Below are 72,089 nucleotides of genomic sequence, written 5' to 3' on the forward strand. Positions count from 1 at the left end.
CATGCCCTACAATTCAGAGTACAAGTAAGGAGTCTTTATTGATTTTCTGTGGTTGCTTGACAGCCAAGCCCATGGGTGATGTAGAGCTACAAATCCCATCAAATTCACAGGAACTTTTCAACAGACTATGTCTGCCTCCTACACTGCAGTGATATGGTTGAACCCTATCTGGGTTTATATTGATTATAACCTTTGATAATATGCCACTGCAATTTCCAACTTTCTGGCTGAAGAATGGGACCTGCTGAGAAAAATAAAAAGTAAATAACCAATGGAATCTTCCTCCTCTCTGATGCATATTTATATTTTTTATTTGATAATTACCTTGGCTAAAAATGTAATTCTATTATATTGTAGTAATTTTGATTGAAAAACCAACTTTTATCATTGTTGTTGAAAATTCTGGTAAACATTTCAAACACTATGAAATCATATATAATTAAAAAATTTTCTTCCAATCCATTATGCTTGTCTTCTTTGCCAAGTTGACTACTGAGACCAGTTGCTTGAAATTTTTTTCAGATGTTCTCTATGTATATATAAGCAATATATGCATGAGTGTATTTAAGGGTCTTTTTGCAGGGAGGTACATATATTCAGAATTACTATGCACAGTGTTTTGTTACTGACCTTTAGATTTCCTGAATGAAAATATTTTTCATATAACAACTTGAGACAAAACAGACTAATATAATCCTAGAATGGACTCATATAAACCGTTTGAAGTAAAATGCCAAGTTTGACCAGCTAAATCAATCTTTTTTAAGAAGTACAGTCACATAACTGATGCACCTTACAACCCAAGGATGCTATAAGACTATGACACCATTCTATGATCTGATTGTTTTTTTTAATGTTTATTTATTTTTGAAAGAGCGATTGACAGACTGTGAGCAGGGGAGGGGCAGAGAGAGAGAGGGAGACGCAGAATATGAAGCAGGCTCCAGGCTTCAAGCTGTCAGCACAGAGCCTGATGCGGGGCTCAAACTCAGAAACTGTGAGATCATGACCTGAGCCAAAGTCGGACACTCAACCAACTGAGCCACCCAGGCGCCCCAACTTTGATCTGATTAATCCTCAGAGAAGTAGTGAGCAAAGGACTATGGCATGAATGTGAAGACAGATAGGAAAGCAGGAACTGGTAGGCCATATACACAATGTGGCTTTTACTGTAAAGGTTAATGTGAAAACATTTAAAAGTTTGACTGGTAATTGGGTGATTATACTGGTTGTACATCCTGTGTCATCCAATACAGTAGCCAAGAGTCACATTTAGCTAGTGAACATTTAAACTGTGGCTAGGCTGAATTGAGATATCCTAGAAGTGTAAAATGCCTATTGGGTTTTTATATTTTAATTAAAAAATTTAATATAATTTATTGTCAAGTTAGCTAACATACAGTGTATACAGTATGCTTTTGGTTTCAGGGGTAGATTCCCGTGATTCACCGCTTACATAAACCACATTGGATTTTTAAAACTTAGATTTGGAATTAGGGGCACCTGGGTGTCTCAGTCAGTTAAGCGTCTTGGTTTCAGCTCAGGTCATGATCTCGAGACTTCTGCGCAGATCCTGCTTGGGATTTTCTGTCTCCTCTCTGTCCGGATTCTCTATTTCCTTCTCTTTCTGTCTCTCCCCCACTCACTCTGTCTTTCTGTCTCAAAAATAAATAAATAAACATTAAAAAAAGATTTAGAATGAAAAAAAGATTGTAAAATACATCAATAATGATTAAATTGGTTACATAGTTAAGTGTTTATATTTTGGAAGTGTGAGATTAAATGAAATATAAAAGCAAAATTAATTTCACCTCTCTTTTTAACTTTTTAATGTGGCTACTAGAAAATCTTAAAATGTTATATTTCAATTGGACAACATAATAGAGACAAGAAGATCTAAGTAAGTGCACACTGGAATTGCTGTCTATTGGATTTCTCATGGCTCTGAAATCCCATTTGAATTATTTTCTAGAATGGATATTAAGCCTAGGATGACTCAACATTTGTAAGAGGTTGGTTTGAAAGATAATACAGTTCTTAGAAATAAATTCTCCATGTAAGCATCTGAGGATTACTACTTACTCTGAGAAGCCATGTGGTATGGTGGGAAAATGGTCATAGTCAGTGTTATGAGGTCTGCATTCAAGTAATGACCATGGACATGTCATTTAAACTCAATTTTCTCACCTGTTAAACAAGAGTAATATCGTCTGAACTATTGTTTATTTGAGTGTTATTGTGAGCATCAAATGAGAAAGCAGATGAACACTTAATGAATTATTAAGCACATATATGCATTAAAACAAAGAACTAAAATATTATTAGAAGTTTTTACACTTAGAAGCTCCTTAAGAAACAACACTAATGAAAACAATAGCTAACATTCATTGATTTTACACTAGCATTGGACGCATTATATAATTTATCTCATTTCATCTAATAACCCTTGAGATAGGTATTATTAGAGCCTATTTACAAAGTGCTACATAGTGCTGCAACCCAGGCTCTATGAGGTCAAGTAACTGGGTCAAGGTCACACAGTGAGTGAGTGACAGACCAAAGATTTGACCCCTGTTCTCTTCCATTCAGAAGTCCATGTTATCAATCCTTGTGCTTCTTGCACAAAAGAATGGAAAAGCTGGCAGAGAAGGCAGTCATGCAGACAACAAGCCAAAGCATAATTTAGTTCATTCTATAACAAAGATATGTACAAGGTTCTCAAGGAGCCCAGAGGAATTTTGAATTGTCTTTCTGCTTCTCCTAGTCTTTCCCAACCCAGTAAATGGCACCACCACACATCCGTTCCATTAAACCATTTCTTAACTTAGTAAGTTATGCTTAATCACCCTTCATACCATCCAAGTCAATTCTACCCCTAGTGTGCATCCCTCACTGTTCTGTTTTTCACCTGCACTGTCATAACTTTCCCATCTCTTCTCCATCCCCACCATAATTCCACATCTGAAATATAAAACAGCTAGTATTTTTCTATGAATCATTTTGTACTCTCCTTGCACAAGATTTCTTCTACCAAGGAACCAAAACAATCTTTTAAATTGTAATCTCATTATGCTCTTCCTCTTAGTCAAAACTTTAAATGACTTCACAGTAACTTTACAATAAAAAATATATTCTATACATGGTCTACCAGCCCCCTGCTTTCCTCCCCAACTTCTCATTCATGCCACCTTCCCTTGCTTGTTTTGCTTTAGCCATATTTCCTTCCTTTTAGTTCCCAGAACAAGCCAAGCTCTTCCCTTCCCAGAGACTTTATACATTCTTCTGATGGGGTGTCCTGTTCTTGGCATTTTATGTGGCTGGGTCCTCCTCATCTTGTGGTCTCAGCTTAAATGGCTTCTGGCACCTCTAAACAGGTTTCCACTATCTACTATCTTCATAGCACTTTCATCTAATTGAAAATACATATTTATTTATTTTTTTATTTAGTGACATGTTTATTGGATTCTCTAGGTTGCAAGCCCCATGAAAGGCAGGGATCATGGTAATCTAGCTGCCCTCTGAATACCCAAGACTTAATCTGGTACCTGCTACATAGTAGATGTTTAGCAAATGTTTGTAGGATAAATGAGTAACAATTATCTTATTGGAAGGATAATGAAGTTGCACTAAAAGAGCAAATCACTGACTTTCACTTCTCTCTCTCTCTCTCTCTCTCTCTCTCTTTCCCTCTCTCTCTCTTTTTTTTGTTTGAATAGTTACATTTCTTTTTGCTTTCATTCTCCTGCTAGAAAAATTGTAGGTAGCTCATCATGCAGTTTCCAAGAATTGGAAAAGTCAATGTGCAATGCTTGTAATGCTCACAGTTTGGGTGATTTGCCTTCAATATAGTCCTGCAGCCATGCATTATGGATGGTTCTCTTAGGTAAAAACTGCCAGAGAAATGAATCAGCAAGAGCTGGAAGTTGCTGTCCCCATCCAGACACAGCTGTTTTCCTGACTTTATTCAATTCTTACTTCCTGGCCACCTAATTCAACCAATGATTTTCCAGAGAGAATAGCACGGTAGTTGGTATGTAATAAGATACACAATTCTGTCCCAGAAACAAACAATCTGAGTCTCTGAGTTGGATTTTTACTTCACCGAAATTTATTCCTAATCTGGGCATTAATGTTAGCCATACAGCAAAAATCTAGCACAGTAAAAATTTAAAGTCATTGTTACTGTCTTAAAAACATTTTTTTTAAATGTTTACTTATTTGAGAGAAAGAGAGATACAGGGTGAGCCAGTAAGGGTCAGAGAGAGAGGGAGACATAGAATCTGAAGCAGGCTCCAGGCTCTGAGCTGTCAGCACAGAGCCTGACACACGGCTTGAACTTATGAACTATGAGATCATGACATGAGCTGACGTTGGATGCTTAACTGAGCCACCCAGGCACCCCTTAAAAACACATTCTTAAAAATCTATTACCTACTTCATCAGGATAAGGGGCAAAGATTAAAGGGTGCAGAATGGAAGCTAACTTTTTTGAGTATCTGTTGGCGACAGGAAACTGGCCGAATACACATTGCTTCCTTTATCTTCAGAAAGAAGCACTTTCAAGTAAATATGAACATTACCATTTTATCCTCGCCTTATGTTGACAAAGCAGAAAACTTAATTAATTTACCCAAAGTTATGCAATAGGTCATAGGCAGAGCTAGGATTTGAAATCATGATTAACTTTGTCTGAAGCCCACTCTCTCTGAAAAGAAGAAAGTGAAATTCAAGCTTATTTGGGGTTTTCTGGTTAGCCAACTCAGTTCAAGTTTTGGCCAAGGAGAAATTGAAATCAGGGCCCTAAATGGTATTTCTGGACCATCTGAGAAGCATCTGAGAGACACCCATGTCTCTCTACATCTGGGAATAAAAATAAATCAGGTAAGTTTTAATATAGAAGCTAGTTTGAAAGGAATATGATAGATTTTGCCATTATTTACTCAGGAGTTCCTTTCCCTTTAGATTTTTGAAAAGCACTGATGTGACAAGAAGAAGTATTTGACCCTTGACTAGCCCAGACAGAAGAAAGATACAGATGAGGACAACCAGCAGAGAGCAGGAGTGCAGTGGTTAGTGTGCAAAATTCATACTTGGGACAAGTTCCACAAAGTATTAAAAAAGCTTACCTATGAACTAATTGTATACTAAAAACACATCTCAGTTCCAGTGATACCCAAACAGCTGCCCAGTAAGGCACCCTCCAACAAACTCCATGGTTGCTTTCTTTACTCCCTCCTTCTCGATTTTTGGGATCACCTGCTAAATCCTTGTCTGAAGTTCTGAATTTTGGACAAAACCAAACCAAGGCAATTTGCAACATCCTAACTGATGAATCCAAACTATTACACTGAACACCTTCCAGGGATTTGATATAATTATTGTAAATTTGTTTACTATAATATAGCAAGATGATTTCAATACCTCAGTTTCCCTATCTACAAATTGGAGATAATAATAATTTCTACCTCACAGGGGTTTTCAAACATCTGAGGAGACATTGTATATTAATATGCTTTTATAATGTCTGCCACATAAAAAGCAATTTAAAATGTTACTAATTACGGATTACTATTATCATTTTTATTATGAGATTAAGAGTAATGTGGCATATGAGTTTCTATTGACCTTGTTGGTGACAATAATCTTTGGTCTTTCAGCCAGTCTTTAGCCCATACTGCCCTCTCCACACCACCAAACCCCATACTGTCTGTTACAGACAAAATATATGATAACACCATATGTATGCTATATCATGTTACTGGGTTTAATTTCACTTTCATTATTTTACCCAACCTATTATTTCCATTTATTTTTACAGAAAAAGAGAAAGAAGAGGGCTGAGCAATCTTTGTGAGTACTGAACATCAAGAGGTTTAACAGAAAAAGAATTAAGTGTTGAGAAAAGATTTAAAAGAAAATCAGGTACTAAGCGAGTAAAAGATCAAGAAGAGAGTGTTCATCTCAACTTAATGGATGGCAGTTAAAGAAGGAACAAAAGTAAGACCTAGATAAGAAGATTAAGGAATAGCCAAAATTGGATAAAGGGAAGGAAATTAAATCAGAAATACAGGAAATCAGAGAAGATTTGTAGGAAACTCAGAATGTCAAAGAGGCTGAAATTGAGCCCATGAAGCCATTTCCTGTTTCCTAGTTCTACTCAATTATTTCTGATAAAAGACTTTAATGAAAAAAAGTGATTTGATCTGACAAATGAGGCATATGATTAGCAAATTAAATCATCTGAGTATTTAAAATGATAATCATTAATAAATCCTATTATTAAAAAACCTTTATGTGGAGTTGTTTATAATCACACAAAATTTAGAAACAATCTAATTATCTAATCATGATAGTATGGTTAAAAAATAATATTGCAACTTTATGACAGTCCTTTAAAAATAAGTTTCCTAAAGGATTTTGTTGACCTCAAAACTTGCCATGATACTGAGGTAGAAAAAAAAAAATACAAGATACAACTATAGCAGCAATATGATCTCAATTATGTATAAAACATGAATGGAGAAAGGAACATACCAGAATATGCTAACAGTGGCAATCATTTTCTGTGTTGTGCTCATAGATGAATTTTATTGTCATATTTAGTATACATTTTCCACATTAAATATCATTACTATACTAATTAGAACAAAACATTTAACTTTTTTTGGTTTGTTTGAAAAGCTTGGTTAGAAATTTTAATACATCTGATGTTACAATTTGAGAGCAAATTTTGTCCTACCTTCAGAATGAAGATGGGATCATAATACTCTTTTATTCTTTCCAAACGCTGCAGACTTACCTCCTTTTTAAATGACTATTCATTCTGGGACACTTGGATGGTTCAGTCAGTTAAGCAACCAACTTCAGTTCAGGTCATGATCTCACAGTTTCTGGGTCTGAGCCCCAATGGGTCTCTATGCTAACAGTTCAGGCCTGGAGCCTGCTTCACATTCTGTGTTTCCCTCTCTCTCTACCCCTCCCCTGCTCACGCCCTTTTTTCTCTGTCTCTCAAAAATGAATAAAAACATTTAAAAAAAAGATTTAAATGACCATTCATTCTATGCAGTAACTTTGGATATCCTAATTACTGCAGCAAGCTTATGTTATCAATTTGCATCATTTATTCACATCTTCATTTATTCAATCAGTATTTACTAAGTACTTTTATTTGTACACATTATCAACTACACATTGTTCTACCACAGACAATATCTTACCCTTAAGAGGTGTCCTTACCTGAGGGAAGAAGGCAGAAAATGAACAAAAGAACAAATTAATTTTAAAATTTATGGTGTAATAGAATAGAGATGAACAATGTGGCTTGGTAGAATGCTATGTACAAGCATAATTATAAGAATTGGTATAGTGTGGTTAGTCAAGGCCTCTGCAGTGTATAGTGGATGCTCACACCCCCTTCCAGGACCTGAGCTCTCATTTCCCCAGCTGTGGGGATGTTCTGCCATGGGTTCATTGCTTAGTCACTCTAGGAACTGTCTTTGGCTGAAAGGAACTGCCTCACCCACATTACTCCCCCTTCCCAGGATCATTCTGCATCCAAAACCTGACTGATGTGGGGTACAGAGGTCCAGATCTGTTCCTTAATATAGGACAATTCTGAAGGGCCACTCTGGCTCTTGAGCTCCCTCGGAGATTGGCTGTGGCCTCTGTCATGACTGTATCGCAGCTCAGTTTTTACCTCTGTCCAACCTGATTTCCATCACACTTCACGGGTATTATTCCCAAGGGCATTCCCCAATCATCATTCTGTACATGCACCTACATGTCAGAATCTGCTGCCCAAGGAACATGGCTATAAACAGCCTCTCCTCAGAGAGAATAGATGATTTGAAATCTGAAAGATGAGAAGAAGCCAGCTACGTACAAGAGAAGAAAGGCAAAAAGGCTGGAAGCCAAGGGGGAGATTTCAAATTTCAAGGAAAAGAAAGGAAGCCAATATAGCTGTCTTGCCCAAATTTATACAGCCAGAAGGTAATGGAACCAGGATTCAAATCTGGGTGTGTCTCACACTGAAGTCTGTCTTTCTAACAAATTATGAGTTTCTCCCAGGTGTTATAGGTCTTTGTTGTGTGAAATACACATATTCTATTTTAGTCATGAAGCATTAGCTCTGCCAATATAATCACCAAGTTGTAATTTCTTTGAATTGGCTCCTCAGATACCTCTGTGACTTTATTCTTAAAGTATCATGACTTTAAGTATCTTAGTAGCTTAATTATATCCAATTAAATGTTCTTTCATTTTGTCTGCATGTACCTGTAGGAAGCATTTGAAAATCATGAACACACCATTAATTCTATCTGCACACTTTTTGCATATATTTATATGTAGATAATAACTATATTAGGTCCTTGCTTTAGTCATGATATTAATTCAAAAATTAACCTGAGTTTTATTTTCTCATCCTGGAAAATACATTTCATAAATGTTTTCATGGTGCAACTACAATAACTAAGCAAATTTGCTTTCAGTGCTCATCAAAGGTCAGTTATCTGGATTTAGCAAAATGATATGGTGAAACCCAGTGTATTCTGAGCTCTAATCTTTCTGTCTGCCTTCAGACGCCTAGTATACTCCATCTGAATTTAATTCATTCATTCACCCATTCATCAAACAAATCATGTTGCACAGTAATAATTTGATATATTCTGTATGCCAGGCACTGTGCTGATCACTTAGCATATACTATGAAATTCTCTCTTCTTGGGGAATTACAATTGAATGGGGTGGGGGGGGGTAGCAGATGGATCTATCACAAAAGCATACCAGTAAGTGCAGTGTTACAAAGTGAGTGCTTAGAAGGAAAAGAACATAGTTCTCTGACTCTCATCACAAAGAAACTTAATTTTGGATCAGAAATGAAGGGAAACAAATTTGGATCAGAAATGAAGGGAAATGAGGGGAAACAAAATATGCCACTCTTCTTTGGCATGTTGATTATTTTGAATTAAAGTTTTTAAAGAAACAGTGCAAGAAAAACACTACAGCCCTCCTCTGGCCCCTTGGAAACAGGAAATATATCTCCCATGCGGAAGGTACCCTCTCTGTACGAGGACGGTAAAGGCAGAGAGAGGGAATTCAGGGATGAAATGCTATATAAACAAAACTGTTACTTCACTAATTTATTAACCCAAGCCCAAACCCCTTTGTCTTGTTAATTCTTCACAAATTTATTGTTTTTTTGTTTTGTTTTGTTTTTGTTGTTGTTATTGTTGTCCTCATCATGGATGTTATTGTTGGCTAAAAGGTGTAAAAGCTACCAGCTTTGGTCACTTCTTTGAGTTTCATATCTCTTATCGGCTCCCCTACATACAAAATTGAATTTGCTATTCTCTGTTGTCTCTGTCAATTTACTTATAAGACCAGCCAAAGAACAAAGAAGGGAAGAAGAAGAAAGTTTTCTTCCACTCTAGGAGACAAGAGGCAATAAGGTTGTATGGGTTGGAATGAGGTGGGGTCAGAGAAGGCTTTCTCATGAAAGTAAAACGTCAGCTGAGATCTTAGCTGATGGAGACAAAAATGGAAACAAATTCTTTGTCAGGAGGGCCCAGGGCATAATCAAGGATCTGAAGGAAGACAATATAACTGAGCTTTGAAAAAATGAGCAAAGAGGAAGATGAAGGTGGAGGAGCAGGCAAGAATAAGAATATAGGTAATTTATAATCCAGATTGGGGGCTTTAATTTTGATTTCTTGTAAAATCAATGAAAGCCAAATTCCTCAAGTGGTAAGTCTTACATAAGTTTCTGCACTGACAAAGGCAAGTAGATCCTTTCCTTAATGACAAGGGCTCACAGCCCAATGGGAGATAATGGGTGCTTAAACAATAATCATGGCACAGAACTATAAGGACTATGATGGAGACAAGTAAAGATTACAGTGGGAATGCTGTGAAGGTCTCCTAACTTATACTGGAAGGTCATGCCAGGCTTGGAGAAAGTACTACCTGAACAGGGTGTCAAGTGTACACATCTAAAGTTGTCCAGATCCCAATTCCAATCACATAGGGGAGCAGGTTCCCCACAAGTGTAAGCAATTCTTGGTACACTACCTGGGTGTCCTACAATTTAACTCAATCCTGACTCTATCTATCCACAGATAGCATCAGATCCCATGGGTTAAGTCTCAGTCCCACAAGACTGTACCGCCCCCTCACTTCAGATACCAGTCCTAAACCCAGTTTGTAACCTGTGCTTCTGATGGACCAACTACAAATTATAAATTCTAACGACCTCTGGGACCCAGGATACCAGTTGCAAGTCCAAGCTGTTACCTGTACTTCTGACCAACTGGCTATAAATCAGAGGTTTCCACTACCTTCCTCCTGGGTTCAATTAAGTTTCTAGAATGGCTCACAAAGCTCAGAGAAACATTTTACTTACTAGATTATGAATTTGTTATAAAAGTATACAACTCAGGAATAGACAGATGGAAGAGATACATAGAACAAGGTATATGGTAAGCGGCAGGGAGTTTCCATGCCCCTTCCAGACATACAGGGAAATAACCACATGTTCACCAACTCAGAAGCTCTTAAACTCATTCCTTTTGAGTTTTTGTGGAGGCTTCAATACATTGGCATGATTAATTAAATCATTGGCCATTGGTGTTGAACTCCATCTTCAGTCCTCTCTAGAGGTCATGGAGTAGGGACTGAAAGTTCCAAATCTCCAATACATGGTTGGCTCCACTGGCAGCCAATTCCCATCCTTAGGTGTTTTCCAAAAGTCACCTCATTAACAAAAGACACTTTTATCACAATCTCAATATTTAGGAAATTCTAAGAGTTTTAGGAACTCTGTGCCAGAAACAGGGATGAGGACAAAATATATATTTCTTATTATAGGTCACAATATCACAACACTTCACATATATAATTGTCCATCCCAACAGGCCTACTCAAATACTTTGGTAAAAGTGTGGGATCTGGCTTCCGACTCATGGTTTTCTATTGTCTACATGATTGGTCTCTATGGAACTAAAATACCAAAGATAATGATATTCCTTTGCAAGACATGGTACCACTAGGAGATCTTTTCTCAGAGGCAAGTCTTTGTTGAGCTTTTACTATGTGTAGGGCAGGAACTGGGCTTAGCATTGGGAAAGAATAGCAAATACTAACCCATGATCATGCATCTTTGCTTTCACACCAAAGTTTTGCAACATGATAAGGAATCCTGGCTGAGCTGGAGCTGAGAATCTAAATGTGTCTGAAGAGGGAGTTGGGGACACCTCTCTGCTCAAGTATGTATCTGGAAAAAAGGACAAAAATAACTTGTTTGTTTTGAAGAACATGGAGGAGAGATGGTGCCAATGGGATATGTGGTATCTGTTCTTCCTTGAGGACTGGCATTTGTTTATTTGATAGATTGCTTATTTGTTTCAATTGGAAGACAGGGAGGAGAGACTAGAGCCATAATCTGGAAGTTTCTTGGAAAACATGTAAGATCTTAGGCACAGTCATCTTAGTTCAGGGCTGAGGAAAGCTACGTGAAATTGAGCTGGAGAAAAGGGAATTTCTCCCACCATCCATACTCCACTTCAGGTTTCATTGCAGACATGGAATCCCAAAGGCTCAGGAAGGCAAGAGCAGGATGGAATGCAGTACCCAGCAGTGACAGAAAGGCCATGACTCCCTGAAATGCCTAGTAGGCAGTTTAATGAAGTCTGACACAGGCATGAATGAATTTGCCTCTGCACATTTGTAAGCTGACTCTTTCTCCTTAGTCCTCTTGGAGACAACCAGTAAAGCCTTCTGGGGCTGTCAGCAAAGCCTCTACAAATTGTTTAGGTTGGGGATATCACTCATTCAAATTTTGGCATTAATGTTCATATATACTCAGAAATTGATGACATCAATTTATTGTAGACTGGCTTGCAGTGAGCAAAACTCTGACGAGAGAAGAAACAGGGCAACCAAAGCATTATTGGCTGACCTACTAGATAACTTTGGACAGGGCATTTTACTTCCTGGAGCTTCAGCATTCTCAAATTTTTTTAAAAATTTTTTTAATGTTTATTTATTTTTGAGAGAGACAGAGACAGAATGCGAGTAGGTTGGGGCAGAGAGAGAGGGAGACACAGAATCTGAAACAGGCTCCAGGCTCTGAGCTGTCAGCACAGAGCCCGACATGGGGCTCGAACTCACAAGCTGCAAGATCATGACCTGAGCTGAAGTTGGACGCTCAACCGACTGAACCACCCAGGCGCCCCAGCATTCTCAAATATTAAATGGGGTGGAAGGTGGAAATAAATTAATAATCCTTAACCCAGTAGGCAAAAGGCTCAGAACAAAGGGTGGAGTGCAACTTTACCAAAAAGTATCTGAGAACCATTGGATTAATCAGAATCTGAAGCCCATCCAACCCCTTAACTTCCAGTAAAACAGAAAATCTCCTAATATTGATGCCCCATTTGCCTGGTTTTGTTTCTGTGGGATTCTCTCCACTCTACCCTCTTCCACTTCTGATCTTCCTCTGTTTAGCAGTTTGAAGCCACATCCCTAACAGCAGTGCAATAAAAAGAAATATTTAAATACTGATTTCTCCTGGTCAGGATTCTATGCTAAACACTTCAGTGATTTCTATGGTATTTGTGATGTTCTTATAACTTTAAAATTATGGATTTGCAAGGTATAATGAGGCTGTTTTAGATACCAGAGAGAAAAACCCAACAGATCTTGGTGACTGAAGAGGAGAGTCAAAGTGAGTCTAGTTAATTGAGAAACTGGTGGTGCTATTTGTGAGTGGATGCTGAGAGGGAGAGCTGATTTATAACTAAACAAAATGATGTTGCTTTCAGACCTATTGAATCTAAAATACCAACAAGACAGAGATTTGGGAATTTCCCACAGCTGGACGATTAGAGGAAGCCAAAGGTTTACTTGAAAAGCAAAAGAGCAGAGTATTATTCATGAACACTTACTAGTGTTCATGCCATATCTGAAGCAGGCATGTTTCATCAGCATTCTCAGTAAATGCTATAGTGAAGTAAGTATTCTTACTGCCATTTCATAGACAGGAAATCAAAATGGAGGAAAATTCAGTCACAGATCAAAAGACCTGGATTTGGATATACATCACCTTGACATCAAGATGTGTGTCTTTCCCACAATACTCTGTCTGCCTTGTCAGGGGGAAAAAAAAAGGTCTTGAGGTCTGCACATGTGTTGTGTTTTAAGCATCAAGTCTTATGATCCTCATTCTCTACAAACATACTATTTATATTTTATTTTAATACAGAGCTGAGAATCAGCATTACAGGTTTTGAAACACAAAAAGTTTAAGCACTCCTCAGCAGTCAGGATCTTGGCTTTCCACGTGGAAACCAGTGGGATTGGGAAATGAAAGCCTGAGCAAACAGTTTGAGGCTGGTTTGCTCCTTTCTGTTCCTTAAAATATCTTTATACCTAGCAATCAGCCAAGTGACCAAGGACAAAAGATCTAGAAATAAGCTCAAAACCAGTGGTTTGGGAGATTGTCTGGTAGTAAGCTTAATAGCTGGCTGCTAGTAAGACCACCCTAGCATGGGTACAACACTTGCTTTGGTGTCTTGTCTGAGGGCTTGAGCATAATAGACTTCTGGGTTTGTACCAAGACTGGGCAGAGCTCCTGTGGGCCCTGGGTTTTTCTCTTGGGGTTTGGGGACAATCACAGTGTACTTTCTGTCATCACTTTGAGGTCCTCCCGCCAAACCTTGAATCTGAGATAAGTGCAGACTCCTCTGCTTTCAGATGCTTTTTTTCCTCAAAGATATGATGGCTTGTCTTTAATTTTTCTATAATATTGTAATGTTTATTTATTTTGAGAAAGAAAGCATGAGTGGGGAAGGGACAGACAGAAAGAAAAAGAATCCCAAGCAGGCTCTGCAATGTCAGCTCAGAGCCTGACACCGGGCTCAATCTCACGAACTGCAAGACCATGATCTTTGCTGAAATCAAGAATCAGCTGCTTAACTGACCAAGCCACCAAAGTGCCCTAATATGATGGCTTTCAACTGAGATGCAAATAACATCTGTTGCTTCTCCTTGGGGAGTGGGAATTAAAATGCATCTGACTTAAATGAAACACAATGGTGGGTTTGTATCAAGTTGCCTTCACAGCTTTGGCTGATAGAACAGCAGCTACTGAAACCTACAAGGCAAGGTTTTGGGAGAAGTTACATGACACTTTATAAGGTAAGATGCAGCACAAAAAGCGACTAATTTCTTGTGTCTGTCTCCAAAAGGAGCTCTGTAAACTGGCTCATGGAACAGAAGAGGATGCCCCCTGCCTATTCAAGCAGACATGTGTTTCAAATGCCAGGTTTTACATGATCCCCAATGGAGGCATCCAAACCCCCTGGCAGGCTGCCAGTTCTCTCTAGGCTCAGAGTCCCTCCATATTCCTTCTCATTCTTTTTCTTTCCTTCACATTTTTTAAGTGTGTGTGTGTGTGTGTGTGTGTGTGTGTGTGTGTGTGTGTGTTTTAACACCCTCTCCTGTTTTCCTGATTAACCCCTATTCATTATTTCAAGCTCATCTTCAGAGACTCTACACAAGCCATTATCTCCTTTGGATATCTTCTTTGACCACTCTGGCTCAGGCTGCTTCAGTGGTCCTTCATGGTGTTTTATAGCACCTTCTATATATCTCGAATACTGATTTTATTTTTTATGTTGTTTTACAAGTGTCTTTTTATATGTCTGTCTTTCCCTGTTTGTAGCAGGGATTGGCTAGTTGCTGCCCAAACAGATTTTCACTTAGGCACACAGCGCTATTGCAGTTAGATATGACCATAGAGTGATATTAACCAAACAGGAGGAGGCATAGTCCTCCATGTGCTCTCTCTTCCATTGTCTGCTGGCCAGATGCAGAAACAGTGGAGAACTCCAAGTTTCTAGAGATGGTAAAGCCTAGATCCCTGGAAGCCTACTTGAAAAAGTGTCTCTCACTACTGACCCACATTGTTCTGGGGCTTCAGCAAGACACAAACCACAAAGATCTGGGGGAGGATTTTGCAGTAGCTAGCTTGCTGTATGCTCCTGGGGTGACCACAATATCTTCATGTGATCACCAACTAGCCTAGCAAATAGCAGGCACTCAATTGACATGCAAGGAGTGAAAGCATCTTGACCTTGACCACATTTTTCACAAGAAAGGTTATCAAACTAAATCGTTCCCATTTGTAACTTCACTAATAGTTTTTTGATCAACTAAGCTAAAAATTTTCTTTTTATTCTTCCAAAGTTCTCTTACTAGAATTCTATACTCTTTGGATTTAAATTTAAATAAGTTGAACTGGAAGAAGCAATCCAATAGGGCCCTAGAATGTGATCATTGAGGTCTCCTTCCAGACTGGTACACATCCATTAATCAATCCTTTGGATATTCAGCAAACAATTAAACTAGCAATTATTCAACCAGCTAATTATTCAACTAGCAATTAACAAACCAGTTAACCCTATTATCCCAATCCACAGTTTTCTATTTTATTAGCAAGATAAGTCTCTATTTAATGCCTTCATAAATCTAGCTTCCTCATTTTTATAGCATCCCCTAATTTCCTAGCCTGGTAACTACATGCAAAATGTGAATTATGGTTTGACTTGTGATCTCTATGTAGGGAGTCTATGTTGGTTCCTTCATGTCACCTTGTATAAACTGCTCATATAATATCTGTTGGAAAATTCTGTTGGGAAACACCATCTAGTTTAGCAGCCTCGAATCCAGGGACAATTTTCCCCCTCTGAAAACTTTGTAGTTGTCTGTCCCCACTGTCCCAGCACCTTTCTCATTGTCCATGATTTCTCAGAGACAACCAACAGTGGTCCCATATCACATCAGGCAATTCTTTTGGTTACTTGGGAGGTAATTCTTGAGTTTGACAACTTGAACTAACTTTAAGAAACTAGGCAATATCTTATGATCAATTTCCATTTCTCTCTTAAACAAAAAAGAAAAAAAAAAGAAACCTCAGTTTTATGCTTTACAATTGAACAGGCCTACATCTCTCCACCTCTCCACTCCTTGTTAATTTGATACTATTTACTTTCAGGTAGCTGTCCTTTCCCTTCCTCCTTCCCTCTTATATTTAGGTTGTTGATCCATGTTGAGTTAATTTTTGTAAATGAAGTAATGTCCGAATTCATTCTTTTGAATGTCTTTATCCAGTTGCCCCAGTACCAGTTTCAAAGGGACAGACTATTCTCCCCCTATTGAATGGTATTGGTGCCCATATAAAAAATGAATTGGCCATAAATATTTAAATTGATTTTTTAATTCTCAATTCTATTTCATTGGTCTATATGTCTATCCTTATGCGAGTACCACACTCTTTTAGCTTTGTGCTAAGTTTTGAAATTGAAAAGTCTGAATCCTACAACTTTGTTTTTCTTTTTCAGTATTGTTTTAGCTATTCTGGGCTACTTGCAATTCCATATAAATTTGAGGATTGGCTTTTCCATTTCAGGGGGGAAAAAACCCACCATTGGAATCTTGGTAGGGATGGCACTGAATCTGTGGATTATTTGGAGGAGTACTGTCATCTTAACAATAATATGTCTTCCAATCCATGAGCATGGGATGTCTTACAATTTAATTAGGTCTTTTTTAATTTCTTTCATCCGATGTATTATAGTTCTCATTGTGCAAATTTTATACTTCCTTGTTTAAAGTTATTCCTACGTATTTTATTATTTTGGATGCTATTGTAAATTGAATTATTTTTTTAATTTCCTTTTTGAATTGCTCATTGCTGGGGTATAGAAACACAACTGATTTTTGTTGACTTTCTACCCTATGACTTTGCTAAATGTATTTATTAGTTCTAGTAGTGTGTGTGTGTGTGTGTGTGTGTGTGTGTGTGTGTATTTTTTGGAATTTTCATATACAGAATCATGTCATCTGAAAATAGTTGTACTTCCTCCTTCCAATTTGAATTTCTTTTGTTTCATCTCTTGTTTCCTTTTCCTGCCTAATTACTCTTGCTAGGACTTTCAGTGCAATGTTGAATAAGTGGTGAAAATGGTCATACTTTTCTTCTTCCTGATCTTAAGGGAAAAGCTTTCAGTCTTTCACTATTTTATATGACATCAACTATGGGTTTTCATAAATGCCCTTTATCATGTTAAAGAAATTACCTTTTATTTTTACTTTGGTAAGTGTTTTTATCATGAAAATGTGTTGAGTTTTTTTTTCAAATGTTTTCTCCATGTTTATTGAGATGATCACATGTGGTTTTTTTTTTTTTCCTTTTACAGTTTATTACATTGCTTGATTTTCTTATGGTGCACCACACTTGCATTCTTGGAATAAATCCTACTTAATAATGGTGTATAATATCCCTTTTAAAAAAATGTTTATTCATTTTGAGATAGAGAAGGGGGGAAGGGCAGAGAGAGAGGGAGGGAGAGAAAAACCTAAGCAGCTTCTGCACTGTCAGCATACCCTGACATGGAACTAGATCCCGTGAACCATAAGATCATGACCTGAGTTCAAATCAAGAGTTGGATGCTTAATCAGTTGAGGCACCCAGGCACCCTTATATAATATCCTTTTAATTTGTTGCTGGATTTCATTTCCTAGTTTTTTTGTTGGGGATTTTTGTATCTGTATTCATAGGATATTTGTCTGTAGTTTTCTTTTCTTGTAGAATCTTTGTCTGGCTTTGGTATTTGTTCTATACTGTATTTGGTGAGTTGCTTTGCTCTGAAAATGTTACTAAGGGTCCTTTCAGTTGTCTTTGCAAGTTTTGCAACTCTTACCTTATTCTGGACTTTAGCTTCTTTGACTATTTCCTTTATGCATCTGCCTTTATTATGTGTACTCCTCTCCCTCTATACATGCATCTTTATATATCTTAAAACATATGAAGTCATCAGAGAGCTCCCTATATGGTAATACAAATACTTCCCACTTCTTCCTCTTCAGAATCAATCATCATTCCTCTCAAACTTCTATGAGGGAAATAAATGTGCTTTGTTTAGCACTGTGCATAGGCTCTTCTTGTACAGTGCATAGTACAGGGTAAACACTAAATAAATATTCCTCTCACAAGTAGTGACTAATTGAGCACTTACTATATGCAGGGGAATGTTCTAAGCACATTGCATAAATTAGCTCATTTTTTTTCTCCCAGTAATTTAGAAAACAGTTACTATACTTTTCCCATTTGAAAGATATGAAAATTGAGGTAAAGAAACTGTAAGTAGTTTATACAGTGTCACAAAGCTAGGAAGTGGCAGAGATAGTACTTAAACCCAAGCAGTCTGACTCTGGAATTATTCTTTTAGCCACTGTGTTTTGCTGAATAGACAATAAATAAAGGGGTCTCAGTCATGTGCTTATTCATAGCTTTACTCTGAGCATGTTAGTATCCCCATTCCTAAATATCACTCAACCAGGCATAGCTGGTTATGCCTACTGTTCTATACTTTCATTGTTACAAAACCCTGTTCTTGTTGCATTTTCCATTTCTATTAATTACATCTTATGCATCTAGGTTCTCAGATTTGCATCAACTCCTTTCTTCTGCCCATGCTTTTTTCCCAAACCCCACTCAGGGTTAGTTACAAGTTCTGGAATTCAGTGGTGCCAATTGAATTAACATGTTAAACTGTCCTGTCAATCAGCTGCAAAATAATTCACTATTGATAATGATACAATGCCAAAGTTTATAAGTAATTTACTTCTTAACTAGTATATACAATAGAGGGGGTACAAATCAACTCTATAGAAGTCATCATTCTCACTCATATGAATTCTGATTTTTTTTTCCTTTAATGATAGAGAAATAGATGGAAGTGAAGTTAACACACTTGGAATTGTATATATCACTAAATATGCCCACAGGATTAAGTAGTACAGTTGAACTTTATTTATAATGTATGAGAGCTGGACAGAAAGGGTAGAGAGAACCGTGGCTATAGAATGAATCTCCATGAAGTCTCTCATAATTATATCTTTTCCCTTCCATTCTCTTCATCACTATGCCTGGTTTGGATTTAGACAATTTTGCTTCCTAGTTGATCTCTCTGCCTCTTTTCTCTATTCTCTGTCCCATCTGCAACCCACTGTTGACCTGGCTGTAGATTAATCTTCCTAGAGCGTAATTCTGATGATCCATCACTTCCTTGTTCATTTTATAATGTCCTTCCAGGGTATTTGCAGCACCTGTGAGGTGTTCCCATTAGTTTTATCTAAAATAACTTTCCTTCCCCTACTCTGTATGACCACTAAACAGGATGACATTGCTTTCTCCCAACCTCCAAGGCTCCAAGCCATTCCTCTGAAATGACTTTCCCCTGCTTTTTATTTTTTTTAAAATTATTTTTTAACGTTTATTTATTTTTGAGACAGAGAGAGACAGAGCATGGACGGGGGAGGGGCAGAGAGAGAGGGAGACACAGAATCTGAAACAGGCTCCAGGCTCTGAGCAGTCAGCACAGAGCCCGACGCGGGGCTCGAACTCACATACCGCAAGATCGTGACCTGAGCCGAAGTCTAACGCTTAACCGACTGAGCCACCCAGGCGCCCCATTCCCCTGCTTTTTAGAAGACTCCTTATTTTACAAGAGTCAGCTTGAAAGCAAACTCTAAAGTTCTATGTGTACTGAAATGCAAAGATTTCTAAGATACACTGTTCCTTGCAAACAGCACTATGAAGAAAATTATATATAATATGCCACTTTTGAGCAAGAAAGGGGAAAAATAAGAATACATGTATTTGCATTTTTTTCTTGGATTTGCAGAAAGAAACTCTAGAAGGACATGAGACTACCTTGTTTAGTTTTGGGGGGTGGTAAGGAAAAGAGGGAAGAGTGAGACTTTTTGTTGCACACCGTATATCAGCCTGATCCATGACAAGATAGTACATCATCAGAATAAGGATTAATAAACAATCATCAAAACTAAAGCAACCTCAGGAAAGCATTTCTCAACGCCCTATTCTATGTTTCATATTATGCCTTGGGTTTAAGCTATTTTCAGTTTCTTTCTTGACTCTTGAAATACATTTAAAAAAATCTGAGCAGATATCCTGACTTATTGATTGTTTTATTCCCCACCTTCAGGCCTGAGAACAATGCCTTACAAATGCCTGGTGTTTATGATATTTCTGAACTTGTAGAAAGTTTCTCCCCAGCCTCAAGGGTTTGAAGGATGAAGGATTCAAAGGGAACATCTCCTCACTAGCTTTAGAGCAGTGATTGACTGCTTCTCAGTATGTTCAGAAGTGAGAGGGATCTTGACAAAAGATAAATGAGTCTTCTAATTCATTAACCCTTCAAGCTCACTGGTTTCATTCATTAATGTACTCATTTATTCATTCAATAAATATATATTTAGCTACTAATTTGTGTCCAGGCACTGTGTAAGGCATTGAGCATCCACTGGTGAGGGAGATGAAGAATAAGTAAATGTAAAATAAACTTGCATGATATTTACAAAGTGTGAAAAGTCCCATGAAGCAAATAATGAGTAAAAGTAGAGACTAAAGTTTTATTTACAGGCCTCCTAATCCCACCAAAGGGCCCAGTATTCCCAGATTACTATTTTTTTTCTGCTTAAACAATGGAAATTTATTTCTCATAGTTCTGGAGACTGTGAAGTCCAAGATCAAAGCACCAGCAGATCAAGTGTCTGATTAAGGCACTCTTTCTGGTTTGCAGACAGTTGCCTTCTCATTTCCTCACAGGGCAAAGAGAGAGACAGACTTGTAAGGGCACCAACTTCCTTCATGAGGGCCTTACCCACATGGCCTAATTACCTCCCAAAGGGAGAGTATTGGGGATTAGGATTTCAACATATGAATTTTGGAGAGGCACATTTGGTCTAACTTTCTTCCCCTTCCTTTTCAAATGCAAACTACATTAATTCCAACCCAACAGTTCTCAAATTCTTAACTTGTTCCAGTATCAACTATGAAGTCTAAAGCCCAAAGTATCATCCAAAATATCCTCTAAATGAGATATAGGGGAGAGTGAGGTAGACTCATCCTGAGGCAAACTGCTCAGCTGTGAACCTGTGGAACCAGACAATTTATGTACTTCCACAAAAATACAGTGCTGAGACAGGCACAGGACATTCCCATTCCAAAAGAGAGAAGTAGAATAGAAGGAAGGGGTAATGGATCCCAAGTAAGTCTAAAACCCCCAAGGCCAATTACCTGAACTCTTAAGAATAATCCTGTTTGGCTCAATGCTCTGCTTTCCAGACCCACTGGGGTGGCAGGCCAGTCTCCACCTCAGAAAGGTGTGGTGGAGGAGGGGGTATCCAGCATGCCTGAGGCTCCAGGCAGCCCTACCCCATGTAAGATCACTCTCTGTCCCTTTCATAAGTCCATCTTAAATCATTCATATTTTTTTTTTAGGGTATAGATTTTTGTTGTTGTTGTTGTTGTTAATTTAAAAACACCTCTTAATGGTAGAATCTTATTTACTGGAAAAGCATTGCAAATAAGGAAATCTTGAGATCTAGAGGAATCTATGTGGCAAAGATTCAGCTTAAACAAGTCCTCAGGATGGCTTCCATTTCCTTCTGGTTCTTGAGCTAATCCCAGGAGTGTTTAGTATTTTTTTTTAATCTTTGACAGGAGTTATACTTAGTGTATATGTCTTAATTTATGCATTTATTTATCTTTTAATAGGTCCAGAACTGCTGAAGACTCACATCTTGGATAATGAGAGAGCTATGGCTTTACAAGTAGGTGGTAGGAATGACAGGCATGTCTATAAAGCAGAGATTTTTCAACCTGGCTTGCACAGTAGAGTCATCTGGGGAGATTTTAAAAAGTATGATGCTTGAGACCCACCCCTTGTTTATTTTTCTTTAATAGCTCTGGAGTGAAAGAAAAGAGTGGATAATTTCAGAAGGCTGCCCAGCTGACTCTAAGGTTCAGTTAAGGTTGAGAACCACTCTTTAAAGCAATTTATAAGGGGAAGCCTGTGTCCTCGAGGGGGTTATCATCAACAACAATACAGAGTAAAATGAGAAAATTGGATAAATTATGTTGATTAGAAATAGCTGAATGAAGAGTGGGAAGATTCTTAATGGCAACAATTACCATTTGTTACATTTGTTATAAGTAATCACAACCCAAAACATGGCTTAATTTCCCCTTTTAACAAGTGAGGAAACTGAAGCTTGTCCAAGTTCAGTGAAATGCCCTTCATCACCAGACTACTAAGTGACAAGGTCAGAATAAAGAATGGGCAAAATCAGACACAGACATTTTTTTTTTTTCTCACTTGACTTAAAGAGGTTATGAAATGACCCAAGGTTAAATGCAGAGAGGAAGCCAGACTCATTGGAATATATTTGTAATTAAGACTTATGGGTTCTAATTTTGGTCCTTGTGTGTAACTTTGAACATGACTTCCCTTTAGGTTCCCCATCCATAAAAAAGAATAAAACAGCAATATATCAGGCCAAACTGTTTCAAGGATTCTGTGATGATTAAGGAATAAACTGTAAGGTACTTAGTGAATACAAAGTCATGGAAGATGCTAAACAATAAAGTATTTTGGAAAGGTATGAAATTGTGTTTGTTTTTAGCAAACTTAAAACCTGTAGAACCATTCTGTATGATTCATATTTTTGTGAAAGGGACTCAACACGTGATCACACAAAGAAGCACATGGGTTTTCTGTGCATAATATCTGAAACTTGTCAAATATATATATATATTTTTTTTTTCTCACTGAGGCTATGCTTCTTTTTCAAGGAATTTTTGAGGTGGGGAAGACTTGAATAATTCTCTTGTCACTGTTGTTCACAAAGAAGAGTGTTACTTTGTGACCCAACACTCTCTGTCCCCTAAAGAGAGAATTCCTCAAGCCTTAAAATGACAGTTCCAGGAATCACATCTCAGGTCTCCGTATCCCTGCAACCTTGTGCTGTGCTCTATGAATTCAGGTGATGGGCCCATGGTCAGAAGTGTGATGGGGATACTCACAGTCACAGAATAAGCTAGGGTCAGCGTTACTCAAAGACAGAGGCAGAAAGTCTTTAGCACTAAAAGAAGTACAGTTATATTATGAAATAGAAAACAACTGCACATAGCTAGCTAGACTTTTTATGACAGGCCACTTTGGCTTGTGCTTGTGATTACCCAGGAACTTCCACTGCAAGGAACTTCTGAGAGTAGACCCACCTGAGACCAGAGGAAAAGTTACATCCAGGACTGAAATACCCTTCTCATCTGTTAACCTCTATTTTGGAATTTGGTGCCCCTTCCTGTCTCAGTTGTCTCCTGTGGAAAATGTGGGTCATGAAAATATATTCCCCGACAAACTGACAAGGATGATTTTAAAATCAACTGAGAAAGAACACAAAAAATGCTTTTAAAACACAAAATACAGGACAAATAGAAGTTGTCTTTTTTAATTATTATAGTAGAACATCATGTCTTCATGCCTTATTTAGCACTTAAACATTTAAATTCTAATGTATCATGTTATACATATATTGGAACTTCTTAGATTGTTTAGTTGAGCATATTTAATGTTTAAAATAGACCCCAAGATCCTTGGCTCTTATTTCTTGGGTAATAAACTAAAAAATAATATTTTGTATAGTAGTCAGGGTTCTCCAGAGAAACAGAATGAGTAGAGTATACATTAATAACTAGAAAGAGGTTTAGTATGAAGGACTGGCTCAATGATTGCAGGGGCTGAGAAATCCCATGATCTGCTGTCTGTAAGCTGAAGGTCAAGGAAGGCCAGTGGTATAATTCTAATTCAAACTCAAAAGCATGAGAACCAGAAATCGATGGTGTACAAAGTCCTGGTCCATATCTGAAGACCTAAAAACAAGGAGCACTGATGTCCCAAGGCAATAAAAGGTGTGCACCCCAACCCAAGCAGAGAACAAATTTGCCCTTCTTCTTTATTTTTGTACTATTCAGGTCCTCAACAGATTTGATGATGCTCATCCACATTAGTGAGGGTATTAATTTACAAATTAGCCCTGCTGCATGGAGGGCAAGGAGATGAATAAAGAGGCAGGCCACTCCAGATTGGTAGGTAACAGTTTTAACAAGCCAGAGAGGGAACTTACTGGAACAACTTCACGATGAGTAGATCTCTGCACCCACATGCCAGAATATTAAAAGTTAAATAGAGGGCTTAACTGGGTTTACTCACATACACTGTCCACATGTTGTCAACAAACATGGTACTCACTCAAGACAGCTCTGGTGCAGTCCTTAAGGCAGTTTCTGCAGGGAAGACAAGCAGAATGCACATTTCGAGAACTGGGGAGGGATGAGGACCTCCAATTGCCCAGGTGCAGGTGCAGCTGTCAAGTCCTCTCAGTAACCTCCTCCAGAGGAGGACCATCTTCTTTTCTTGGTCTTCTGATTCAAATGCTAATCTCTTCCAGAAACAGTCTCACATACACACCCAAAAATAATGTTTTACCAGCTGTCTGGGCATCCTTTAGCCCAGCCAAGTTGACACATAAATTTAACCACTACAAACTATAAGAGGTGCTCAAAATACCTTTTAAAATTATTTTAATATAACCATATTTGAAAAGATGCTTCGTATGAGAAAGAGGAGAGAGCATGGAGAATGACCCATTTTTTTTTTTTTTTTTTTTTTTTTTTGCCATCATAAGATTTGTGGTAGATGTCCATCATTTTTGCCTGCCTAGGACTTCATCCAAATTTTCCTTATGAAATCATCCCTTCTTTTCTCATTTCATATGATTTGATTGGAGTTTATCCTGCCCTAGTGCAAGGTGAGCCTTGGCCTGAGCCAATAAACATATGCATCCTGTTAGCTACAATGATTGATTCAGGAATGAGCAACTGAACCAATTTTGAACAACACAAATTAGGTTCAAGATTTCTGTGGAACTGCAGGGAAAGAAATAAGCCTTTTTTTTTTTTTTTATAAGGACACTAAGAAGATAAAAGCCATGAATGGAGCTACTAGCAGCCATTCTGTCAACACAAGGAGAAAGTCTGTCTGAGTTTGAAACCATTACAGAAGAATAATGGAAAGAATGAGATCAAGTCAGAATATATACTCTAAACCCTCTGCTTTTAGCCATGACCAACAGATTGGGCCATTTTGATCTGTGAACAAATCATTCTCTAATTTAGCCAAGGTTTTGGGGTTTTGTTTTGTTTGGTCTCTTATAACTAAAAGAATTTGACTAAAGCAACATTTATAATTTTTCTTTCAGATAACTCAATGGATATCTGTCTTCTCCATGAGGCTGAAGACTGAAGGAATCACATCTGTCTTTTGATTTTTAAATCCCCAGTGTCTAGCAGAGCGCTTGATATGTGGTAGAAGCTCATTATATATTGGTTGAGTAAATGCATGAAAAAAAAATAGAATACCCATACTCAAGGATGTTTTGGCTTAGAATTGATTCACTGTCTCAAATGCAGCTGGATTGTTGCCATTGATTTCTAGGGATATTTTAGCCTGATGAGTGAAAAAGCTTGAGGGGGCACTTGTTTCCAAAAAAGATCTAATTTATCCTCTTCCCTTCCATTCCTGACCAGTTTGCAACTTCTTTTTACCATATGCAATCCTTATTAAATTTAAAATGTCTCAGAATTTCCTAGTAGCTTGATACTTTCAAATATAACTCGTATCATAGGAAATATTAGAAAAATTATAGAATGTACCCCTGCCCTCCCCCCACCACCTTCTTTTGAGACCTACTACCTTTCTTATTTGGGTTGCAATCTGGATTTCTCAAAAGTCTGCTAAAGTTTTATTTGGCCTATAGTTTGCATGGATCCTCCCCACATGTTTTCTACCCCACCCTTAAATAAGGCCAACACAGGTTGACTTTTGCTTAAGCTAATTTTCATCTCTGTGCAACAATTAAAATTTATTCACCAGAGATTATGACCAATAAACACCACTAACTTTAAACCATATCCTTACTCCTGTCCAATACATCCCAAAGTTTGTTGAGTTGATGAGTATTAATTTATTCATTCATGTTCCCACCTGTGCATCTAAATTTAGACACATTTATTTGGTCACAGGAAAATTATAGTGAGAGAAAGGTTAGGGTGTAATGGATTAAACATGCAACATTTAGGTTGTAAGGAAATTCTTCAAATACTAACCCAACCAAGAACTCAAGCACAGGATCAGTGTCATTAGTTAGAATGAGCGAATAGACAATGAGCTGACCAATTATAAAGATTATTCTTGAATTTTATAATGAAATACTCTTTGCTTCTTGTCCATATCCTTAGTAAAATTGTATGGAGACTGCAGAGCAGGTGCTCAACAGGTATGCTTTTAAAAAGTGTTGATTGCCATATCGATCACTATAACTATTTAGGCTTAGTCCTGAAAGCTATTCATTCCTTTGTTTATTAGTTCTAATCAGCATCATTCTGAGTGCTATTATACTGCCTTGTAAACAATATTGTTTTGCAACCTTAAAGTCAGTAATTCTGTAGAAATTAAATTGGGTTTACAGTAAATCCATGATTACCATATAATCTGTGGAGTCTAAATAATGATGTACTTAGCTGTAGAATTGCATGTAAAACACAGAGCGATGATTACATGGCTATTTGAGGCCTAGGAAAGTAAGCGATGCCAAATGTTTTGATGGTTGAAGAGCTGAGAAATCTTTTTGTTTTTAATGTTTCAATTTAAATATTATCTTTAAACGTCTTGATACTACCCTAGATGCCTTAAAAATGGCTTTAAAATCTACTACTAAATATTATGCCTTACATTGTATGTTGCGAGCTGTTTAATAAATTAAGACTTGTTACAAATAGAAAATCCATCTGATTTAAGGTGACAATAGAAAAAACTAAGCAGGCTTGCCTTTAGCAAATAATTCATCTCTGTTTTAAGGGGATCTTTCATGAAAGTGTTCAGTTTAAGCTTTAAGCAATGTTTTTAGACAAAAGAACAATTAGTCAAATGAGCGTTTCATCCAAGGGCTCTTGCCTTGCAGTTTTTCTAAAGGTCTCAGTCATGACTAGACATGCTCTTAATTAAGTTAAATCAATGTATATTGCTCTCCTAATACAGCCCAAGCTCTGAGCCATGGTAATTACTGAATCTTGCAGAGTGGCCCACAGAGATATCTACAGAGGTGATATGATTGGTCAAAGTCATACTATTGCTTCATGGCAGTGTTTCGTCTAAAACTGATATGTCTTACCTCCTAATCCAGAGTCTTCCACACTACATCAAGCCCTGTAGAGAAACCACCATAAATTAGATGTAGACCCCACTCTTAAGGGGCTGAAAATTTAGTAGAGAATATGAGACAAGAAGAGCCAAAATATCACAATAACTAAAGAGCAAGAAAGCTATCACAGAGGTGTTATTGGGTAATAATGAGCAGCATGGGGCTGGCATTTCAGTAGCCCAGAGATTAAGCCAACTACAGGAAGATGTGATCTCCACTAAGACACTTACTAATTCTAACCTTAATTCTTTTTCTGTAAAATTAACAAGTAGGATTGTTGTGAGGATGAAGTGTAATAATCTGTGTAAGTTAAATTCTTAGCACAGTGGTTGGTACATGGAAATAATTCAGTAAATTTTAATTATTATTAATGGAGGGGGAAATTATGAGAGTGTCATTAGTGGGAAGGGACCACCAAATTAGTACAACTGGGAAAGGCTATGAGGAAATAGCATTTGTGAAGCAGGAAGGACAACCATGGGCCTCAGAGTTGAAAGAGAAGGAGACGGTGACATCTTCAGCAAGATTGTAGTATGTAAATATGGGAAAGTAACAAGGAAGAAAAATGAGAGGCATAGAAACAGCATGCAAGGGGCGCCTGGGTGGCTCAGTTGGTTAAGCGTCCGACTTCAGCTCAGGTCATGATCTCGCAGTCCGTGAGTTCAAGCCCCGCGTCAGGCTCTGGGCTGATGGCTCAGAGCCTGGAGCCTGCTTCCGATTCTGTGTCTCCCTCTCTCTCTGCCCCTCCCCCATTCATGCTCTGTCTCTCTCTGTCTCAAAAATAAATAAAACGTTAAAAGAAACAGCATGCAAAACTTCCATTTGGGCTGAATTCATATTTAAGAAATAATAGTAACTGTATTAACCATCGATTCATAGGACTGAGATGACAAAGACATGGGAGACCACAATAATATGCAGGTGAGTTAGACCCTTCTCATGGGGAGTTTTGAGTCCACAGATGGGCATGTGAAATGTTGAGGGATGACCGAAAACTTGGAACAGTAGAGGTATGGCATAGTTGGACCTGGATTTCTGAAAAATGATTTTGGCAGTGGTGGGAAGGATACACTGCAAAAGGAAAGAATACTTTGCAGCCACAGCAGAGAAAAGCCCACCACAACAGTTCAAGTGATGGAGACATAAGTCTGAAATAGATGGTGGCTATACAGAGGATATAATGGAGAGGGACAAGAAATGTGGTAGATTATCTTCCCAAGGGCTACCATAACAAATACCACAAACCAAGTAGTTTAAACCAATAGAAATTTATTCTCTCCTAGCTCTGAGGGTAGAAATCCAAAATCAAGGTGTCAGTAGGTCTGTGCTTCCTCTGAATGTTCTAGAGAAGCATCCTTCCTTGACTGTCTCCTAGTTTCTGGTTGTTGTCAGCAATCCTTGGTATTCTGTAGTTTATATCTTGCATCACTAATAATCCCTGACTCCATCTTCATGTAGTCTGTCCCTGTGTCCAAATCTCCATCTTCTTCCTTTTATAAAAGTTCCAGTCATTGGATTTAGGGCTCACTCTACTCCAGCATGAACCCATCTTAGTTAACTATATAAACAATTCTGTTTCCAAATAAGACCACAGTCACAGGTACTGGAGTTAGAACTTGTACAGTTCAACCTACTATATGTGGTAACCACAAACTTGAAACATGCTAAGATGTGGGAAACCAGAAAGGGGTCACTTCCATTCTCCTGCTTCCATGTTTTTTTTCTAGTAAAAAGAATAAAAGAAGAAGTAGTCTTTTTGGTCCTTTGATTGGATTAGTTGAGCTCATTGAATAGGCCACATATGAGCAGACTTCTATAAACTGCCCTTCACTGAGGTTAAGCTAATGTGTACTTTCCTGTTCTGACAGCTTCCCTGGCTCTCAGCTGAAGGAGAGAAGATCTCCTCAGGAAGAGGTTTAACACCTGGGGAAAAAAGAGGATGTGGATCCAAACTGAATACCAGGCTTTATATACCTGTCTGAGCCTCAGTGTCATAACCTATAAAATGAACATATTGAGTTGATGTAACAAATAAGTGCTATTATCTCAGTACTTACTGTATATTTAAACACTATGACTTGGTGCCATTATAATGATTATTATTCCTTTTGTTAATAATAGCCTGGGGCACCGGGTTCTCTCAGTCTATTGGGTGTCCAAATCTTGATTTTTGGCTCTGGTCGTGATCTCACAGGTTTGTGGGATCAAGCCACATGTCAGGATCTGTGCTGACAGTGTGGAGCCTGCTTGGGATTCTCTCTCTCTCCCTCCATCTCTCTCTCTCTCTCTCTCTCTCTGCTACTCCTTCCCCATCCCTCACTCTCTCAAAATAAATAAACTTAAAAAAAATAGCCATCTTTTGATTGTTTCTTTCATCAGACTGCCTCTCAGCTTATGTGACTTAACTTGCACTCCTGAATTGATCTCTGTGGGGGACTGTGCCACATTTGTCACTGGTATGCCAATTTTGAATGATTGTCTTTTTAAAAAAAAATTAATGTTTTTTTTTTATTTATTTATTTCTGAGACAGAGAGAAACAGAGCATGAGTGGGGGAGGGACAGATAGAGAGGGAGACACAGAATCCGAAGCAGGCTCCAGGCTCAGAGGTGTCAGCATAGAGCCCGACCGGGGACTCGAACTCAGAAACCATGAGATCATGACCTGAGTCAAGGTTGGTCGTTCAACTGACTGAGCCACCCAGGAGCCCCTTGAATGATTGTCTTAAGGCCACAGTCCAAAGGTAAATAGAGAAGATGTATGTCCCTTAACCCCTAGGTCATTTTATGCTTCCAACATAGCTTATATTTCCCTTTTCCATTCTCTCTAGGAAATTATTTATAAGTAAAATATCTAAACCACTGGGCATATTTTTTAAATTCATAGATCAAATCCTATTATGACAAACTCCAGGGGACATTTGAAACACATTTATTGTACTGAAATTTTGTTGTACTAAATATTGTTTGAAACATAAACTGTGGCTGAGAAATATTTTCCTGAATAGATTTTTATAAAACCAGTTGCTGTAATGGAGGATTGTTCCATAAACATCACATGAAAAAATTATCATTGCTTCCTCCTCCCACCTAGTATATTTCTTAATGTGATTCATATGCCTTTAGTTTTAAAAGCCACCCAAAGACAGTGTCCTTGACCTATGAAAACCTTCAGGTAGCTCAGTAGGTTGGTTGGTACTCCTCAAGGACAGGGGATGCTTGTCATTCATTCTTGTACCCCCAGGTCCCTGCCTGGTACTTGGAGAGTAACCAAAATAGTATTTGATAAATGGATGAATAACTAAATAACTGAATTCATTAGCATCAAATTAGAAGAACCCTCTTGAGACTGTGCCCCTTATCAGTTTATTTATAAACATTTACCAAAAATATTTTACATGTATTTAGTATCAAAGCAAAATTGGGGGTCTCACAAGAACAGAATGAGCTCCAAAGAATCATCTGAGTACCACCTGCAGGCCAATCAAAATATTGTTTCTAATTGGCATTCCTACAAGTGGTTAATTTTTCCCCTATGCCTGACTTGAAAGCACTCAGGTGCAAAATTTGTTCCTCTCTTTGAGACTATCTTAATAATCACTCCCTGTCTGAATCTTGGAACCAGAATCCCCCACTGATGGGTACAAATGAGGGAGAAATATTGTCAGCACACATGGGCACTGGCTCGTAGCAATGAAGATTTATTTGATCCAGTCAGCCAAGTGATCACCAGAAGCAAGTAATCAAGAGAATGAAATTCTAGGATGGGTTCCGCCAGTACCTCTTTTGTTCAACAATATGCCTCTGCCCATCTACACAGAGCTCAGTCCAGGGAATAGTGCATTTGTTAACTCAAATCTTGTTTGAAGATATTGACCCTAAAAATATTGAGACTTTGGAGCTCAATTTTTGTTCTTAAATTACTTTAAACTTTTGTTTGTAGCTCAGTCGATGTCACTGGGATTTATTTGGCTGCTGGCTCTGAGTCGGTATTTGAAAAGAGCAGCACCATATGCAGCACATGCATATTCAATGGTGCAGTTCTTTTTCTAGGGGGAGGGGGGAGTGCCAGGACTCATAGCTCACAATATGAATTTGCATTCCACTTTGCATAAATTTGCATGTAGACTTCATAAGCCTCTAATTTCAAGTATGTAAAATGAAACAAATCAATGCAATCTATGGCAATTGTTTTCCAAGGCATTAATCACATGAAATACATACCAGCTTTCCTTAACCAATTAATTTAATCATACCCAAGGTTAGGAGAGACAGGGAAGTGGTGAATAATGGCTGTTAAGTGCTTGGCCTAAGGCTGGAAGGATATGCAGACTAAACATTGCTCCAATATGTCTTCTTTCTAACCCCTATGCCTACCGTGGAGATTATGTTGTTTGCCCACTATTTCACCTCTTCTCTCTTCAGTGAGTGGCCATAAGACTTTGAGCAATGAAATGTGGGCAAAAACAATGCATGTCCCCTCAAAGCAGCAGTTTTAAGACCCCACACGTGGTTCAATATCTCTCATTTTCTGCCATGATATAAGCACTATGCCATCTAGAGAATGCTGTATTTTCTTGAACCCCAGGGTGCTGTAAGTTGATGATATTTTCATTTGTTGTTGCTGCAGCATATTCTAGTCTATTCTGACTGATGATGCTTTTGTAGAATTATTACAATGAACTTTAGCTTCAGAGGTTTGTGTCAGTTTTGAGTACATAAGAATATGTGTGCAGTGTTGGGGTGGAGACAAAATATTAAATGATATGGTTCATGTGGTTAATAAACATATGAAGCAACTGGAGAAATAATCCATACATTCAAGATCAACTAAATGTCACCACAATGAAGAATAATAGAAGACATATTTTATCCTCCCTAATTGAGATGGAATAGACTATTTATAATACTTAAGATTGGCAAATTCATAAAATTTGGTCTGTATTTGAGACACATGCCAACTTTCTCTTTGGAAGTGCTTTGGAATTCTTCAGGTTCCATTTGGGGAAAAGTCTCAATTAACTTTTTTAAGGTTTTTAAACACCTTTTGTTAGTATCTTTCAATCCACTATTAATTTAAGAGTAGAGGAATTTGAAACCAAAGGAAAGTACATAGTGAATTTTCAAACATGAAATCTTAAATCGAATCTGGAAAACTAGATCTTTATGTTTTTCCAAAGTGCAAAAGTTTGTGTGGCAGGAACTGAAAATAATATAGGAATACAGATTATAGAAATACATGGTAAAACTTGCCTTCCAGCCAACTAAATCTAGTGGCTTTTCTTCTACTTCCACAATGCTGTCCTACAAACTCCAGGGTTAAGCAGTCCAACACTGACCCAAGGATGCAGAATGTCAAGGGAAGAAGAAACATGCAATACCAAAGATTATTTTTATTCTCATAAGGAAAAGATTAGAAATGTAAATAAGATAGCTCCTAACAGAAATGAAGGAATCATAAATCACAAGTGTGTGGGTTCTTCTTCTTTCCCCAGGCCACATAGCCAAAAAATGGTTGTGCATTTTGCAAACTCTTCTGCACTAAGTACATTACTATTTATGCTGTCTGGATTACATGGTAATCACCCTTGAATAGAATCTGCTTCCTTCCCAGTATAATCTCTACATAATTAGTCGTTTGAAGGTTGCCTAAGAACTTTAACAGACCTCCAGAAGAATGAATTTTCTCTAAAGAAAGAAAAAAAATTTACACAAATTTTATGCTATATGAAACAAACCTCAAGGAAAAAAGTAAACACTTAAAGTGCTAAAACACGGGGAAAACAAAACAAAAAGAGAGAGAGATGGCAGTCTATCAAAGGATGGGAAGGTTATTTTACTTCCCCCCAGTTGCCCACAAGTGTACTTGCATCTTTGATACTTTTTGGACGAAGAGATCTTCCAGCAGAGTGAGACTCTCCTGGTAGTTCTTATATTACAAATGCCACAGAATGGTTTTTCTTCACTAAATCAATTTCTTGCCTATAGCCAGAAACAGTATGTATGATTAGACGACTGGTTTTGAAAATCATTTTCTGAGCTCTTTCCCATCTCAAATGTTTCAGAATTAGCCAGAAGTGGACTTGAACTTTTAAAAGTGGATTGATTCCTAGAGTAATAAACACCTGCTAACTCAGCTTTTGAATGAAAACTGATCTTCCAATTTAAGAGGCATTTAAATCAAGCCCAGCGATTAATTTTATGACTATTATTCTAAATTCACTTTCTGTTATATTATTTAAATCCTTTTTGATCAGTTCATTAGCTGTTGTTATTTCCTGGAGATTCTTCTGAGGGGAATTCTTCCGCTTGGTCATTTTGGATAGTCCCTGGAGTGGTGAGGACCTGCAGGGCACTTCCCCTGTGCTGTGGTGTATAACTGGAGTTGGTGGGCGGGGCCTCAGTCCGACCTGTTGTCTGCCCCCAGCCCACCGCTGGGGCCACAGCCAGACTGGTGTGCCTTCTCTTCCCCTCTCCTAGGGGCGGGATTCACTGTGGGGTGGCGTGGCCCGTCTGGGCTACTTGCACACTGCCAGGCTTGTGATGCTGGGGATCTGGCGTATTAGCTGGGGTGGGTGGGCAAGGTGCACGGGGGCAGGAGGGGCAGGCTTAGCTCGCTTCTTCTTAGGTGATCCACTTCAGGAGGGGCCCCTCTTCCGTGGGCCTCTCATCTGCGCTTGGCTCCGGAGACTCCGTTCTGCTAATCCTCTGGCGGTTTTCTGGGTTATTTAGGCAGGTGTAGGTGGAATCTAAGTGATCAGCAGGACGCAGGGTGAGCCCAGCCTCCTCCTACGCCGCCATCTTCCCTCTCTCCTCGTCAAAATAATTTCATTGAAACGAGGATTATTTTCAGTTCCCCATTTAGGGCGATCTGGAGAGGAGAGCTTAATCCAGCGAGACCAGATAGAATGTTCTAACAAAACCTCCAGAGTAATTAACAGGCTTTATCTACCCAAGGAATGGAACAAATAGGAAGTTCAGGTTCTAAGGAGCTGCCTTGTTTGTGCCAGTGGCCCCACGCTAGCTCTTTATTAATTGCACCACCTGGGATGCTGATAGCGAACTGAACTTTGGAACATTTCAGGCCTGGCATGGAATGCAGTTTTTACACAAGTGTCTTGTGGTTCAGAAATCCGATTTCACAGCTTATCTTCCGTTAGATGAAAGTGCTTACGGTGTGTCTGGAGCTGGAGTAAGTTCCTGCGGGTGCCCAAGAGCAGGGGCCTCCTCTCTCCTCTCATTAATTTGCTGATGCCTAACTGCACTGACGCAGCGGTGAGATACCGGGGAGAGAGGAGGAGGCATTTAAATCAGAGAAGGGGTGAGGTAGGGACATCATATAGAATACAGTCTTTCAAAAATGAGTGTTAATTAAAAAAAAAAGTCACAGGTCTTGTGATAAGATTGTGTTCACTGGCAATCAAGTGGACCCTATCTCCATAGGGATATTTCCTGAGAGTGCTCCAACAATTCTGAGTTCTAAAACTTTCCTTCAAGAGAATGAGACTTTCCTATAGCTGTCTCTTAAATTTGTCAATTGTCTGAGCCTTGGCCATGCAGTGGTTTGAACAGGGAACTACGGGGTTGTCTGATCTTTTATGGGAGGGGTGGAGGGGCTTGGGGATTAAAGTCTGATTCATGATTTGTGATTAACCTGACACGTTCTCTTTTGAGAGAGTAGAAGACACAGTATCCAATCTCATCCTCTCACAGGAGTTTCTTCAGCTGCATATTTCTATTTGAAAGCAGGACTTTAGTCAGATTCAGAGGAAAAAATAAGTTAGGCAGAAACGTTGAGACTGAGCAAGAATGCTGGATCATTCAAGTCTTCCAGCCCCCTTGGATCCACCTAGTCTTCCTCATTTCTCCCCCTAGTTAAATGTATAGAAATTTCCCCACTGCTCTCTATGTCTTTCAAGACTTTCCTATAGCTTTGCAGTCAAATTGGTAGTAATTTTCCACTGGTATGAAAGGAAGCTTCAGATGTGACCTATGGTCTCAATGTCACCATAATTTAGCCATCCCTAATATGCCCATTCTTTGGAACACCAACTTTTATTGCTATAATAATTCTCACATTATTTATAAATAATATAGTGCTATAAATACTGACCTTCAGGGCCAGCACAAGATCTTTTTAATCAGGCTTTTGCCTGGTTGAGGTAAGACTCCAACTCTTCATAACATTTTATTGCAGATAGCTATGTTAAATTTTCTAAAAATGTCTAGAACATATAGGGACATAGATATTGTGCACCCATAGAGTGACATTGTAGGGTTCAGAAACAAGCACAGTGGAACCCCATTGTGACTCCAATGTTCTATGATAAGGAAAACATTGTCAGATTTTACACTAAGGAAATAAAGTGGGGTCTTGTTTCAACAGTGGATTTTATTTCTAGGGAGGCACTAATTTGATCCTCCAAAGGAACAAACCCATGCTACTTTTAAGGAGGTACTACTTTACTTTATTTTCCCCTGTGAAACAGGTGAGATTATTTCCCTATATACAAAGGAAAACAAGTAAACAAATGATCTTGAGATTTAAAAACATGGGCGACTCTGGTACTGGAACAAAATGAAAAATGAAATAATCATGGTTTCAGGGAAGCTCTCTATTCAGGAGGTCATGAAAAAGAAATTGTCCCCAGTTAGGGTAACATCAGGAAATAGACTTATACACAGATGGTTGAGTTGAAGAGGTTTTGATGAGGGGACTATTCATATTAAGAGTGGGTGATTTAAACTGACCAGTGAAGAGGTTGAGGCACCCAGAAGTTAGCAAGAGTGGAGAGTCATTATTGCTCCTACATATGATGGGGCAAAGGAAGAAAAGTGTGTTACTGAAGTCCAGTGAGACTTCATATACCGGTCCCTATCTATAGTATCTATAGTAATGAAAAGGTATAGACCTTACCAGAACCATAGCATGGAACAGGAAGCAGCAAGAAAGAAATGCCCCAACTTCTTTGCCCTCCAAAGCTAAAATCTCCTGCTGGTGCCTTCAATGGCTGAACCCAATGAGAAGAGAGTTCAAAGGAGCCTGGATGATGTGCCCCATAGGTTCAGTCTGCAGGAGCTCAGGTTATAGCAGAACATGAATCAGGGGGATGTGGGAGGACAAAAAAAGGAAACAGACAGTATGCTGAGGCAGGCTATTGTCCACCAAATGTTCTTTTTCCTGTCTTCAGCAGGGTCGTATTTTGGTTTTAAGCAACACTGAGGCCTACACCAGCAAACTGCAGTGGAAATGTAAAACCCCATGCTTGTCAAGGGACTATTTGCCACAACTCCAAGTGTCTCAGTCTTAACTTATCTAGCTTTGCTTAACATAAAATCATGGAAGCTTTTCTTTTTCCAAGGTGCCTATTTATGATCTTTCTTCATCCCACTATTCTGTTTCTCTCCCCTTATACTTGATTATCCAAATTTATATTCTGCCTCTTTGTATATTACCTATATCAGATAACATTACAAAAGTGTCATCTTTACCAGATTTATTTGTAACAGACACCAGCATTTGAAATTAATGGCCAAGGGAACAATCCAGTTTTCCAAGTGTATGGGAGACCATGATATTTTGGGGTGAAGTGTGTTGTGGATAGACTAGGTTTGCCATAGTAATATTGCAAAAGCCTTCTCTGCCAAACATTCTGTCTCTATCAAACATTACAAGCTCATGAAAAGAAAGAATGAAAGCAAAGATTTGAGTCAATGAGGAACTCAGAGAACAGGAGGATGACTTTGAAGTGGAGGGGATACTGAAGGCAGACAGGAAACTTCCAAGTAGGAGGAAAATGGCATGAACAGAAGAAGTAGGACCCATAGTTGTACATCTGCTCCCAGGTATCAGGAAATTCTCTGAAAGCTACTTGATGGTGACCCATGAGGGAAATGCACTCTTTGCCTTGGAGGCAGCACAGAAAGGAAAACCGTTCTTTGTGGGGTTTATAATAGTCTAGGCCTCATGTAATATCTGGCTCTTCTCTTTCAAATCTGTGAGACTTTGTGTAAATTATTTTGCTCTTCCACATCCAAAATATGGGGAAAATACCTAACCTTTACAAATTATTAGAAGTAAATATGATGGCATGCATAAGGCATTAGACATATAGTAGGTATCCAAAGGATATTAATGTCCTTCTCTTCTTTTTAAAGTTTAAAATAATCCTGCTTTCTTTACCACATAATTTTGATATACTCAAATAGAGACCAACAATGGTTTCCCCTAAGTCAGAGGGGAAATTAATTTAGACTCTGCATTCCTCATGTTTATGTTTTCCATTTCAAAGCTCCCTTTTGTTGCTAACCCAACACATGTCATAAAAATAATTAAAAGAGAAAAATATGCTCACTTAAAAAGAAAGAAAAACAAAGCTCACAATATATGTCAGTGTAAGGAAACCTTATGCTAAGAGGCTAAATTTATTAGCAGAGAAGGAAAAGAAAGATCTAGAAAAAAGGGAGGGAGCAAAGCAAAACTGAGATTTTTACAAATCTTGTAAGCATGTCATTTTATAAGTCAAAGTGAGGACAAGAATAAGCGCTATTATGGCAATTTTCAGTCTGTTTGCTATTTTGATTGCTGTGAATATGCTGGGGAATGGCATCCACTTTCTGAAATGGCATGTATTTATGTACTGATAAATAAAGCAGCAAGCAAATCTGGGAGCCTCAAAACCAATAGGGCATTTCACTCCAGAGTAAGGTCTATGGAGCAGTTAAGCAGATTTGAGGCCTTGTGTAGGTATCTTCCTAACAAGGGCAGGGTGTAACTATCATCAGGTTACATCAACTGTGTATTAGTTCCTATGACTGCTGTAACAAATTGCCAAAACTAAATATTTGCTAATAATTACCACTTAGTGGTTTAAAACAATGTAAATTTATTATCTCACAGCTCTGGAGGTCACAAGTCCAAAATACCTTGACGGGACTTCATTTATCCTGGAGACTCTAGGAGAGAAATCTGTTCCCTTGCTTTTTCCAGCTTCTCAAGACTTCTTCTATTCCTCAGCTCATGGCCCCTCTGCTCATCACTCTGACCTCTGCTTCTGTTATCCATAACCTTTTCTTACTCTGATCCTCCTGCCTCCAGTTTATAAGAACCTTTGTGATTATTTTAAGACCATCTGTATAATCCAAGGTAATCTCCCCATCTCAATATCTTTAATTTAATTACCATTGTAAAGTCCCTTTTGCCATGTAAGGTAATTCATTCACAGGTTTAATGCATTAGGATATAGAGATCTTTGGGGGGCCATTATTTGGTCTGCCACAAGCTGTTTCCCTACAGGCTCATTTATCATAAATGCTACTAGTATGGTGCAACAGTGAGAAGCATGGCACTGTGGTCAAACTTCCTTGGCAAAAATCCTGCCTCCCCCCATCAATGGCTAGATGCCCTTGAGTAAGTTATACAGTCTTTCTGAGGATAATTCTAGTGACTACTTCTCAGATTGCTATGACTTTTAAACAAAAAAGAAGGCTTGCACAATGCCCAGTTAGGGTTAACTCATTATTTTTGTTGTTATTATTGTTACAAATGAAGAGACATACACTGTGGCTGGCCTGAGACTTTGCGGTGTTTCAGGCGCGTTGGTCGTGAGCTGAGCTGTATCCCGAATCAGGGAAGCCGTTGGGGAAATAGCCAACTCTGAACCTGCGCGGGCCGCTGTGTTGCGCTAGTTCTTCCCTTCGGACAGGGTGTCAGGTGGGCTTCCCTGAGGTTAGCCCTGCAGCGGTGCGCTTGCGCACTTGTCCTGGGCCCGCGCACTTATTACAGGGACTCAGTGGCCACACTGGGTACCCAGCCGGACTCAGGTTCTGCCATCTACCAGGAAAACTATGAACAGATGAAACTACTTGTAAATCAGCTCCATGAACAAGCACAGAAAATAAGATTAGGAGGCAGTGAGAAAGCCCGAGAACGCCACATATCAAGAGGAAAACCTTTAGCCAGAGAAAGAGTGGACAGTCTTATAGTCCCAGCGTCTCCATTTCTGGAATTATCCCAGTTTGCAGGTTACCAGTTATATGCTAATGAGGAGGTGCGTGCTAGTGGCATTATTACAGGCATTGGGAGAGTATCAGGAGTAGAATTATAATTGTTGCCAATGATGCCACCATCAAAGGAGGGACCCACTATCCCGTGACTGTGAAGAAGCATTTGTGGGCACAAGAAATTGCAATGCAAAACAGGCTCTCCTGCATCTACTTGGTTGATTCAGGAGGCGCAAACTTACATTGGCAAGCGGAAATATTTCCAGATCGAGATCACTTTGGCCGTATATTCTATAATCAGGCAATTATGTCTTCTCAAAATATTGCACAGATAGCGGTGGTCATGTGCTCCTGTATGGCAGGTAGTGCTTATGTGCCTGCAATGGCTGATGAAAACATCATTGTACGCAAGCAGCGTACCATTTTCTTGGGAGGACCCCAGTTGGTTAAAGCCGCAACTGGAGAAGAGGTCTCAGCTGAGGATCTTGGAGGTGCCAATCTGCACTGCAGAAAGTCTGGAGTAACTGACTACTATGCTTTGGATGATCCTCATGCCCTTCACATAACTAGGAAAATTGTGAGGAATCTAAATTATCAGAAGAAATTGGATGTTTCCATTGAGTCTTCTAAAGATCCTTTGCTTCCTGCTAATGAATTGTATGGAATAGTTGGCACTAACCTTAAGAGGAACTTTGATATCCAAGACGTCATTGCTAGAATCATGGATGGAAGCAGATTCAAAAGCCTTATATGGAGACACATTAGTTACAGGATTTGCTAGAATATTTGGATACCCTATAGGTATCATCGGAAATAACGGAGTTCTCTTTTCTGAATCTGCAAAAAAGAGTGCTCACTTCATCCAGTTATGCTGCCAAAGGAATATTCCTCTGCTGTTCCTTCAAAATATTGCCAGATTTAGGTTGGTAGAGACTATGAGGCAGAAGGAATTGCCAAGGATGGTGCCAAGATGGTGGCTGCTGTAGCCGGTGCCAATGTGCCTAAGATAACTGTCATCATTGGGGGAATCCTATGAGGCTGGAAACTATGGGATGTGTGGCAGAGCATATAGCCCAAGATTCCTCTACCTGTGGCCAAACGCTCATGTCTCAGTGATGGGAGGAGAGCAGGCAGCCAATGTGTTGGCCACAGTAGCAAAGGACCAAAGAGCACATGAAGGAAAACAATTCTCCAGTGCAGATGAAGCAGCTTTAAAGAGCCAATCATTAAGATGTTTGAAGAGGTAAGAAACCCTTACTATTCCAGTGCAAGGCTGTAGGATGACAGGATTATTGATCCAGTGGACACCAGACTGGTCCTGGATCTCAGTATTAGTCCAGCCTTCAACGCACCAATCCAGAAGACTGACTTCAGTATCTTGAGGATGTTACTGGAGTGTGAAGCATCTTCCATTGGACGTGTACCAAAATTAATATACGAGTAGCCTTAAAATTTTAGACTTTTCCAACATGTGGCTATTATGGCAAAATTGTTTTCTTAACACAGTGCATCATACTTTTCTGCATTAAACAAAAATCAATGAAGATATTTATTGATAAACTTCAATTCCTTGTCTATTTCTTTGAGAAATTTTTCTGTGGTTCAGCTTTCCCACCCATAAAAAAAAAAAAGAATAACTTTCGGTTATCCTTTCTAACCCACAAGTAGCATGAAAAGTCCCATAACCTATACACTGCAGGTATGATTGAGATTATTAACAGAAAGTCATTTTTCTTCTGAAATGATTGCTTTGCTGATTATGCATGGTGATATTTTACCACACACAATTTTTAAAAGCATCTATTACTCATCTTTTTAGCCACTACTCCTTCCCTTAACAGTCAGACTTGTTGTCTGCATTCAGGGGTCTATTTCCTACCAATTATCTCTTCATCCTTCTCCTCATTGCCTTCCCCTGCCAATAGCCTTCTCCAACGTTTACCTCCATGTTGCTCGGTGGGTTCTTTTCTGATTTTATCTGACTGAATTCTCTGAGGCATTCAGTGCAGTTGAATACTTCCTTCCCGCCATGCTGTCCTTAGCTTCCAGACCGAAACTTTAGGTTTCCTGCCAACCTCTTTGGCCCTTCTTGTTACATCTCCCTTGGCCTGCCCCTGTTCCTCTGGTGATTTCTCTCCTACTCCCTTTACTATTTGTCCTGATTTTTCATTAGCAAAACATACATAGATCGTTATTTTAAAAGATACAAAGATACCATGAAAGTATCCCCTCGTTCTGTTTTTAAAAAATTGTGTTAAAATATATAGAACATAAAATGTATCATTTTAACCATTTTTAGGTGTACAGTTCTGTGGCATTAAGTCCATTCACATGGTTGTGTTACCATCACCACCATCCATATCCAGAACTTTTCATCATTCCAAACAGAACTCTGTTATTGAATAGTAACTCCACATGCCCTCTTTCCCCTCCTCTGGCACTTTGCTCATTCTTTTTTTTTTTTTTTTTTTTAGTTTTTTTTTAATGTTTTTATTTATTTTTGAGAGACAGCACTTGAGTAGGGGAGGGGCAGAGAGAGAGGGAGACACAGAATCTGAAGCAGGCTCCAAGCTCTGAGCTGTCAGCACAGAGCCTGAAGTGGGGCTCAAACTCATGAACCATGAGATCATGACCTGAGCCGAATTTGGATGCTTAACCAACTAAGTCACCCAGGCTCATTCTTAAATGTATATGTTACTCATGGTTAGGTTTATTCCCTCTTGGTCATTTCAGCCCTTCTTATGGCTTCAGAAACCATCTAAATGCAGATGATTACTGTGTCGACATTGTTCTTCCTGAGCTCTAGACCTGTGTATCTTTTGGGTCTACTGGATATCTGCACTGGTGGTCTTTTAAGAACCTCAGATTCAGTCATCAAGGTTGATTGATTTTGCCTCCTCACTATCTCTTAAATTCCCCATTATCTTTGTCTTTCACCTCCAAAGGACTTAGAAGTGATCTACCTGCTTCTAGTCTTAGCTAGTCTTGCCTCTCCATCACTGTGAGGTAGGATGACCGTTCTAAGTGCACACCTGGTCATGCTGCTCCCTTGCTTCAGTGTCACATGGTTTCCCTGTAGAAGTACCAGACCCCTCATGCCCTCCATAATTGTGACCATCACATCCCCTCTTCTGTCTCATCTCCTTGACTCTTCCCCACACTCAGTGCTCCATCTGTTCTAGACTTCTAGCTCCTCAAACCTACACAGTCCTTCCCACTTTAGGGTCCACCACCTAACATTCCCTCTGCCTGTACTTTCTCTGAAACACTTACTTTTTGTCTCTGTGACTTCTATGGGCTGGGTTAGACACTATGTGCTCTTGAAAAGCACCAACCATTTTCTCTGTCTTATGTATTTATGAGAAACATAAATATGTCTTTAATATTGCTTCCCTGCTAGACTGTAAGCTCCCTGAGAGCAAGGATCTTAGCCTGAATCTCCATTCCCTAGCACTTGGAGATGCTCACATGTTTACTGAATCAATGAAAAATCCATATTTTAATTGATGTCCTCAGGCCACATTAAAATTAAGTGACTGATTAAATGATCTAATACAACTATCAAACAGTTTCCTAATAAAATTAATATTCCAAAAAATGAAGAGACATAAAAATATGTATGATTCATGTGAAGATCAGGGAGAAGCTGTTTACTTATTTATTTTTTATTGCATAGTTATCTTGGGACCCACTGAAAGTTTATCAGGACTTAGATATGCAGATGTTAGCTTTGCAAGTCACAAAAAAAAAATCCCGTTTTCATCAAAACTTCTATTGAAGAATTTATTCATCCATCCATTCAATAACTCTTTATTGAGGCAACAGATGTTCTGCCTTAGATGTAACTTTCTGTTTTCATATAAAAGTCATTCATTCATTCATAGCTTTATTGATTCTGAAGAGTTTTCTGAGAAAAACAAACAAACCAACAAAACAACCTTTAAATTTACCTCCACATATAAAGCATTTTATTCATGCAAACATGTATATCCATATGTTTATCCATTCAGCATACCTGTATAAAGCACTTCTGCTCCAGGTTCTGTCAATAGACACACTCAGTGATGGAGGAAGCATAGCCAGCAGCCTAAGAGCCCACAGTTTTGCAAAGGAAACACATATACACATATATGCAATAGCTGCAAGACTCACAATACATATCCTTTCAAAGGGTCTCTGACCTCCTGTCTACTCACAACAGGTTGTACATGGAACTCAAGGATACTGAAGTGAAACCGAAGGTGTTCTGCCTTTCTTCTGTGACCCTTCAGATGCCTAAAGTGAAGTACAGGCAGTCTTGTTAGTTATCCATAGCACTTCCTAGGAAATCCCTCAGAGTTTCTACTGAAAAGAAGCAATGGTGCTTTTCCTTCCATTGAAGAGCTTTGGTGTTGAAACAATTCTCAGAGCACGGGTGTAAGAAGGTGTAAAACTGTGTCAGGCAGTTGGAGATCATTGATAATCCGATGACAGCTCTATCAAATGAGCAGGTCAATATCATGATAATCATATCAATTTTACCTGGGTCCCTTGTAACTCCACTGGGCTCTTCTCTTCACTCTCTGTTATCAGGGTTGGCATAACCATAGCTGTGGACTCTGAGACAGGTACTGCCCTTCTCCTGCTGGATTCCTTTACTCTAGATGTTCATACCAGCAGATGGGTCTGCTTAAGATCAGATTCATGGGAAATTCACCCTGGAAGGGAACTTAGCAATCAACACATCCACAATCTTTGTCTACAGATAAAATTTACAGACAATCAGTGATGGGCCAAAGTGACACAGCCATGCATGCTAAGAACAGTACTCAGGTTTATATGTCTGCTGATTTTCAGTTAGACTCTTTCACCTATCTATGTCATGCATTGACAGAGAGTTCGAAGTACTAGAGCAATTTCTATCCAATGAGTTTTTAATGGTCTGCCATTTTTGATTATTCACATCAATACTTTCATGGATGATGATAATAGAAAGTCACATAGGCTCCTTTGAAGGGCAAAAAAAGATTTCTTACAAATAACAAAATTACTTCCCTTATCTCTCAAATGTACATTTGGGATGCCTCTGAGACTGAAAGAATGTCTTGAAGGTACATGTTCTAAAACAGTGGTTCTCAAATTGTAGTTCCCAAACCAGCAGCATCAGCATCACCTGGGAACTTCTTACAAATGTCAATTCTTAAGCCTATCTTGACCTGCTGAGTCAGAAACTCCCAGACATCTATGTGTCAATAACCACCCCCCCCCCCATGTGATTATGATGCAGGCTAAAGTTTGAGAACCACTAGCCTAGAGAAATCAGTATTTTCAAAGGTAGACCTAGACTTTGGCTTGGAAATGGTCAACAGGCATTATATAGTTGTAATAAAACAGAGTGAATTTTTTTTTATCCCTCTAAAGTGTGAGCAATTCTTTCTTAAGCAGCAACTTATTTACAGTCAAAATCTGATGTATATGTGTGAAATGTATATGTATGAAATGCAGCAGTTAGCAAAAGCCTGACTAGATTTCTTTCCCATGACAGGACAGGCTTGCTGAGCCACTAACAAGCACACTGGGTGGTTTGAAACTTAAAAAAAAAAAGGTTTATTAATTTGGAAACTAATTAAGGTACAAAAATATAGTATTCCAAACTGTATAAGACACGGAATAAAGCAGCCCATAAACACCAGATTGGGGACAAAAGCTGTAAGAATACCAGATATCACATTTTCACACCACCTCCTCTCACTATCAAATCCCCAGCAGGATACTACAGAAAAAATTGCCTGTCAACAGACTGAAATGAATAGTATGTGATCCCTGGTATAATTCCCTTGGAATTCAATTTACACTAAATGCAGAAAGAACCAAGGAAGAGGGTGGAACTGGAGAAAAGACTGGTCATGCACATTAGAAAAATTAAAATTCTGCAGCTTCCAAAAGGGAACCATTCATGGTCCAGTCCCTCATGGCAGAAGTGTCTCTGGCTGCAATTCCTAGTGTGCAATTCTAACTCCTCAGGAATGAAGATACCAAGTTGCTGTTCCATTCCACTGCAGGCTCAGGCTTAGACTAAGGACAAATCACCAGGCTTTCTCTGCCTCAGCCAAAACTGCCTGTTTCACCATTTACCTCCAAAATGATCCTTGTAAGGAGGTGTGAAAGTCTCATTGCAAATTAGAATATGTTTATTTCTCTAATTTCCAGCAATGTAACTGTGGCAGACAATGTTGTTGGTCTATCCAAGAGTCATGTGCGTTTATTCCTTGCTAAGAAAATCTGATTTTGCACATATTATAAGAAAAAATTGAAAGACTTTTAAATGTACCAAAAGATTCTAAGATGTCTTCAAATGAAAATTATGTATTTTTTATTTTTTTTAACGTTTATTTATTTTTGAGACAGAGAGAGACAGAGTATGAACAGGGGAGGGGCAGAGAGAGAGGGAGGCACAGAATCTGAAATGGGCTCCAGGCTCTGAGCTGTCAGCACAGAGCCTGACGCGGGGCTCGAACTCACAGACCGTGAGATCATGACCTGAGCTGAAGTCGGACACTTAACCGACTAAGCCACCCAGGAGCCCCACATTATGTATTTTTTAGAGCCCACTCTCCCAAGGCATCTGATTTTATGTTGTGACTTTCATTTTCTTTGAGCTATCTTACAAGCCTGGAGAGATAGAAGTTAACTCGTAGAAAACTGATGGTAAAACAAATTACAGTAAAACCTTGATTTGTGAGCATAATTCATTCTGGAAACATGCTTGTAATCCAAAGCACTTGTATATCAAAGCGAATTTCAAGAACTATTGGCTCAGTTGTGGTCATGTGACATTCAACATCACATACTACTTGCATTGCAAGACATCGCTTGTTTATGAAGTTAAAATTTATTAGAAACATTTGCTCATCTTGCAGAACACTCACAGAACAAGTTACCCTTAGTCCAAAATTTTATTCCTTTCTATAGATATTCAAATAAATTCTGTTCCATGGAGGTTCAATTGACTTTTCTCCCCTACAGTGGAAGAAACTAGTTTTGTACTGATTAAATAAATTCACTTCAGCGATTATGATGATCTTATATATTTGTTTGGTCCTTGGAATCTCTTTGGAACTGATTGTAACTTCTTTTCTGGTTTCCTTCTTAATTCATGTGTTAAATGAAATATTTGACATCTATCCATTTTATATCTTTACGAGAGTATTGTTAAAGTTAAAAAAAAAAAAAAAAACTATCCTAGTGGCATTTGGATGGCTCAGTTGGTTAAGCGTCCCACTTTGGTCCAGGTCATGATTTCATGGTCCATGAGTTTGAACCCTACGTCGGGCGCTGCACTGACAGCCTTGAGCCAGGACTCTGCTTCAGATTCTGTCTCCCTCTCTCTCTGCCCCTCCCCTGCTTGTGCTCTGTCTCTCTCTATCTCTCAAAAATAAATAAATGTTAAAAATTTTTTAAATAAATAAAAAACAACTCTCCTTTAACAATATATTCTGCAACAATATATACAAAGAATATTGCCTTTCTATTCTGGTAAATAAATCATGAGAAATCTAATCTGACTATGATAACAATAATCTTATTCCCCTTTGCCTCTGATTGGTTTGGAAGTAATCATGTGGCCACATGCTAGTCAATTGTGAAATAAAGGAAGAGGTTGTGAGAGAAGTTAATCTCTCTGATAAGTAAACAAAAGGGTGTAAGGGGCTAGAAGTGGGAGTAGGAAGTAACCCTTCTCTCTTGCCTCTGGATGTCTTTTAACTGTGATGTTTGGAAATGAAAGCTACAATTTTGCAATAACAGTATAAGAGGGAGCATGAGGGGGGACCAAAGAGAATCTCAGAACAGCCATCTCTGAGCACTGACATCATTTATTGAGTGTCCAAATCAATCAACTCGGGAATCATTTCCTCCAGAGTTATTATATAAGATATAATTCCTCAGTTGTAAGCCATTTCAGTTGATTATATAGTTACATGTATCTATAAGCATTCTAATAAATACAATCACAGATTCAGAAAGAAAAAGTACCCAGGATATCTAACATAGAGTGAGAAGTTCTATAGTAAGCCATGTGTGCAATGGTGACAGTGCTGGGAAGAAAAAAAAGGTGGTTGTGGCGAACTGGGAAAGGGATAGGTATTGAGGAACAATATATAGGGTGGTATGTGATAGGACTAGTGGTAAAAGAATTATATGATGCAGAAATTAACAAAGAAATATTGTCCATTTTTCCACTGTTGTGGCTAAACTACTCCTAGTCCTTCTAGTCCCAATTCCCTGCCTCACATGACATTACAGCTGAGCTAGCCTAGAATCCAGGTCCCCTATTCCCCATTAGACATTTTCCTCAACTGTAAGGGACAGTTAAATATTATACATTGTCAGTGATCCATGTTTAATCATTATCAACTTCATTCCCATTTATTAAATATTTACTACATAAGTATTTGATCAACATAGTATGTACATTATAGTATTTAATTTATTCAACAACACCATGGTTGGATGTGGTAGATTGTTGTAGTCCCAGTGTGTGTGTGTGTGTGTGTGTGTGTGTGTGTGTGTGTGTGTTTTCTCCCTCTATCCATGGCCTTGGGTAATCAACTCTCACACTAATTTTGAGCTTGGCCAATGAAACAATGTGACTTGTATTGGCCAGTGAGATAACATGAGAAAAAAGGGGCTTGTAAATCACTTAAGCATTGAGTCTTGCCCTATCTATATACTCTTGGGAATCTTGGGATTGTCACCATCTGAATACACCCAAACTAATTCGCTAGATACACATGGTCCATTCATCCCCATGCCAGCACAAATTACCAGATATGCGTTCAGTATAGACATTAGCTAATCCTATAACTGAATATAGCCATATGCATGAATTCAGGTGAGGCCAACAGGAAAACTCTTTAACTGAGTACAATTGAAATTGTCAACTCTTAGAACCATGACCTAATAAATAATTTTTAAGCCATTAAACTATGGGCAACAAAGCCTGACTGATATACTGGAGTATATAATAGCAATGTCCCAGTTTTACAGACAAGGAACACCAAGACACAAAAATCACCCTGTAGAGCTGGCAAGGGCTACATCTAGGATTCAAACCCAAGTCTATCTGACTTCAAAGTCCATGTCTTTGACAGCATCTCCAAATAATATATTCTGAGCAAACCATTAAATTGCAAGGGACCAGAGATGTACCTCTAGAACCTTTCTACATTGTACATTTCTCAACCTTGAATTTATCTCTTTAACCTACTGGTAAGTGTGCATATCACTACCCTATACCACCTCTTAAAGAAAAAAAAAAGTTTTGTAAATTTATGATCCACTATGAAATGTTGGATTAATTGATGTTTTTTTTAATTTTCGTCATCAATTTATATTTTTCAGACTTGTAAAGCTGGCCAATTTCTATTAAAAATTCTATGAAAAATTCTATATTCTCTATGACTTTGTGATTTCACCATGCCTTTCTGTATACCTGTCACTTGCCTAGGATGTTTCTCCTATTTGGAATATCTCCTTCAAATCCCCAGTGTCCACAACCTCACATAAAAAGACTCTCATTTTGGTTTAGCTCCAATCCCAGACTCCCCAAGCAGCATTATTTCCTCTCCTTTGTATTTTATGGCATTTTGTACACACCTCTATTATTGTGCTTACAACACTTACACTCATGTCTTCTCCAATAGACACATTTCTTATTGAATCCTCAACATTTAGTACAGTATCTGCATATAGCAGGTGCTAAATACATTTTGGTGAATGAATGAATGAAACAATCAATCCATCAATCGAAAGTAAAAGTCTTCTCAACCTACTTCTTTAATTTTATCTCAATGATTTCTTATCTCCCATCCTCTATTTCTTTTTATTTAATTTAATTTTATTTTATTAATATAATTTACTGTCAAATTGGCTAACATACAGTGTGTAAAGTGTGCTTTTGGTTTTGGGGGTAGATTCCCATGGTTCATCACTTCCATGCAACACCCAGTGCTCATCCTACCAAGTGCCCTCCTCAATGCTCATCACCCACTTTCTCCTCTCCCCCACACCCCATCTACCCTCAGTTTGTTCTCAGTATCCAAGAGTCTCTTATGGTTTGCCTCCCTCCCTCTCTGCAATGTTTTATGCCCTTCCCTTCCCCCATGGTCTTCTGTTAAGTTTCTCAAGATCCACATATGAGTGAAAACATAGGATATCTGTCTTTCTCTGACTGACTTATTTCATTCAGCATAATACCTTCCAGTTCCATCCACATTACTGCAAATGAAATGATTTCACTCTTGTGCATTGCCAAGTAGTATCCCATTGTACATATAAACCACATCTTCTTTATCTATTCATCAGTTGATGGACATTTAGGCTCTTTCCATAATTTAGCTGTCGTTGAAAGTGCTGCTATAAACATTGCGGTACATGTGCCCCTATGAATCAGCCCTCCTGTATCCTTTGGACAAATTCCTAGTAGTGCTATTGCTGGGTCGTAGGGTAATTCCATTTTTAATTTTTGGGGTAACCTCCACACTGTTTTCCAGAGCGGCTCCACCAGTTTGCATTCCCACCTACAGTGCAAAAGGATTCCCTTTTCTCCACATCCTTGTCAGCATCTGTTGTTTCCTGAGTTAATTTTAGCCACTCTGACCTGTGTGAGGTGGTATCTCAGTGTGGTTTTGATTTGTAATTCCCTGATGAGGAGTGATGTTGAGCATCTTTTCATGTGTCTGTTGGCCACTTGGATGTCTTCTTTGGAAAAGTGTGTATTCATGTCTTCTGCCATTTCTTCACTGGATTATTTTTTTGGGGGCACTGGTGTTGAGTTTGGTAAGTTATTTACAGATTTTGGACACTAACCCTTTATCTGATATGTCATTTGAAAATATCTTTCCCATCCCATCAGTTGCCTTTAGTTTTGTTGATTGTTTCATTTGCAGTGCAGAAGCTTTTTATCTTGATGAGGTCCCAATAGTTCATTTTTTACATTCAATTCCTTTGCCTTTGGAGATGTGTTGAGTAAGAAATCACTGCGGCTGAAGTCAAAGAGATTGTTTCCTGCTTTCTCCTCTAGGGTTTTGATGGTTTCGTGTCTCACATTTAGGTCTTTCATCCATTTTGAGTTTATTTTATGTATGGTATAAGAAATTGGTCTAGTTTCATTCTTCTGCATGTTGCTGTCCAGTTCTCCAGGCACCATTTGCTAAAGACACTGTCGTTTTCCATTGCATACCCTTTCCTGCTTTGTCCAAATTAGTTGGTCATACATTTGTAGGTCCAATTCTGGGTTCTTTATTCTATTCCATTGGTATATGTGTCTGTTTTTGAGCCAACACCATACTGTCTTGAGGATTACAGCTTTGTTGTAGAGGCTAAAAGTCTGAGATTGTGATGCCTCCCACTTTGATTTTCTTTGTCAGTATTACTTTGGCTATTCAGGGTCTTTTGAGGTTTCAGTACAAATTTTAGGATTGTTTGTTCTAGCTTTGAGAAGAATGCCAGTGCAATTTTCGCTGGAATTTCATTGAATGTGTAGATTGCTTTGGGTAGTATTGACATTTTAACAAGATTTATTCTTTCAATCCATGAGCATGGAATTTTTTTCCATTTATTTGTGTCTTCTTCAATTTCCTTTGTAAATTTTCTATAGTTTTCAGCATACAGATCTTTTATATGTTTGGTTAGGTTTAGTCTTAGGTATTTTATGATTCTTGGTGCAATTGTAAATGGGATAAGTTTCTTTATTTGTCTTTCTGTTGCTTCATTATTAGTGTATAAGAATGCAACCAATTTCTGTACATTGATTTTGTACACTGTGACTTTGCTGAATTCATGTATCAGTTCTAGTAGACTTTTGGTGGAGTCTGTCGGGTTTTACATGTACAATATCATGTCATCTGCAAAAAGTGAAAGCTTGACTTCATCTTTGCCAATTTTGATGCCTTTGATTTCCTTTTGTTGTCTGATTGCTGATGCTAGCACTTCCAACCCTACATTAAACAACAGTGGTGAGATTGGACATCTCTGTCATATTACTGATCTCAGGGGGAAAGCTCTCAGTTTTTCCCCATTGAGGATGATATTAGCTGTGGGTTTTTCATATATGGTTGTTATGATGTTTAGGTATATTTCTTCTGTCCTGAATTTTTTGAGAAAAAGAAAGGATGCTGTATTTTGTCAAATTCTTTTTCTGCATCTATTGACAGGATCATATGGTTTTTATCCTTTATTTTATTAATGTGATGTATCATATTGATCTATTTGTGAATATTGAACTAGCCCTGCAGCCCAGGAATGAATCACAGTTGATCATGTTGAATAATTATTTTTATATGCTATTGAATTTGATTTGCTAGTATCTTATTGATAACTTGTACATCCATGTTCATCAGGGATATTGGTCTATAATTCTCCTTTTTAGTGGGGTCTCTGTCTGGTGTGGGGATCAAGGTAAATAAAGCTGGCTTCGAAGAATAAGTCTGGAAGTTTTCCTTCCCTTTCTATTATTTGAAACAGCTTGAGAAGGATAGGTATTAACTCTGCTTTGAGTAGAATTTGAGTCTGGTAGAATTCCCCTGGGAAGCCATCTGGCCCACGACTCTTATTTGTTAGGAGATTTTTGATAACTGATTCAATTTCTTCATTAGTTATGGGTCTTCTTAAATTTTCTATTTTGGTAGTATGTGGGTGTCTAGGAATATGTCCATTTCCTCCAGGTTGTCCAGTTTGTTGGCATATAATTTTTGATAGTATTCTCTGATAATTACTTGTATTTCTGAGACATTGGTTGTAATAAATCCACTTTCATTCATGATTTTATCATTTGGGTCCTCTCTTTTCTCTTTTTGAGAAGTCTCGCTAGGGGTTTATCAATTTTGTTTATTTTTTTTTTTTCAAAAAAACAGCTCTTAGTTTTATTGATCTCTTCTACTATTTTTTTATTCTATATTGTTTATTTATGCTCTGATATTTATTATTTCTCTTCTTCTGCTGCCCTTGGGTTTTCTTTGTTTTCTGCTTCTAGTTCCTTTAGGTGTGCTGTTAGATTTTATATTTGGGATTTTTCTTGTTTTTTGAGATAAGCCTGGATTGCAACGTATTTTCCTCTTAACTGAATCCCAAAGGGTTTGGATTGTTGTGTTTTCATTTTCATTTGTTTCCATATAGTTTTTAAATTCTTCTTGAATTGCCTGGTTGACCCATTCATTTAGTAGGATCTACTTTAACCTCCATGCATTTGGAGGTTTTCCAAATATTTTTCCTGTGGTTGATTTCAAGTTTTAGAACATTGGGATCTGAAAATGTGCATGGTATGATCTCAAATATTTTATATTTATTGAGGGCTGTTTTGTGACCCAGTATGTGATCTATCTTGGAGAATTCCCATGTGTACTCAAGAAGAATGTGTATTCCGATGCTTTATGATGAAAAGTGCTGAATATACCCGTCAAGCACATCTGGTCCAACATATCATTCAGGGCCATTGTTTCTTTATTGATTTTCTGTCTGGATGATCTGTTAATTTCTGTAAGTAGATTATTAAAGTCCCCTGAAATTACCAAATTCTTACCAATAAGATTGCTTATGTTTGTGATTAATTGTTTTAAATATTTTGGAGCTTTCTAATTCAGTGCATAGACATTTATAATTGTTAGCTCTTCTTCATGGATAAACCCCATAATTATGATATAGTGCCCTTCTTCATCTCTCATTATGGCCTTTAACTTAAAGTCTAGTTTGTCTGATATAAGTATGGCTACTCCAGATTTCTTTTGACTTCTAGTAGCATGATAGATATTTCTTTGACTCCTCGCTTTCAATCTGAAGGTAACCTCTGGTGTTTTCTATTCAGCACATTGAAAATTTTCTGCCAATCCTCTCTGGCCTGCCAAGTGTCAGTAGATAGGTCTGCTACTACCCGTATGTGTCTGCCCTTGTAGGTTAAGGCTCATTTATCCCGAGCTGCTTTCAGAATTCTCTCTTTATCTTTGTATTTTGCCAGTTTCACTATGATATGTCGTTCAGAAGATCAATTCAAGTTACATCTGAAGGGAGTTCTCTGTGCCTTTTGGATTTCAATGTCTGTTTCCCTCCCCAGGTTGGAAAGTTCTCAGCTAGGATTTGTTCAAGTATACCTTCCACCCCTTTCTCTCTCTCCTTCTTGAACTTCTATGATATGGATATTATTCCATTTCATTGAATCACTTAGTTCTCTAATTCTCCCCTCATGGGCCAGAAATTTTTTTTTATCTCTCTTTTTCTCAGCTTCATCTTTTTCCATAATTTTATCTTCTATTTCACCTATTTTTCCCTCTGCCTCTTCAATCCACGCTGTCACTCCCTCTAGTTTACTTTGCAGCTCATTTACAGCACTTTTTAATTCATCATGACTATTTTTTAGTTCCTTGATCTTTGAAACAATAGATTCTCTGCTGTCTTCTATGCTTTCTTCAACCCCAGCAATTAATCTTATGACTATTCTAAATTCTTGTTCAGTTATATTGTTTATATCCTTTTTGTTCAATTCTTTAGCTGTCATTTCTTCCTGGATTTTCTTTTGAGGAGAATTCTTCCATTTTGTCATTTTGTCTAGTTTTCTGTCCCTTGTGTGTTTTAAAAGCTTGTTATGTGTCCTGGACCTGCAAGCACTACTATATTAAAAAGGGGTCATACATTGACCAGGGCCTGGCCCTTCAGGAGGTGTTTTTTGAATTGTGTTACTTGCTGTCTGTTGTTATGACTCTTGTTGCTTTATCTCCCTATTTGTAATGATGCTTTGGACTCCACCAGGTGTGCTTTGATTTGTTCACTGAAGTAACCATGGAAAAGAAAGCAAACAAATAAACAACAACAAAAAAAGAAAAAGAAAAAAGAAAAGAAAACCACAAAAGTATCAGCTACAGAAAAACAACAGAGTGGTGGTGTTGTGGATGGAAGAGGCCTTATCCCATACAAAAAGAGATATAACAGGAGTGAGGAAAGAGAAAAGAACAAAAATTGACCAGACAGAGAAACTCTTCAGCTTAATCCAGAGACAGAGAAGGGAAAACAAACAAGTAGATATAGAACAGGTATAAAGAGAATAAATATGTCTCCTTAAGCAAACTAACAACCAGAATAACCAGACCATCTATCTATATATATATAAATATATATATATATATATATATATATATATATATATATATGTGTGTGTGTGTGTGTGTGTGTATATTTATATGTAAAATAAAATTGTCCAAGAATTAAATCAGAAAAAGCAAAACTGCTGGGCTGTCTGGTTCATCAGCATCAGTTCTGCTCCAGTAGATATGCAGTTACCAGGCGCAGAGGGGTGTATTTTGGTGTAGACGGGCCCTGCCTCCACTGTGGGGCCACTGTCCATTCACTGAGCCCCCACCTTGTTGCTGATGGGAAGGAAAATGGTGACACCCTAGTCTCTCCTCCACACACCAGGTGTCCCAAACCACTCTGTTCAGGTCATCCTCGCAGTGCCACAGGCACGAACAAGACAGCTTGTCCCGTCCTGCCAACTCTGGCCCCTCCCTGGCATTCGGCTGGGATTTAAACCTTGATGTCTTAAAGGATTGTGCTCTGTGCGCCCCAGTTCCAGGGAAGAGCCACTCTGCATTGCCTCACAGTGCCACGTGCACGGTTTGTCCTACTCTGCTGACTCTCATGCCTCCCTGACATTCAACTGGGATTTAAACCCCAGTGTCTTAAAGGGCCCTTCTCCATGCACTCCAGTCCTGGAGAAGTGCCACTCTATGCCCCAACATATGGCCTCTGGCTGGCAGGCGCAGGCAGTCTTTGTCCTTTGAATGGCTATAAACCTTCTTCCCACAGCACTCCAGGGAGGGTATTGCTTTCTACCACTGTGGACTATGCCTCTGAACTAGTTACCAAGGCTGGAGCTGGTTTCCCTCCTCCCCAGGTGCACGAAATGGACAGCTGGCCTCAGTCCGGAGGAAGCACCAAGTTAGAGATTTGATCTTTGTCTGTCTTGGTCCAGTGGCTTTTCTCTTGTCCAGATACAGTCATACACACTTCCTCAGCCTCTCTTTCTCATCCCTTTGTCTCTCCACAGAAGGGGATCCCTTCCATCCATGCTTACGTAGCCTGTTTTATCTCTCCCAATTCGCAATCATGCACCTATGGCCTACCAGGTTGCCCCGTGGATTCGAGGAGACATCTTTGTTACTATGCAGCCCGGACTCTTGGAATTCATAGTCCTTTGGCCTCAACACTTCTGTGTTTGAGGGATGAGGGAACTTCAGGTCTTTCTACTTCTCCATCATGTCTGCATACCAACCCATCCTCTATTTCAACCAAATTGAATTACTTCTCCATTTAGACTTCCCTGCCAGTGGAAGAGATAAGGTAGTTATTCATTCATCAAACCCATTTTCTTTTTGTTGTTATTACTGAACTACATTTCCCAGTATCCTTTACAGTTGTGTGGCCACATGACTAGGTTATAGTTAATGGAATATAAGTACAACTAACGTACAACTTCCAGACCTGACGTCAAAAAATCTCCTAACCATTTCTTTCCATTATTTTTATACTCTTATTAGCTGAATATAGGTAAGTAAGTACAGCAACCTTGGAGATGCAAGAGTAGGTGAGGTCAAAAGATTAAAAGAACCTGGTCATTAAATCATCACTTATCAGTCACCCACAGAATAGGAATGTCCATTTTGGAAGCAAGGATTAAATTTCTATATACTGTGAAGCCACTGAGATTTTGTGATTTATCTGTTACACCAGCAAACTTTTCCTTAACTAATATACTGACATAAATTTGTTTCCTATACTCCCTCTATATCATATGCCCTTGTCTGTAATATAAACGCATTTGACTGCATTTATCATTTGAGATACAACTTTATCAATTATTGCCTCCTTGATCCTTCCAACTGGATTGTTCCTCCCTTGAAATACTCTAACGCATTATTGACACACTTATTAAACATGTGCAGTGTTCTGCTTGCACTACTGATGTTTAAGTTATTTTTCTAAATTTAAGCACACCAAAATGTACACCCACCATGACATGAATTTTGTCTTATTCATCTCTGTTCCCCCAGAGCACTCCACATAGATCCTTACACTGAGCAGACATATCAGATGCTCTATCAAATAAGAATCTGTGTTTGTTACATTCATCATGTTTTCAATTTCAAGTATATCTAACTTTATCTTTCTAGGCAAGAACATTGATTCATTTTTGTTTTATTTTAATGTCAGTTTTCCTTATTTTTCTTGCTTTTTCTTCTCCTTAGTTACTTTCCCTTGCCATCCCCTAAGTTGTTTCCAGTGCCATTTGATCTCTCTTGAGGGTCCATGACCAGAAAAACCCCACATCCAATATTCCCAATGTGGGTCTTCCATTATTTACTGAACAACACTAATCACTGGGTCTTTTATGGATCTTTATAGGAGATAACACAGTGATTGCATATTTCTTCCCAAACCCAAAAAAGTCTGTCATTTTGGAAAAAGTTAAATTATCTATTTTTGGTTGATGGAGTATAAATTAAGAATTTTATAGAATAGAACCACTTCTGAGAGTTGGCTTCATCTACTTCATTTGGGCCACAGAGCCCTAATAGGAGTGATTTGAGGCTGGAAAAGCTAAAGGTAATAGGTTTGGGATTTCCTGAATTACACTGAAGACTGTAACATTTAGAAACAGAACTCAGAGCATTAAATTCTCCAGAAGGAATAAGATTTAAATTCCTTTAGAGCATTTCATTTTCCTTTTTGACATTTTAATCCCTTAAATGGGAATGAATTTATGGCAGTCTGTGCCCAGTGGACACTGGATTTTAGTTTTCAATAATCTATACACCTAAGCCTTGCAAAGCTTTTCTGATATTAGGTCATGAGAAGAAAGAATAATAAACTCTTTATATCTAAACAACAGAAAAATCCTATTAAAACCAAGAGAGTTTCTTTTTCATTTATGTGCCCTCCTGTCTTCCCAGTCCCCAGCCTGGCTCTACCAGGTTCTGGGACAGAGATGCTATGGGATGGGAAACACAGAGGGGAACACATGACTGTCAGCAGGCCATAGAAAGCAATGAAGTAGTGCAGTCAGACTCAGTAAGAGGTAGGTGGTGAGAAAGGTTGCATGCTGGTAGAGTTCAATAAGTCTCAAGGCAGACAATATGCAGTGGAACTACTTGATAAATGGAAAAGGGATGGAGAATAATGATTAAGAAATAGTACCATGGTTATGGTAGAAAAATCCCAAAGCCTTCAGCTGAACCATATACAGCTGAGAAAGGAAAAGAGAAGTGGAATATTGCTGGAAGAATACATGATCTATCAAAGAGAGAGCAACCTCTGAAGGTTTCTTTCAGGGAAAACCAAGTTCAGAAATCTTAACCTCTTTTTTCTCTTTCTTGGTTCATTTCCCTATCACTCTTGCTTTCTAATAGCAATTAGCTCAAAGCACTGCTTTGAAGAATACACTATAGTGAAAGTGTTGTCATCTGGACTGATTTTAATTCCACCTCTGCTACTTAATCATCAGCTCCATGACCTTGGGCCAAACTCTCACAACTCTGGACCTCAGTGTCCCAAAAGTTAGTTAGGTTGGTTGATCCCTAAAGTCCTTCCTGGTTCTCAAGTTCTTGTATTCTCTGATTCTGGACTTCAAAGTCTTTTTCTACCCTCACTTATATTTTTACATGTCTGTTTATCACAGGTGCAGCCCAGATGGATTTCTCAGATCTGCCAGTCCTCAGAACTCACCACAAAATAGAGAAAGCTTGCTTATGAGTCGGGAATCCATATAGACCTATTGCTGTAGTGACCTAACTTGGGAAGAGTTGATATGAATTTTTTAAATGGTCTCTGCCTCTTGGTGAGCTGAACCCTCAAAGCACCTCAGTGTTGCCTAGGAACTAGAAATATAAGAGAGTTAATACTTTTAGGTGAGACTCAGAGCCAATGGATTATTTATTATTTTCAGTAGACATAGATTCAGCAAGATTTGGTGTTTTACTTATAATAAAATAACATTTGTGGTCCAGGTGGCACAGGAGAGGGAGGTTGGTTTCACTGGATGGAATTTTCCTGGTTTACTAACCACGTCCACATGAGACCTCTCATTGGTCCACAGTGATCGAGTTGAAACCTTGTAGGCTCAAAAATGTGAGTTGGCAACAAACCTAGAATATATCTAAGTCTCTACATGGATATTAACCAGATTCTCAGAGATGACTACATAAATTTGGATGTCAATTTTATTAATTTGCAGTAATTTATATCTTCTGGCCATTCAGGTAGCATGACTGTGAGTTATTTTCAAGATAAGCATTAGTAAATAATAGGACAGAATATATTACAATGGCAGAAATCAGTCAGAGATACAATATACAACTAACTTATGGGAAATGCAGACTTGGAGAGTGAACCTACATTCATTACTCAGGGCATTCTCTCTCTGTCTCTTTTTTTTTTTCATTATTTATATTTGAGAGACAGAGCACAAGTGGGAGAGGGGCAGAGAAAGGGAGAAAGAATTTGAAGCAGGTTCCAGGCTCTGAGCTATCAGCACAGAGCCCAACGCAGGGCTCAAACTCACAAATGGTGAGATCATGACCTGAGTTGAAGTCGGAGGCTTAACTGACTGAGCTACCCAGACATCCTGGGCATTCTCATTTTAATACAAGACCTCATTTAAACTTTATAACAGTGCCATGAAGTTGATGCTCTCAATTTCCATTTTAGAGATGAGAACACTGGCAGAATTCTATACCATTGGGTATTTGGTAATATCTCAGAATATCGTCTAATCAAACTTGATGTACATTCGCTGAGACATGCCCCTCTCTTGCTGGGTATTGTTGGCTTTGAGCACTTCTACACTTTGTGGTTAAATGATCCCCTTTGCTTTGATTCATTCTTGGTTCAAATGTGCTAACATTATCAGGGAGCCTGGGTGGCTCACTTGGTTAAGCGTCTGACTCTTGGTTTCAACTCAGGTCATGGTCTCATGGTTCATGAGTTTGAGTCACACATTGGGCTCTGCACTGGCAGCATGGAGCCTGATTGGGGTCTTTTCTCTCCCTCTCTCTCTCTGCCTCTCCCCTGCTCTCTCACTCTCTCTCCCAAAATAAATAAATAAACGAAAAATGTGTTGACACTCGATAAGAATATTCTATCATGGAAATCACTTAACATATTCAAGATGATTTCCTATATCTTTGTCCTTATTCATCAAGTGTTGATTTTCACCATCTAACACTCAAGGCACATTCATATTTTCAATTTCTTGTAGGACAACTCAATATGTCTTCCACGGACTGGATGTTTTAATCTCACCTAAATCAGTTGCTTATCTAAGGCAGATTAATAATGGCAGAACTCCAAGCAAATTTCCACACTTGCAGTTCTCTCAGTGGATAATAATAACCTATCACAACAATATCCAGTATAATGACCACTTAATGCTTTCTTTTGGTAATAAGACCTTGTTACTGAGCTGAGGCTTTGCATGCAATACAAGAAGACTGGCTGTTAAGAATTAAAGCCATCAATAAGTTTGACCTTATGGTGTTGGAAACCTTGGGGTGACTTACTTTAATTGGGAATGAGACACTGCTGACATAAATCCAAACAAACTTACTTAAAGGCAAATCATTAAAATATTGAAATATCCCCAGTGCTTATATCCACAAACAAAAGAATCTAGGGACAAATAATTCTTTACTAAAGGGTAATAAACATTTTAAAAAAGTTGTATACACACACACACACACACACACATAGATGGCAGAAACAATTTGTCCAAAAGATAGAATTGGCAAGTGAGCTTATAAAAGAAAACAATGATGAAGAAGTCAACTGTAAAATAGGAAATAAGATTGAAATAAAGATAAAAATTAAATAGGTCATTTTCTTTTTCTCAAATGTCTTTATTAATCTTTATTGTTTGATATATAAAATCTATACTGCAGCTGACTTTCAGAAAACATTACTGAGAGTAATAAAATGGCATATACCATTCTGGGCAAGTGTCTTAATCCACTGGACTCATCCATAAAAGTGAATAGTATAGTATCAATAGTATGGTAGCAGTAGGAAAATAATATTTAATCAGGTGACCAGAAAACGGGAATCTGATACCAATTTATCACTAGGTTACTGTACTAAAATGGTGAGTCATTATCTATATTTCCAATATGTACTCACTACTTGTATATATGTGTATATATATGTATATTATATATATTATTGTTCTTACCTTAACTACATCAGACTCTAAAGTAAGAGTGACTTTTTCTTCAGATCACTATTAGGAATATATCATCACTATTAATAAACAAATTATATATTATTTATTATCATATATTATTATGTATAAAATATGTCTAAAACTGCCTTGGGGTAGTGACTCAGGTTAGGTTTGGAAGAAAGATGTTAAAAAGACAAAGCACCTATCTAAGTTAACTGCTCAGTGTATTCTCTTCACGGATGCCCCAATCCTGTGAGAATACAGTGTGTTTAGCTTAGAGCCAGAGTCAAGGGAGCAAGATGATTTTGTCTTTTTGAGATTTCAGGCCAGACACACCCATTTCCAGTCTAAGTAGGTAAAGGTTAAGTGGATGCCTGTGCTAGTTGAACAGAATGTTCTGTTTTGGACAAGACTGGAGATACAGAGGCTTATTCTTCCTTTCCATTTTGCTCTTTTCTAGTTTCCATGAAGACTGCAACCCTTTAGTTACCATTAGCTTTGCTGCTTCAGCCAGGCAAGGAGCAACATTATTACTAGGTTCTGTTTCTGAAATTATACATAGCCCTAGGGACACATGTTGGTCAGAGTAATCCGCATAGTCTCTGCAGCAGAATAACTATAAACCATCTGAAAATGAGGCACTTCCACATGTGAAACATACACCCTACATGTGTGTTCCTCCCTCTCTAGGGGACTCACCTTTTCCTGATCTTTCCCCTAAATTCTGACAATACCTCAAAGAAGTTTCCTGTGTATCTATCAAAGAGCTAAATAAATATTGACTGGAATAATCTGTTTAGCTCTGTTCTCAACATGTAACGATTTGAGGAAGTACGCTTTGCAAAATTCTTCTAGTAATATGTAGGGACTATAGCTCCTGAGCATCTTGGAGAATTTTAGTGGAAATTGGAAGCATCAAGTTCTCCACTGATACCACCTAGGAAACACTATGGAGAAGCACTGAACTTGCACTTGAAAGTTCCTAGTTTATAGAAGATGCTGACTGTTTGTGTGTAGGCTGTGGGCCTGCCACAAGCAGCAGAAGCATCCCCCAGGATCTATTGTGAACTGTTCTGTTAACTTCCATTCACTGCTGTGCTGAAACCTCAAAGATTCTCAGGACTAGGACTGCCTAGAACCAAATGGTTTTAAAGCACCCTCAGGATCTTTGGTTGGGCAATGAACTTTATCTTTGATTCCAAAGAGTGGTTCTTCATCAGCACTGCTGAGCTAATTCTCCTTTGCTGCCTGAGGAAGTGGAGATGAACCTGTGGAGTCAAGATTCCATGTGTGAGGTGTGTGGGTGGCGCACATCCCCAATAAGGGCAGATGTGTTGTTACCTTAGTCACCACAACAGTGGGAGAAAAAAGTTAAAAAATCTTCACTTCCCTTCTAGAAATGTCTTTTGTAGCAACCTATTTTGAAGTTGTCCATGAATCTGTTGACTTCTTCCACCAGAAAGGGGATTCCTTCTCCTTTCCAGATTCATCCCCTACCATTTTCTTCTAATTTTTCTCACAAACAGCCACACTGTTCATATCTCCTGTAGATCTCATGCTTGTTATTCTATATAGCATTTATCATGGCTCTCTCTCTCTCTCTGTCTATACACACACACACACACACACACACACATGCTTAGAGTGTAAGTTTCATAAGAGCAGGGGTTTTATCCGTGTTATTTCCTGCTCTATTTTAAGCATTCAGAACAGTACGTGGTATATAGTCAGCATTCAAGAAATATTTGTTGACAGAAACAATGAATGAATCTCAGTCTGAGTTTCCAATGTGGTGCATTGATCAACATCAGCAGTTCCTTAATCTAGGTATCCATTAGAGTCACTTGGAAGACCTTAGATTCCAGGCTCTACCTCGGATATACTATTGGAAGATACCAGATTCCAGGGCTCTACCCCAGATATGCTGTATCAAAATATCAGAAGGAAGAATGTTCGGGAATCTATACTTTTGTTAAACCTGCTAATGTGTCTTATGTGCAGTCAGGCCTGGGAACCAGTGCTCTAGGCCACAGTTTCAGGAATACTGGAAGAAACATAAGGTTAGCATGTGGATAACATGACATGAGGTCAGCTTGGATTTGATGCCCAAATTTTCCATTTACTTGCTATTTAGATTACTAAATCTTTCTGAGTCTCAGCTTCCTCACACTTAAAATAAGCAAATACCAGTATCATAAAATATCAGAAATTCCAAGTTCTTGAGCCATGTAAGAGTCAGAAAAACAGCTTAGCTTTCTCATAGGGATATCTCATGGAAGCTGTAGGTATAGAATTGACTACAGAACATTAGCACTAGCATTGCTGTATAGTTCCAGAGCATCAGCCAAGGGGTGGCGCACAGATTATCCTTGAACTCCTTTGTTTAACAATATGAGAACCATTATATACTTGTCCAAATGTCTTCCCATTGATAATACGGAGGGCAGAAATCTTACCAGTGGATGGAGTTAGGTCTGAATCAGCGATTTAACAGTTGAACCATATGGATGGCTCTTCCTCATGGACTACTCAAACTATGGAATAAGATTCTCTGACATACTTGCCCATGGCTGTGTTATTTTATCTGGAACATGATGCAGGAAATTAACATTGCTTCAGGCTTAATTCACAATCCCAACATATCTTTCTCCCTAGTTGTAAAGCCTCAGGAAGCATTTCATTTTTTATTACTACTTGATAGAAAGTATCTATGAAACTTTTTCAGCAGATTATTGGTGGTGTGAGCACCCCTGTTTAGCCAGTAATGGTAACAGCATTAAGTGTAACTAATGCATTTGGTATTAGTGAATATAACACCAATGTAATTACATAGCAATACTCATATTCTTTTCTATTAAAATTCCATTGAATTTCCATCTATCAAGCCTTAGTACAGTCTCACAGGTACCTATATTATAGATAATATTTATTTATATAAATATACTGAGTTAAAAAGAGTCTGACTTGCTTCCTCCTATCGTTTTTACTCATTATTAATCTTGTGTGCTACATATTGCAATTCGCATTTGTGCAGTGAGCTCTTTCTGGTTCATTGGTTTTCCTAAGGAGTTGGGGGGGGGGAGAGGAAATGCCATTTGAGAAAGGGTGAGTATGTCCTGTTACAAAGTAGACTCCAGTAGTGCATCAGTTACACCATGGTCATTTGTTAGCAACTGTATTAACCGTGTCCTATATGGTTTGCCTTTTCTCCCACTGCAATATATAGCTCAACTGCACAAGGGGCACCTAGAAATATACTCTGATTTTTTTTAAGTGTGTCTAGATGAGAAATTACTAGAGATCAGAAAAATACATTTCTAGTGACCCAATTTGAGGCCAGCAATTAATTAACTATGCATAGAAATGTCACTTAAAGAAAAGCCTTTGTCAATATGCTGAAATTTCTTTTACAGATTTGTGATTAAGTGCTAATTATAGACTAATTACCCTCTTTGTTATCATGGAGGATCTTGAGCGTTGACGCAGAATCTATAAACGATGCCAAAGAGACAAGTGTGGATATAATGTGCTCCCATGTTGTCTAATGTGCTTCCTTTACCACATGAGAAAGATAAAAGGAGGAAGACTGTTCCTGTGTTATTCCAAGAGCAAAGCTGGCAGTCTAAGAATCCTGGTGTGAAAATGCAGGGATGGAATTTTCAGCAACCAGGGAAATGACTCTGATGAACTTCTGAGTTTACTTCAAAGAGAAGTTTAAGGTGATTGATAAGAGGGAGAAAATGGGCTTTGTTTCTAGGTAACAGCTTTGAGATGAATCACAGAAGCAGCTGGCTTGAAGCAGTGTGTGTGTGTGTGTGTGTGTGTGTGTGTGTGTGTGTGAGAGAGAGAGAGAGAGACCAAGACAGAGAGAGAGAGACAGAGACATATAGAAAATGCCTGTGTGTGTTTGAGAATCTTCCAGTGAAAGAGAGAATATTTTGTTTCCTCAGAAAATGAAATGGAAAAGAAGACAATAGAACAGAAGACAGTGTTATTGCTACTGAGGGAAGGATTCAATCATATTTGGTGGCTGCTTTCTAGTTACTTGCATGCTACCTTGATAGATCTAATATCACTACTCTACAGATATACTTCCTTTTCTATAGTAAATAATACCATCAGTCCCTTCTGCTCAAGTTTTATTATCACTATAAACCTGAAAGTCACTTCTTTTGTCATTTATGTCAATGAGAGAGACAAAGTATCCAACCAAATTGTGTTTGACCCAAGAAAGAAAAAGATCTTCAACTCTCCTGGATCTCAGAGCAATGTGTTGAAAACTTCTGGTAAAGGATATATACCTATTCACTGATGTAGTGGGGTGGCAAGTCAGGTGCCATCCACCAGAACTTAAGTTTTCACAATGGTAGGACTTTTCATAAAGTCTATTTTATATGCTGCTGTATGTCCAATACCTAGTTCAGTGACTTGTACATATTAGATGCTCAATAAGTATTTTTTGAATAAATTCACTGCCATGTTTTTGTGATCTGATGTTTCTGCTGAGTTCAATCATGCAAGGCAATTTTTGTTTTGTCTACAATAAAATTTTTTATTTTCTCTCTCTGTTTCTCTGTTTCTCTCTGTGTGTCTTTCTATCTTCTCTCTCTCTCTCCCTCTTCCTCCTCCTCTCTTTCTCTCTCTCTCTCCTTACATTTCCTTACATTTCCTTGTATGTTTAGAAACCAAAAGCATCTTCATAATGGGAACAGGAAGATGACCAGTACTTGGGTTACCCAAGATTTTATAACCTAAAGTTAGATAATCTTATATTTCACTGACTTTTCCATCCCTCTTTTATTTTTCTAGGGATTAAGAACACATCATCTGGATATTTTATAAATATTCAAGGGAAATTTAGCTGCAAGCTCGGACATGGTCTGAAGTTCCCTTAATTCCCGGGCTTATCTCAGATCTTCCTTGTCTCTATTATTTGTTTACTCATTTTATTTCTACAAAAATTAGAGAGCATAAATTTTGCCATTTTAAGATAAAAGGCAGGAGCATTTGGAGGTATAAACTGATATTTTTATGAGACTATTAATGATCATAAGCAATAATTATTCAAGGATACTGTTTAAGAGATGGAATGTACAGTCTGTTGTAGGCCTAAATGAATGAGCCTTACTTGCCTCTCTAATGAAGGTAAATGATATAATTCCTACTGACGTTTTAAAAAAATGTGCTGGGATGGGGCGCCTGGGTGGTTCAGTTGGTTGAACGTCCGACTTCGGCTCAGGTCATGATCTCACGGTTTGTGGATTCAAGCCCCGTGTCAGGCTCTGTGCTGACAGCTCAGAGCCTGGAGCCTGCTTTGAATTCTGCGTCTCCCTCTCTGTCTGACCCTCCCTTGTTCATGCTCTGCCTCTGTCTCAAAAATAAGTAAACATTAAAAAAAAAGTTTTAAAAACAGTGCTGGGTAAGTCAAGGATTTTTCCAGGAGAACCATATATAAAGTTGGTGAGGTCGTCACATTTCAGATTACACCTCCAGTCTGAACTTCTCTGCATTTCTGAGTTGACCAGGTTGGCTCACATAAGACAAACTCACAAGAGACATTTTACTAGAACACTAACTTTCTCTGGGCTGACATTTGGAGTCTCTACCCTGCACATCTCTGTAGGCAACTCCCACAGGAAGCCTAATTACAACCACAGAGTTGTTTGATAAGCATGGAGTCAGCTGAAGGGAAGCTAGTTATCTAATTCAAATGAGACAATTTTGTGCTCTCTTCTTTCCTCAAACCTTCCACTAACCTATTTTACTTTCATACTCAGTTGGTGACTTTTCATAAATTCATTGAAAAATAAAAGCCATTAAGTGATTACAGCAACATCTTCCTATCATTGACACTTGCACTTCTCCCCTGCCTCATCACTGTCCTTGCTAGTGAAGGTCAAGCTCATGTCCTTCCCTGTCTTCTCAAAAACATTGCTTTTCTAGCTACCCACTTTCTGTCATGCAACAACAATCTCTCTCCACCCATTTGCTTATTCTCCTCACCACGTAAACAGTTTAAATATCTGACACCTTCCTTTAAGTAACCGATCTACAGCAACCTTCTCCCTTCACCTCACCCCCCATACACCCTATGAGCTATCTCAGTCTTTGTTTCCTTTCTTTAGTAACATTTAGCACAATTTGCAATTCTTTTGACACACATGTTAAATGTATTTACTTGTGTTGTCCTATCTCTATCACCAGAATTTTAATTGAATGGGGGAAGGAACTGTATCTGACCTGTTCACTTACTATTGCATTCCTGTAAGAGTGTTTGGCTCATGCAAAGTTCTCAAAAATAAATTTATTGAATTAATAAATGAATGACTATCTTTAAATGTAGCTCCAAGATGTTCCCACATATTTACTACAATAACAATGTTGTATTTATTTATTTATTTTGCAATAACAATATTTTAAGGGATGCATTTTTAAATGGAAAAAACTATACAGGAGATTTGGAGTCCAAACCGAGACCTCCATTAGATGAGGCTTCCAGATTCTCCAAAATTCTCTGTGTTTGTACCTGGGAGAGACAGGAAAGACACATGAAGAAGGATGTTTGGAAAATGGTGGAAAAAATACAACCTTCTCAAGGAAGGCATACAGTTTCCAGTTTAGGAGACAGTTACAGAGGATCTACCTTTCCTCAAAAAAGCTCTTATTTCACCCAATGTTTCATTTGCTTTTCTCCTCCCCCTTTTCTCTCTCCTTCATGTAGCTCCCAAGTTAGTGGCCACAGAAAAAGCAATCAAACAGTGGAAACAGACCCACTAAATCATCTAGGGGAGAAATAGCATACAGGTCGAAGATAAGAATTCAAAAGAAAATCAACACGAGGATTGCAAAAGGCAGCAAGGTATAGAGAGAGGAAAGAGCATGTGCATGTCCCCTATGGCTGCTATAACAAATTATCACAAACTTAAAAGCAATGCAAATTTTTACATTACATTTTTTCACAATGGGGTTCACTGAGCTAAATTCAAGGTGTTGACAGGGCTGCGTTCTTTCTGAAGACTCTAGAGAAGAATTAGGTCTTTGCCTTTTCCATCTATTAGAGGTTTCCTGAATTTCTTGTGGCTGTATCACTTTGAGCTCCCCTTCATCACCACATTTCCTTCTCTGACACTGACCTTTGTATTTCCCTCTTGAAAGGATCCATGTCCTTACCTTGGGTCTACCCAGATAATTGGGGGTAATCTGTCTATTTGAAGAGCCTTAACTTAATTACATCTGAAAAATCCCTTTTGACATTGACAAGTTCTGGGGATTAGAATATGGATATCTTTGGGGGACAACAATCCATTGTTCCACAGCTAGGTTCCAATTTTACTTTTGTTCACCTACTACCCTGTGATAGGCATTATGCCAGGCACTTTACATATTCTTTCATTTAATCTTCATGAAATCCCCAAAAGAGAGGTACTATCATTTGTATTTTATATATGAAGAAACTATGGTTTGGAAATGTGAAGCTTCTGGTCTTATAATCCTATGTTGGCAGAGCAAAAATGTAAACCCATGTCTGCTGAACACCGAAGAGTTATGTACCTGGCTGCTGTGTTGATTAAGCTCCTGCACTGAAAGGTTTGAATAAACAGAAAATGCTCAATAAATGGTAGCCATTACTGTTTGTACAGTAAGTCTTAACCTCAGAGTTATGTGACTCTTTTGAGTTTTTTATTCCTCATAGGACTATGCATTCATTCCTTCATTTGGCAAATATTTATGAAGGTCTAATACTCTGGTAGACCCTGTACTAAGAGTTGAACACTAAACTAAATATTCTCAGGTAGTTTAAAAGAAACAGGGAATTTTCTCAGGATTCAAACACATAGAAGATACAATTAAATGCTAGTTCTCATCTCTCTTTTCTTCTTTAGATTATAAACTCCTTGATTCTTGATATGATTTGTCTGTGTTTCTTTCACTGCAGTTTAGCACTAATTCCATAAAGCATTTGGATTAGTTGGATTAGTTGGATTAGTTTCTATTTGGATTATATCTGACCTATGGCAAGGCAATGATTTTGAATTCCATTCTTCTAATGGGATGTTAGTGGTTTAATTACAATCTGTCGAAGCCCAAGAATCATAGTCTTCAAGAAACAACTGGATTCCCAAACTGAGGTGATCTTTCCATGATGACATACGTAACCCTATTTTCCAATATGTAGAAACAATGTCTATGTATGAATATGTGGGAGTGGGTGAGGAGGTGGAGGATGGATAAGTAAATGAATCCTACAGTCTGTTAAAGGAATGCCAAAGTAGGGCAAAGGACTCTTTAAAGCTTGGTGGAGGAGTAGCTCTGAGGATCATTTACAGATGGAAACATATATGCAAAGGAGGAAAGGAAGATTCCACATGAATAAACTCACGTGTGGCTGTAAATGTTTCCTGTACTTTATGACATAAAGTTTTTCATCAGTTTCCTGTCATTTATTCCTTAACCCGTTTTTATTCCTTACTCCTCTGTATCACCATTTCTTCCTTCCTTTCTTTCTTCTTTCTTTCTTTCTTTCTTTCTTTTCTTTCTTTGGAAACAGAGAGAGAATGTGTGCCAGCCAGGGAGATGAGCAGAGAGAGAGAGAGAGAGAGAGAGAGAGAGAGAGAATGTTAAGTGAGATCCACGCTCAGCATAGAGCCTGACTCAGGGCTCAATCCCAGAACCCTGGGTCATGACCTGCGCTAAACTCAGGAGTTGGATGCTCAACCGACTGAGCCACTCAGGTTTCCCTGTATCACCATTTCTTATCTTTCCCTTTATTCTTTATCTTGCTGTATCATATTATCCATTTTAAGCAATTTTCATTATAGCAAATAAGATATAATAAAGATATATTGGGTATCTTCCTTTTCTCCAAAAGAAATGTCTGTGAAACAAAAGTTGCTTAACCAAAATCTCTGAAATAAATCTTTGCACTGGGTGCTGGTGAAGTAACAATCCCTTGCCAGAGCCAAATTAGGCTAATAAAGTAACAACATCAGCCTCTGTTGGAACACCATGGTGCCACTGATGGACCACTTGATAACTTGGCACCACTTGTCAAAAAATAATTGAGGACCTGTGAATTTTATCTAAAAATTTCATAATGTAAAGAACTGCTGTGGAAAGGGGTAACAAGACAAGCAAAGTACAGTCTTCTTTGAACCATATCATTGCTAAATGCAAGAGTAGATTGGAGAAGGAGGTTATATTGAAAAGTAGAAACTGAAATTTCTTAGTATTGATGAATATCCTCTCTAAGGATTGAATACATTGGCAGTGTTTTAGGTTTTAACATTACAATTATTAATGTTAAATGACTAAATCTAAAAAAAAATGTTACACAACTTGGTCACAAATAAATGCCTTAATGAAACTGAAGAGAAACTGGAATGTCTTTAAATGAAATTCCTAACAACCTGTCATTGTTACATCAAGTACTCGGTGCCCAGGAAAAGATAAGCAACAAGCACTCAGGGAATCAGAAAAGACTATTTATTTTGCACCGGTGTTGGCCTGGAAGAGTCACGTCCAAAAGCTGAGCATCCAGCTCAGATTTTACTGATCTTTTATACATATGTGCTTCCGGATTGGGTGGGACTAGTATAGTCAAGCTTCTGGTTCCTGGCTGCTGGCTGATGGAAGAGGCAAGCAAGATTGCAGAAGCCAAAAGCATGTAAAGGGAGTATCCAGCCTCAGACATTTGGCTCGCCCTTTTTGTTTGCATTTACCAGCTTTCCTTCTCATCATCATTGTTTTCTACTTTGTTTTACAACTGAATTTCACATAATTCTGGGTTTAGGGAAGTAACACAAGACACAGTTCACTGGACTAGGTAGACATTAGAAGACCTGATTTTTGCTTTTTATCTGCCAATAACTAGTTGTGTGATGTTAGAAAGGATATGTAATTACTGTGGCTTATTTTCCTTTTCTGCTAAATGAACGGGTTAAACTAGATAAATTTAAGAGTCCTTCAGACTGTAAAACATTAAAAATGTGTGGCCAAATATGTGGCTCTAGAAAAGGTTTTTTTCTCATTTATTTTTTAGAATCCTCCTTCTGTTGGATGTTAACAGGAGTTACATGGGGGGAAAAAGTTGTGTGGTTCAAACAAATGTGGGAAATCTATAGGTAAACAAAGTTAATAACATTGTTTTTGGAGGAGAGGCCAAGAGGTGGAACAGCATGGAAAATTTTTTTGTGTTTCTCATCCCTGAAATATAGCCAGATCAACACTAAACCATCCTGCACACCTAGAAAACTGATTTATACAACTGATTAATACAACAATCTGCACAACCTGAACCAGCGAACTCAGCAGGTATGTGGTGTGGAGAGGTAAACTGTGGGAGAAAGCCATGGAGGAGAGGGAGCTATTTTTGCATGCAGAGAGAAGATGTAGACAGGGGGAAGAATACAGAAAGCATCACCCCCCCACCCAAAAGCAGCTGGAGAGAAACTAAAGAGTATGCAAAGTACTGAACAAAAAAGGGAGAAAGGAGAAAGGAGAGGGTTTAAATTCCATTAAGACTCCATAAACAGGGGGAGTGCAGCATCTGAAACTCTACAGCTCGATACGTGGCAGTGCTCTGGTGGGAAGGGTGAATCCTCAGGAGCGAAGAGCAAGGTCCACAGGGTCATTGGGCCACACATGGAGAGGCAGTCCCCTTGTTGGGAGGACATTTGGTAGAAGCTGTTTGACCTCCCCACAGGCAAAGGTCCCAGTGGACCCCAGAGAACAACCACATTCTCAGGTGTTGGAACAAGGATATTAAGGAGGAAGGCTGTGCCAGATGTGTGTTGTGATTTTCCATAATCCCTGAAATGCTGCTACATGATCAGGGGAACTTTTTCTGGGGCAGGCTGGCACCCAGCCACAGTGTCTGGGCACCAGCAGCAGAACGCTCTCCTGAACATTCCTGGGGGCAAGCTGGCACCTGGCCTTTTCTCAGTGAGACCCTCCCCAAGAAAGTCTGAGCAAGTCAAAGTCACAGCCCCTCAGAAGTGAGGTGTTGGGAAAAACAGCTGCATCTGAGATAAAACTCACGAGGGAGGTGCTGCCTGATAACCTGTTGGTTTGGTCACAGACAGTGTAAATGCAGGGAGTGGATGGAAGCTGGAGACAAAGGAGGGGTGCACGATTGCTGGTTGGGGAGGGCACAGAGTTCTGATACTAGAGACTGAGTAGCTGGGTGATGTCATTTTCACTCTCCTGCACATGTGCATACACACCTACAGAAGTCACAACAATCCACCCCAGTAAGCTAAACAGAGCCATCTAGTGGAGAATGGAGCCATTACAATAAGCCCCATCGAACTGGGCCAACACCACTCTTCAGGAACAACACAAGTCTCTCTGCCTGCTGGGTTTATGGAATATAAAGTGCTTCATAGTTTGACTTCTAGGGGAATCCAATATAGTTTCAATTGTACATCAGTCTGTTTGCTCATCCATCTATTCAATTTTCTTCTTTTCTTTTCTTATTCTTGAATACAGAAAGAGAAAAACTTAATTTTTATTTTCCATTTCTATTAAAATATTTTCTTTAATTTTTTCTACTATAGTTTTTACTTTTTTGTACATTTTCTAAATTCTATTTTTTTACTTCCATCATTTAATTTTATTTTATTTCATTGTATTCATTTTTTTCAAGTTTTCAAACATTTTCCTTTTTTT

At 38.4% G+C, this 72,089-nt stretch overlaps 1 long non-coding RNA gene and 1 pseudogene across 1 annotated transcript; both read left to right on the plus strand.

Annotated features, from left to right (window-relative positions):
* Nucleotides 1-21,640: 21,640 nt before the first annotated feature.
* Nucleotides 21,641-29,414, plus strand: LOC113595878 (uncharacterized). Its single transcript, XR_008291189.1, has 3 exons — nt 21,641-21,696; nt 25,186-28,107; nt 29,055-29,414. It is a non-coding gene; the product is annotated as an uncharacterized LOC113595878 (long non-coding RNA).
* Nucleotides 29,415-34,280: 4,866 nt separating this feature from the next.
* On the plus strand, nt 34,281-40,729 carry LOC106984304 (methylcrotonoyl-CoA carboxylase beta chain, mitochondrial-like; annotated as a pseudogene).
* Nucleotides 40,730-72,089: the final 31,360 nt, after the last annotated feature.

This window comes from Acinonyx jubatus, chromosome D4 (assembly GCF_027475565.1).
Source record: "Acinonyx jubatus isolate Ajub_Pintada_27869175 chromosome D4, VMU_Ajub_asm_v1.0, whole genome shotgun sequence".
In the NCBI taxonomy this organism is placed as follows: Eukaryota; Metazoa; Chordata; class Mammalia; order Carnivora; family Felidae; genus Acinonyx; species Acinonyx jubatus.